Consider the following 60,962-nt stretch of genomic DNA (forward strand, 5'->3'; position numbering starts at 1 on the left):
TGCTTTTATTTTCCTTGAGGTCCTTTAAATTACAGGGGAAAAGATGGGAGCATAACTTGACCAAGAAAAGTGCCAGTGCCAAGCATCTCCTTTCTTTCCAAGAATGCCCTTGGGTCCCGCAATTATGTTCTTGGAAAATAAAAATGGTTGGAGAGTTGCCACCCAGTGTACAGTTTCCCAGGGTAGAGAAGACAGAAGTCAGCTATGCTAGGAGAAAGCTAGGAGGCTAGAGCAGTGTTTCTCAACCTTGGCGACTTTAAGCTGTGTGGACTTCAACTCCCAGAATTCCCCAGCCAGCTATAGCATAGCTGGCTGGGGAATTCTGGGAGTTGAAGTCCACACAGCTTAAAGTCGCCAAGGTTGAGAAACACTGGGCCAGAGAGTGTGGTATTCCCTGCTTGTCTTCTGGGAAATGGGTATTTTTTGTCTGCCCTTGGTCAACCCTTTGGGGAGAGTGCCCCTCACATGTTCTCAACGTTCCAGATGTGTCCATTGGCCAAAAGAATGAGAAATCCTCTTATAAGGCATTAATCATAAAAAAGACAGGGTAGGGGTTCAAGGATCAGAAAGACCAAGGTTTAAATGCCCATAGGCAGCTCATTGATTGATCTTTATGATAGAGGAACACAGAGATGACCTTGGAGAAGATACATGGAAACCATTAGCCAAACTTCAGTCCAGGAATACAGGAAAGCATGAGAAAGAAGCTAAAGACTGATTCACTTTGACTTGCTTTGGTGGCCTTCAAGATCAAAGTCAGCCCTTTGAGGTAGGATCCATCAGGAAAAAGATGCCACCAGATTTACTAGAATCTATTTTATTGATCATTATGATACTGTTCATTGGAAGGACAGATACTGAAGCTGAAGCTCAAATACTTTGGCCACCTAATGTGAAGAGAGAAAGAATTCTGATGCTGGGAAAGACTGAAGGCAAAAGGAGAAGGGGACGGCAGAGGATGAGATGGTTAGATGGCATCACCAATGCAATGAACATGAATCTGAGCCAACTCTGGAGACAGTGGAGGACAGGAAGGCCTGGCGTGCTATGGTCCATGGGGTCACGAAGGGTCAGGCACGACTTAACAACTGAACAACAACTTTGTTGACGCAGGCCCTAATAACAGAATCTTGAAAGCCTGACAGCATTTCCATTTCCTTCCCTCTTCTATCAAGGCAGGGCACTCTTGACTTTCTTTCCCACACTTCCCTGTTTTCCTGGACTAAGCTCAGGTCTTACTCATGGTTGCCCCATATTTTCTTCAAGGTGCCCCTCTACAGTAGACACCATTTCTGGATCCACCTTCCTCCCTGTGGGTTGACGAGCACGAAGCCGCCCTCTTCGGATTCAGATTCCTGCCCAGAGACACGCAACCCATTTGACACGGAACGAGGTTGAGCCACGTGAATTCCTTTTCCACCCGCTCCTTCCCCACCTCAGCTAACCAGGAAATGCTTCTGTTGATTTTCAGACAACTTTGCACCACGTGGGGGTTGGATTGGATGAATCCCTAAACCCTCCATAGGATGACAGCCTCTGTCCATATTTCTTCACTCCTGTCCTTCCCTTCCCACACACCCCATCTTATAGCAATCTGCTGAAATGCTCCTATTATTATTATTATTATTATTATTGTTATTGTTATTATTATTTCTTCTTAAAGTATGCCAAGAAAGAATGTTATTTCCCCAGGCCACCCGTCATTCTTTGTACTGATGTACAGAGCTCTGGAAACATCCTAAAGTTGTGTTGTGAAAAAAACCAGTTGTCCTGGGATATGTATTTCCAATATGCATGTGCATGCATAATTGGGGTGGGGGGTGGGGGGTGTTTGGCATTCATGGCCTTGTCATTTTCGGGGGGGAGAGCAAGAGCTAAAATGGGTGGGCTGATCATGAAAACCATGAGAAGCAGCTTGGTTCCACTGGTGAAGGTGCTGGGCTGTAAACCAGGAGACTGGGAGTTCTAGTCCTGCCTTAGATCAGAAGGTGGCTGGGAGATTTTGGGCCAGTCACTTTCTCTCAGCCCAACCCACTTCACCGGTTGTTGTTGTGGAGAAAATAGGAGACAGGAGCATTATGTATACTACCTTGAGCTGTACCAAATAAAGGTGGGATATAAATCTAATAATACAATAAATGCAATTGGGGAAAAAACTATTTAGGGCTACATCTTGATTGATGATGATTATGTGCCTTCAAGTCGGTGTTGACTCTTAGCAACCACATAGGTAGATCTTCTCCAGGAGATTCTGTCCTCCAGTCTGGTCCTTTGGGTCTCCCAATGGCACCCCCATCGCCACTGTAATTGAATCCATCCACCTGTACTGGTCTAAGACTGCAATCAATTATGATTGGTTGATTGATTGATTGATTGATTGATTGAATCCATCCACCTTGCTGTTGGTCATCCTCTTCTTCTCTTTCCTTCTACCTTCCACATTATGGACACCTGGTCATTTGTGCCTCATCTCGGTTGATTTATTCTAGGATCCTTGTGGCAGCAGAGTGGGGACACAGAAGAACCAGGAGGCAGCCAGGGGACAAATTTGGGTTGTGGATAGGTGCAAACTGGAACACAGCCCTCGCCCAAAGCCATTCCCTGAAGATCCAAAGTCAGATTGTTCCAACCAGAGGAGGTAATGGTTCAATCTGGGAGTGTCTCCCAACACAGCATCCAATCCTAAACTTTGCAGGCTGTTTGTAAGTGGATCAGCCAACTCCTGGTAGCTCAACTGGCCAGAAAAAAATAATTAAATGGAGCAAAATGTTAGCAAAAAAACAAAACAGGACAGATTAATTTCACACACACTCACTCACCCCTTTTCTTGGATTCATGCTTGCAAAACCCAATTAAGTATCTTTGAAGTGGAGGTTGCATTGGAGCCTGTTCTCCCATGCTCCCCCGTCTCTCAAGCCTACTGGGAAAAAAAATGGAAGGCAGTAATTTTGTTTTAATTATGTATAAAGCCAGCAGATGTGTTTTGATGAGATGGAGAACGAGCAACTGGTGGCTGTTTCGAGGAAATGCTGAATAGGAAGCTTTAAGTCATGCTTAGCTGAAAATAGCTGTTCTACACAAATATAAATAGGTATGCATGTGTCGGAGAAACAGTGCGTGTGTGTGTGTTTATGGTCGTTCAAGCTTGTTTTTATTATCTAGAGCCAAATCAATTTTGTGCCTTCACTTATCATCGTTCAAGGGATGGAAAAGAGGACACCCTGCTTTGCAACTTTCCCACATGGTGTGGTCCTCTTTTGTTCACAATCCACACATCCAACCTGGGTAAAGAGTAAAATCCATGGGGAAGATGTCCATGGGGACATCAGGGTGTGGAATGCAAAGCCTTCCCAGATATTTTTCTTGGTGGTGAGTCTTGGTTTATAGGTACTGTACCGGGGGGGGGGGGTTTGTTTTTAAAATGATGGAACTTGCAGATGGCTAAACTGGCGTCCTTGATTAGAAATAAGACAGTATCTACATTTATGGGTGACTGGAAACCCCTTATAGAGTTTTTGCATGAAGCACAAAAAATGCACTTATGATTTATGGTTTTGATGAATAGGAAAAAAATTAAATAATAGAAAAAAGCGAGCTTTTCTTTTTTGTAACCATAGAGCAGCATTTCTCAACCCTGGCAACTTTAAGAGAGGTGGACTTCAACTCCCAGAATTCCCCAGCCAGCACTGGGAGTTGAAGTCCACCCCTCTTAAAGTTGCCAGGGTTGAGAAATGCTGCCATAGAGTAAGAGGTCATTTTGTGATCATGCTGGCATTTGCTGCAAAGAAAAAAAATTCTTTCTATTTCTTTCTATCTTTTCTTTTTGCACTTTGGTCTTTCCTTTTTTCTTCCTCTTTTCCTTTCTTCTCTTTCTTTACCTTGCATTAGTTTTTGTTAGTTTTTTAACTCCTTTTTAAAACTTTTAATAAAATTTATACCAAAAAAAAAAAGGATAGGTGCGTCAGTTTCTAATTTAATTTCTGATTTTATCTGAGTAGGTTAATAAGGTATCCCCCATCAGCATTGACTCGGAGAGGCTTACAGACCTCCCAAACAGTCATCAGATGAAAGCTGAACACAACAGAGTAAGTGTAACAATATAATAAAAAATGAAATTGTAAGAAAGACCAACCCACACGCCAAGGAGAAATCATAACACCACCCTAGATCAGGATTGACCAAGAGAACCTTCATCACCCAATGTCCTGCTGAAATAGCCTGAACTTCATGGCTTGCAAAAGCTAACTAGGTTAGGGACTGTCTGACATTGGGGGGTGGGTGAGCGGTGTTCTGAGAAGGGGATCAGCATCTTTGCAGATGACATTTTGACATCTTCCCAGAAAGAGCCTTCACTTCCAGCTCTCAAGAGACGGGGACAGAGACCTCGAAAAGATGGTCCACCAGATATCCAGAGCATTATGAACAGATACCATTGCTTCCCTAAATCCTTGGTTAAATCCAATAGGAGATGACAGGCCTAGATGATGGAAAGCCATCAAAACTCTTGATCGTCGTTCCATACTGCAACAAGCCTTGAGCTATTTTGCATGCAGTGGCTGAACTTGGCCAGATATCTTCCTGCCAAACATGAATGTGGTTCAACTTACCTGGTTAGCAGTTATGTGTTTATTTCCAAAATTCTCCACTTAGGAACAGATGGGTCTCTCTGTAGCGTGATCCATATTTGTTTTTGAGCCAGGCAAAGGCCAGGGGCCAAGCTGATCCAATACAGTGATTGCTTCTATGCAAAAAAGTTCCTCTGAAGTTATAAATAAGCCAATTTACTTATCTCCATATTGATGAGTTGGCCTGCTTAGTTTACTGTTGTTATTGCGGTTGCCAGCACGATGATGCCGATGGCAAAGTCACCAACAACGATGCTTCAGATTTATCATGTTGCATATGTTGGCCCCTTCTCCAGTCCTGTGGGAGGATGGAGATGACGCAATTTCACCACCCTCTCACTGCAGCCACGACAGCGTGGGCTGGCACATATCTCCTTCCTCGGCAGCTGAAGGTGGTTGACACATTCGCCATGAAAAGTTAATGATCAAGAGGATCTGAAGATCATTTATTTCAGTTTGGAGCAAAGTTTTTAAAAATGGTTCTTGGATGTAGACCTACTGCAACACTTTACAGGTACCAGGGACAGCAATGATGGGGTGGGGATCTGGGTGTCCCTGGGTTGAGCATTGAGCCAGTTGGGATCTCCAGGAAGGTGCCCAGCTATTCAGAGCCCACCATTCCTCAACAAATAAGTTTCCGGCGACAACTGTTGTACCAGGGTGCAGAGTTTTGAAGATCAACCTCAACCATTTGATCTGAATCCAGAAGCAAAAGGACTTCCAAATATGCATCTAAAGAACTGTATTTGGATGGTTTCGCTTCAGGTATCTGGCAAAAATTAAGAAACTGTTGGCCCTGTTTAGTGGGCGGCAAACTTCTTCTCGGTCCTTGAGAATCTCAACGCAAGAACAGCCCCGTGAGGGAGAGAGATGTCTCCACTGTTGTTGTTCTGCTCATGGGAGCTGTCCGGATCGGTTCCTGGCGTTTCCAGCTAAAAGCAGCAACAATTCTTTGCTTTTTTGGCCATTGACAAATGGTCCTGTTGAAGAGTGAACTCACCACCCAGGGGACGGACAGTTCAAGCAGCCCCATCCTCTCCTTGATTGGAGAACTTGTTTCATAAAAAGGGAACTGAAAATAAGCACGGGTGTGGGTGTGTCAAGAAGGGGGTTAAGCCAGGAAGGCAGCGGAGCAGGGTTTCTCAACCTTGGCAACTTGAAGGTGTGTGGAGTTCGATTCCCAGAATTCCCCAGCCATCTTAGCAGGGAGTTCAAGTCCACACATCTTCAAGTGGCCAAGGTTGAGAAACACTGGACTACAGGTAGTCCTTGCTTAATGACCACAGTGGGGACTGGAATTTTGGTGGCTAAGCAAATCAGACCCGGTTTGATGACCTTTTTTGCAGCCGTAGTTAAGTGAATCACCACAGGCGTTAAGCAAACCATGTTAAGTGAATCACACAGTTCCCCGTTGATTTTGGGATTTCTGGGAGTTGAAGTCCATACAGCTTAAAGGAGCCAAGGCTGAGAAACATTGCAGCAGAGAGCTGGGAGAGAGAAACCTCCATCTCAAAGGGAAGAACCTCAACAGCACTCTTCGGACAGCAAAAGAAAACTTCCGTCCCTGAAGCTGCAAGGCCGCTGAGAGGCAATGCTGAGAGGTGGGGGGGGGAATTGCCCCAACCAGAGTCCGCAAGCCCACGAAGGCCCGTCGTGTGCAACAACAGCCCAGGTGCAGAGCTCTACAAACCGGCTCCAGAAACAGGACTGTGAGCGCTGGGGGGGTGGGGGGAAGAGAAAGGGGCCATCTGCAAGTCTATAAAGGAGTGAAAAGGGTTTTCACGTGCAAGTGGAGTGAGACTGGCTACAAGAGCTGAAGACCTAGGGGAAAAGGAAAGATTTAAAGCAGAAGGAGTTAAGATAAGAAAACATAGTGCTACAAACATAGGGATAGGAATGTAGAAATAGGACAAAGAAATAGAAATGTATAGATTAAATAAGAATAGAAATAGAATACAGGTAGTCCTCACTTAACAACCATTTGTTTAGTGATGGTTCAGACTTACGACGGTGCTGAAAAAACTGACTTATGGCTGGCCCTCATACTTACGGCCATCGCAGCGTCCCTGCAGTCACGTGATCATTTGGGCACTTGGCAACTGGTTTGCATTTATGACTGTCCCGTGGTGACGTGATCGCCATTTTCCACCTTCCTGGCCGGCTTCTGGTAAGCAAAATCAATGGGGAGCCACGTGATTCACTTAACACCAGCAGTGGTTCACTTAACGCCTGGGGTGATTTGCTTAACGACCACCCCAAAGAGGTCGTAAAATCAGGTTGGATTCGCTTAATGACTGCTTTACTTAGCAACTGAAACTCTGGTCCCAGTTGTGGTCATTAAGCGAGGACTATCCATAGCAGCAAACTTTCAGTAATAAGAAGATAGCAAAATAAGACAGGAGCTTAACTTTGTACAATAAAACCGTTTTGCATGGGAAAAACAAATACAGTCTTTGTGTCTCTCTTCTGGACCATCTTAAGGTCTGCACCTTTGATGTCAGGGAAATGTGCCTGACCACAATTCTGAAAGCAAGAAAGAGAGAGACTTTGGTGATTTTTAACACGTGGGATTTCAGGAGTACCAGTGCGTGTGACCGGAATCAACAAATTGATCCATTGTTTGGGTGAAACGTGACCTCGCTGGGCGCATTCATCCCGATCTTTATTTCTTCACGCCAGAGCCTGCCCTAATTAAGTCTCATCTCCCGTTCGAAGTGCACAGGAGGCTGAGCCATGCCATGTGCATCGTTTATGCAGGGTCACGCACCTACCAGTGGATCACATCGGCTTCCCAGTGCAAAAACGGAAAGCGAAGAGAGGCTAAAATTTTGGCAGTGCTCGACTGTCTACTGCAAGGTACATGGACAAACACACATGCCCAGACACACATGCCAACATGCACCCATGGGTGCCAAGGTCAAGAAGCTTAACGTCTTTTTCATGCTTGTTTTTGTTCACACATGCAATGCACATAAAAAGGGGGTGGAGCTTCAGTCACGTCATTGTGGCTGCCATCTTGACATGCCCACCCCACTCCAGGACACCCCTGTGGTCAACCACAAAAAAATAAACACAACAGTTTCTGATTTCAGGGGAGGACTAGCCAACACTTCCATGCATCAACCTGGCCTGCATGTTGGAAGCTGGCCCCATACCAAAAAGTTGAATCAGTCAAACTCACTTCCTGTCAGCCTTCCCAGTAGATCAGACAGGAAGCACGACCAGATGAGCTAATTCTACTTTATTGTAAGGCTACATTGACAGAATCTTGCAAGTCTGAAAGTACCAATCTCCCACTGTCTCCTTTGCAGCCCGAGAAACTAGGGAGGGTCCCTTCTGAGCCTCTTTCTCCACCCATTATGCAGCTGTGGGCTATGCCCTCTCTTATCTGACCGTTCCCTATGCAGCGTCTCTTGGCCCAGTCTCCCAAGGTCTTTCCCACACACCATTACATCATCTCAACTGCATGACCCGCGTGGCTCTCTCTTGTTTGTTCTACAGTCTAGTCTCTCCAGAAAAGAAGGGCCCCCACCCAAATACCTTACAACCCAGGTTACCACCTTGCATAGGAGTTATTTTCTGCAGACTTCACCATGGCACAAATGTTCTCCTCTGTACAGCACAGCTGGGCTGAAGCCAAAACAGCAGTTGTGGGTTTTCCCCTCTTGTTTTTCACTGTAGCCAAGCGGAGTGTTCCTCCATCAAGGAGTGTCAGCCGTCTCACATGCTTTAATGTGGATTCCTGCATGGAGCAGGGGACGGGTCAAGAAGACTTCATAGGCCCTTTCCAAATTTAGAATGACAAGAATCGATGAAATACCTCAATCTCTGGCCTTCATTTTTGTTTGAGGACCACTTTCCTTTCCTTTCCTTTCCTTTCCTTTCCTTTCCTTTCCTTTCCTTTCCTTTCCTTTCCTTTCTAGGAGGGCTGCATCCATTGCATAATGTAGCCAATATTTTCAGGAGAACATAGTCTTCTCTGGCTTTCCCCCACTGCTGAGTTACAGCATTCTCCACCCTTCCTTGACTCGGCAGACCACGGTATCAGCCAAAACATCCTGCCACCATTGCTGATCCTTCTCCTGCCCCTTTGGCTTCGGATCCTGGTCTCTGCAGCCACCAGCTCCTCTTTGCTGCGTGTCAAATACAAAAGTAGAGGCTCCTTCAGTGCCAAGCCAAAAGGTTATCACAAACACATGGAAAACAAAAGCTGACCACCATTAATTCCCTTTGTGATAAGAGTTTGACGTAGCAAAAGGTCTAATTCCCAGAGTTAAAACTTAGTTGTTCCTGGATTTGGGCCATTTGGAGAGGAAAACAACAGATTTGTATTTAGGGCAGTGTTTCTCAAACTGGGCGACTTTAAGATGTGTGGACTTCAACTCCCAGAATTCCCCAGCCAGCAAAGCTGAAGTCCACACATCTTAAAGTTGCCCAGTTTGAGAAACACTGTTTTAGGTTTTTGAGTTTCAGAGCTGCACAGGTTCTTCTGGGTTTAGGACCTGTTCTGTAATGGAGGAAGTGGTGGTAGAAGAAGAAGGGGAGGAGGACAAGAAGAAGAAGCAGCGTACAAGATGCAAAGATTCTTTTTATGGGGAGGCTCTCTGTGTGAATATTCCTGTGTGTGTGTGTGGCACTGTTCCACATTACAGCCAAGCCCACAGAGGGCACATGACCAAGCATATCTCCTGGGTACATATTATGGAGACCTGGGTGGCCTACTCAATCCATCCACCTTCCCCCACCACTAACATGGATTCTCTGAAGTCAGTGATTAGTACCATGGCCTACAACCATCCCTTGTTCTAATGGCAAGATTTGAACAATCTCACCCCAAAATCTCAGAAGAAGAAATGCCTACACTTCATGGGACTTGGGGTGTGAATGCCAAAGTCTCACACACTGTTTTTGTAAACGTTCAGATTTCTGGTGCTATGTGCCAGGAAACATGGTGCCTTGCCCCTTCTGTTTGAACGCATGTGTTCATCTGTTCCCACCTCCCATAATCGGTGTTTTGATTAGGCACAGCCTCTTCAGGGATTCAGTTATTGTACATATGGAACTACATGTGCATGCTTTCTCCTAATCTCCCCATATTAATGGGGAAGACTTAATGAGCAGCTGTAGACTGAGGTCAGTTCCTATCAGGATCAGGGATGAAGGTGCAAGAGGCTGATTTTTTCAAAAAAAAATGCCATCTTTCTACCCTTTAATTTTCTTTTTTGAAATTAGAAGTCTGTAAAGGAAATTAACACCATCTGGAGCAGGACATTGGTAGCAAAGGTGCAATATGCTGGCCTCTAGAGGGGCTATATTACCTATATTCAGTATAGTCTATGAATGCAACAGAGTATAGAATTCATCACATTATTTCCACCCTATTTATAGTTAAACAATAATTAGCATGAGAGATGACTGGGAATTCCAAAATCCATAATATCAAAATATCTGAGGGATGCCATTAACCAGGATGTAAATGCCACCAAACTCAGTAAGCCTTCATACTGAGTAAATGAGAAAATAAGACCATCTAGATCAGGTCTTTGGCCCATGCAGTCCATCATTCTGAGTCCCACAGTAGCCAATGCGATGCATTTGGGAATTGTACAAGTGGACTCGGGGTTGACAGTTTTTTCCCACTCTCCCTTCCCAGCAGGCGTGTTTTCTAAATTAAGCAACCACTCATTTTGATGGGTAATAATAATAATAATAATAATTGCCATCAAGTCAATGTCAACTCTTCCTACTTAAAAGAATCTATCCTAACCTGGTCCTTCAGGTCTCCAACATGCCTCTATGACCTCTGTAGCTGAGTCTATTTTCCTTGCTGCTGGTTGTCCTCTTCTTCTCTTTCCTTCCACCCTTCCCAGCATTATGGTCTTCCCCAGAGAGCTAAGTCTTTGCATGATGTGTCCAAAGTAGGATAATCTGAGCCTGGTGCATCAAGTGAGAACTCTGGGCTGATTTGTTCAATGATCCATTGGCTTGCTTTCTTGACTATCCACGGTATTCTCAGGAGCCTTCCCCAACACCCAATTTCAAAGGTGTCAATATTCTTCCTATCCCACTTCTTCAAAGTCCAACTTTGACTTCCATCAAGTTCCACAGGTAATACCAAAGCCTGCACGATTCTGGTCTTTGTAGGTCTAGACACATCACAACATCTGCATATCTTCTCCAAGGCCTTTACAGCTGCTGTACCATGAGCTAGCTAGCAGCATGGTTGGATGTACTGTAGCTGCTTCTCCATATTCCTAGTGTCTTCCTACCCTTAGCTGCTGATATTGTTGCTGGCCCACCCACGCCCAGCCCCTCTTCCCAGCATCTTCTCCCTGGCCCGCCCACACCCAAATCTTCCCTAAGTCTTCCTGACTGCCCACCGCCCCCAGTCTTTAATTGTGTATTTTGCAAGAGTTATACAAATTATATGCTTTATTGGGTTGATTGCCAAGTGACAAATGATGAAATGTAATCTGGAAAAAAAACTTGGGAAAAAGACTGAATTGAGTAGATAATTCCCCTGCTTCCCAGCAACCAACATTTAAGGGCTGTTTTCTGTCATTCAAGAGGGAGTCAAGAGCCACCAATATCAGTGGCCACTGATGGCCTGATCTTCCAGGAACTCACCTTTCCAAAGCGCCGGATGGTTCCTGTTCCCAACCAGTGGATTTCACGGTTTGTGCTGCATGCAAAGCATTTCCTTCTACCGGGAATTTCCTTGTCCCATTCATCTTGTAAGAGGCTTATAAATAGCCCTTGACTGGGCCTCCTTTTTGTCTCCTTGGTTCCAAACGAAAGAACCCCCATTGCTTTAGTGTGTCCTCTACCCTGCTAACGAGTTTGGTTGCCATTTATTGCATCTTCTGTAGCCTTGACTGATGGGTGATGTGCCGTCAAGTGGGTGACAGCTCTTAGCAACCACGTAGATTTTCTCCATGACGATCTACCCCCCACCTGGTCCTTCAGGTCTTCCAACGGTGCATCCCTCACCGTGTGAGGACTGCCCTACTCAGCTTCCCATTAAATTCGATTCATAAGTGGTTAAAGCAGAAATCTCTTTAATGGAGTGTAGTATGCAGGACAGCGAAAAAGTTGTGAATAGAAGTTCCCATGCTTTCCCCAGGTTGAACAGTCCAATGAACTCAACCCCTCCCCCTTTCGGTATGCAGCCCCCCTTTCCTGTGCCAGTTCATTCAGCTCCGTGCAGATGTCTCCAACAGCTCTTGGCAGCCTGACCTTGGATGCCAGAGATAGTCCAAACAAGATGGTAGTCCTCAACTTATGACCACAATTGGGACCAGAACTCTCGTCACTAAGCAAGGTGGTCGTCAAGTGAGTCACACCCGACTTTACGACCTTTTTGCCGCAGTCGTTAAGCCAACCGCATGGTTGTTAAGCAAATCTGGCTTCCCCCATTGACTTTGCTTGTCAGAAGCCAGCTGGGAAGGTTGCAAATAGCGATCACGTGACCTCGGGATGCTGCGACCGTCGTAAGTCCGAGGACTGGCCACAAGTCACTTTTTCAGCACCGTCGTAACTGCGAACGGTCGCTAATCAAATGGTTGTATGTCGAGGACTACCTGTGAGGTTGTTATTACATCAGCCGTTCTGTTTTCCCTTCTTCCCAAGTCCAAGCAGCCTCGTACAGCACGTGATTGACCTTCAAAGGCTTTTAGAGAATAATATTTTCCTTCTCTCATCTTTGGGTACCTGGCCTGGACCAGAACGATCCAGCATCACCAAGCTGAAAGCTCCTTGAAGGTAGAAGAAGACAATATGGGCAGTCATTGGAACTAGAGGTCTTGGTAAGGTCAAGCAAATCCAATCCTTATTCTCTTTGGTGCTGCCTTCCCTGAGTCGGGGAGGGGTCCCCCCTCTTTTTCCCTTTCCCTTTGCAAAATAACTTCTCTACGTAGCTTAGGAAGGAACCACTGACAGCCTTCCAGAAAGAGAAATCAGGCCAGGCCCAGTTTCAGAAATGGCATGAGCTTTTGTGCCCAAAAGGGAGCCCCAGGGGGACTTTTCTTGTTGTTTTGAAGGATCCAAGGATTACTTTACTTCTGTAGGACATCTTGAGAACGTTCACCTCCGGAGGAAAGAGAAGGTTCCTTGGCTCTTCAAGCATTTAGATTTTGCTTTGCTTCCCTGTTTCCATGGATTCTATATTTCAAGCATCTCTGCAAAGAATCTATCCTCCCCCAAGTAATCAACAGTGACTCAGGGAGGTGAGGCCCCTTGAACTTAGGTGAAAACTGGGCAGCTCAGGATGGCTTGGCGGGACTCGCTTCTTCTCCCCAAGATTCAGGAAGGAAAGCAAATATTTGGTGGCTCCGATTTCCTCCTTCTGAGAGCAGAGCTGGACTGAGGTTTGAACTTGCTCCCTTAGAAGGACCTTTCAGCAGAGCTGAGAACGCAGCAAAGTGGCCTTGGGGGAGGAGGAAACCCGCAGAGGGAGGCAAGGCCGCGACTCGGGGAGTGGAGAAACGTGGGAGTGCGCTCTTCCTGGGGGACGGGCTCCCCTCAGCCGCTAGAGCACCAAGCAGGCTTGACGTGAAGGCAGAAGCCAACGTTTTGCTGGGCTGCACAGAGGAAGGAGTATCAGCCCTTGAAGACTCCTCTGTCTAATGAATGGTCATTCTGAAGCACAAATTAACCCGTTCATAGGCCTAGTTTAAATATCTCTTTTCGGGAAGTAAACATGGAAGATTTCTAGACTTGGAGCAGTTTTCTGGATTTCAGTTTATTCTCAGGCAAGAATGCACTAATTTGCCCCTCCCTTCATTTTCCTTCCTTCCTTCCTCCCTCCCTCCCCCTCCCTCCCTCTCCCTTGTTTTCCTTCCTCCCTCCCTCCCCCTCCCTTGTTTTCCTTCCTTCCTTCCTTCCTTCCTTCCTCCCTCCCTCCCTCCCTCCCTTGTTTGCCTGCCTGCCTGCCTGCCTTCCCCCTCCCTCCTTTTTCCTTCCTTCCTCCCCTCCCTCCCCCCTCCTCCCTCCCCCTCATTCCTTCCTTCTCTCCCTCCTTCCTTCTACCTCCCCCCTCCCTCCCTCCCTCCCTCCCTCCCCCTTCCTTCCTTCCTTCCTTCCTTCCTTCCTTCCTTCCTTCCTTCCTTCTCTCCCTCCATCTGTCCCTTCCTCCTTCCTTCTCTCCCTCCATCTGTCCTTTCCTCTTTCCTTCTCTCCCTCCCCCCTTCCTTCCTTTCCTCCCTCCCTTCTTCTTTCCTAGCTTCCTTCCTCCCTCCCTGCCTTTCCTGCCTTCCCCCTTCCCTTTTCCTTCCTCCCTCCCCTCCCCTCCCCTCCCCTCCCCCTTAAAACTCTGGACAAATTTCATACCCAGCCAGAAGGATGGGCAGAAGAGGTAGTAGTGAACGTTTAAAAAAACCACTTCTATGGAAGAACATTTCCTTCCAGGGGGGAAATAAAAGATGGAAGCGAGATTTGCCTTTTTAAGACATTGATAGGCAGCCTATATTAGCAAGAGAAGCTTCAGGGTGTTGTGACGTACACGAACATTTTGAAGGTTTCTGCTATTAAAAATGCATAGGGAAAACACTCCATGCTCAACGGTGTCCCACGAAAGCCATGCTCCGTGTGTGTGTAGCCATTTCCTGTCGTCTTAGCTTCTTCTTTCATTCCCCCAGATCTGGGTTCAAACCCTACCCACCTCAATGGGTAGACAAAACAGTAGGGTGTTAGGATTTTGGCATTTTGGATTTTGTTGTAGCATGTTAGGACTTTATTCCATTAGAGACCGGCAGATGGTGAGTTACCATCACGAAGTGAATCATTGAACTGGGCCAGAAAGATGAGATAATTAGAACTCCCACCAAGCTTTGAATCAATTCCCAGCCTGAGCGTACTGATTTTTTAAAAAAATTCTTACAGCAGTCGCAAGTTCAGTCATGCAATGTCTGCAGAAGCCCTATGTCAGCGACATTCAAGAAATAATAAGGAACTTTTCTTCATGCAGCTTCATGTCGAAACGTTGAAAGACATTCTGATCAGCCACGTTTAGATCCAAGTAGCTCCATGAATGCAGAGCGGATGAATTGAAATTGATTCTGATTTTTAACATCACACTAAAATTAGTTGCTGGCTACAGATTTAACACCTGGTTATACAGGGGAGATTGGTTTCGTTCAATATGGCCACAGGGGGTCTCCATGGGGAGGCAAAAAAGTCAAGATGGCACCCCTTCTCCTTTTTTTGCACATGCCACACCACTCTTTTCTACAAGCCCGTTTCCAACACTAGAACTGATGGATTAAAACCAATTACTGGATTTGAGTTCAGACTGAGGAGTTAAAATAAGGCACAGATTTTCCCCCACTTTTATGCCAACAGGATATATTTATGAAAGAGCAAAAATATGTTGGCTTTGGCCTTCAGGGCTCTTGTTATTTGAGGAAATAGTCCTTTGAAATGTAAAACTGCTGCCTGAAAGAGAAGGGATGGCAAATTCTACCTTGAGCTAACTTTAAAGAAATCGGGGGGCCCGTTCCCACACCAAACAAACTTTTGAGGAATTTTTGCGGAACACAGCTTGAGGCCCATAAAATCTTTCAGGGGAAAAAAAACATTGCTTTCTCAGCGGCCGCAGAATTTTCCCTCCAGCCAGCTTCTGAGATTATGGTAAAGGGCTTGGAAAAAACAGTGGATCCGTTTTGCCTCTATTAATTCAGCAACAGATGGTACCAAGGCAGGGATGATGTTGTGGCTGGTTTGATAACTTTCTGTAAATTTCCAGGATCCATTTGTTTCAGACCTCCGGATGTTGCCTGTAATTTTTCTCATAAAACCTGCGTATGTGGGTGTGGGTGCGTTTCTCCCTCTTTCTATATGAAACAAAGATAAGCCCCATAACAACGAACAGAAGTTTTAAGGGGAATAATACACTTTTTATTATTGTGCCTTTTTGTATTATGTATTCTCTCTGCACTTCCAAGGTTAGCTCACAAAACGGTGGTGAAAAGTGTGCTTTTGGAGAATTCTGCCAGAGAGATGTGTAAAAAATCAGGAGGAAGGTTTTGTGCTTGTCTCTCTTAAAGAACGGCGGGGCTCATGCAGCTGCAAAGCTTAGGACGCAAAAAGAATCTTAATACTGCATCTGTCATGTTCACCGTTCCAATGTTCCTGGTACTTCGTAACGTTTTGCATGTCATTTCACTGATATGTGTTTCATCTGGGAAGGGAGGAGGATTCCATCTCGGGGAGTCGTTATCTGTTGGCTGCTGGGTTGGAATGTGTTTGGGTTATCTCGTGTGTTCAAGGTTACTTTCCCAGGATCAGTAGAAAATGGTTACCAGCACCTGGCGGGGGGGAGTTTGCTACGGCCGGGCGAGGGGAGGGATTATGTTTTGAGGCGAGGGTTTTAGTTTGTATTTGGCGCGCTTTTGCTCATTCTCAGCTTTCTCTGTATTTGCATACTATTCTTACAATAAATCAGATATCATTAAGTTCCTGCTTGTGAGTCTGGCTCTGTTAGGATAGGTAATCATTACATAAAGCTGAGAATCTAAAAACTTTTTCCGTTAGCCCCTTTCCAGATTTATTTTGTGAGGGGAAGTGCTAGCAATGAGCAAACCAAATCCCCAAACCACGGAAAGCGAGGAGTCGAGCGAGGGGGAACCCGACTCCACAGCGATAAGAACGGAGGGAGTCCCCCCTAGAGAGACTTCAGAAGTTCGGGAGGGGTCGAGCTTCAGCCTAGGGGACGAGGAGGCTGGAGCCAAGAGAGCCCCTGAACCGACCGGCGAGTCACCAGGCGAGTTGATCACCTGGGATGAGACACAGGGACCCCTACCCGGGACGTCAAGAACGTCTTGCAAGCAGCGGTACCCGTTGTCCCCAACCGTGGTGAGGCAAGAGAGACAGGAGGGATCCCAAACCCCTGATCGTATAAAACTGCTGGAGGCTAAATTGGAGTCCTTAGAATTTATGTTCTGAAAAATGTCCATGGACTGGGGTCCGCGAGAGAGGAGGAGAGAGGAGTCCAGTCATAGGTACTCAACTCCTTCTTCGCCCCCACCTTCCCCAGAGGAAAGGAGCAGGACCCAACACCGGGAGGAAGTAAGAGCACCGAGGGTGACAATTTCAAGGTCCCCTCCTCAAGAGCGGAGATCCTTGGGGGCTACGAGGAAGCCCGATCATCCAGCTGTGACAAAGGGGCTGCCCGGAGCAGGGATAAAGGACTTTACCGTTAAGTTTGATGGAGATCCAACCAAGCTGTCGTTCTTCCTAACCAATGCAAGAAGTTATATGGACGACTGGGAACAGTGCTTCCGTTCAGAAAGGGCCAAGATTAATGCCATTGCCACTAAGCTCAAGGGGCGGCCGGCCGATTGGTACGTGCAGTTGTGTCAATCAGAGGCCCCTGAGTTAGAGGAGTTTGAGGAATTCCTGTGGGCATTAAAACTACACTTTGAAGACCCGTTAGCTAAGGAAAGAGCAAAACGGGCATTGAAGGAGCTGTGCCAGGGGCCACGATCGGTGGCAGACTACGCTCTGGAATTTAAGGCTTTGGCTGGGAAAGTTGAGGATTGGTCCCAATCCACCTTAATAGAACTTTTTAAGGACAGTCTGAATACGGAGGTCCTAAGGTGGTCACTTGGGTGAGATGATCCGGACTCCTTATATGAGTGGATACAGCTGGCAGGGAAGGCTGAGCATGCCCAAGAAACTTTTGCTCACCAAAGGGTGATGAAATATGCTAAGCTCAGCAAGGGTTCCCGCACCGCTGCACCCACTGGAAAGTCCGGGCAAGGTGCGTGGGAAGAGGAGAGAGAGCGCCACTATGCGAAGGGACAATGCCTCCAATGTGGGAAGGAAGGTCACCGAGCAGCGGCGTGCCCGAAAGGAAAGACCGAGGAACGTCCGGGAAAGTCGTCAGGGAAATCTCCCTCTTTACCCAGGAAGATGAAGGTGGCTTTGGCTGAGACCGAGGCAGAGGAAGTCCCTTATTTCGGGGACGAGGGGGAGCCCGATCTGCTCCAGCCGGCGGGAAATGCCAGCCACCTGCTTTAAAGGGTGCCTCTGGGCAGGTGGTAGAGGAAGGGCACGACCACATTTTGGTGAGTGGCAACTATCCCACACTGACAGTGAAAGTGAAGCTAGGCTCCCGCACAAGAACTGTTGAAGTGTGGGCTTTGATCGATTCAGTGTGTTCACGTTGCTTGATGCACCCTGATGTGGTGACTGCTTTGGAGTTACCCAGGTTTCCGTTAAACCGTCCCATGATTTTTACCCAGCTGGATGGTTCTACGGTGGGGGGGAAGCCAGTCACCCATTCCACGGCCATGGTGGCATTGCAAATGGGCAGCCACTGTGAGGGGCTGCTGTTTGTAGTGGCGCCTGTGGGGGGTCCTTTGGTCATTCTGGGGATTCCTTGGTTGGTCCAGCAAAACCCGTATATAAATTGGGTGCACAGGACTTTGACTTTTGGGGATGGTTTCTATCAAGCCCCTGGAGAGGACGACGCTCCGCAGGCTGCAGTGGGGAGGGCGGCGGCAGCAACCCTGCATTTCGCTGCCACCCCACTGGAAGGCTTGCCAGAGAAATACCAGAGTTTTGCAGATGTGTTTGGTGAGAAGGAGGCGGACCAACTCCCACCTCATCGAAAAACTGACTGTGCCATAGAGTTGGTCCCAGATGCACAACTACCCAAGACAAAAATCTATGCCATGACACAAAAGGAACTGGCGGCGCTGCAGGAGTTTGTGGACAAAAACTTGGCCAGGGGTTTTATTGAACCAGCAAATTCACCAGTGGGCGCCCCCGTTTTGTTCCGAGCGAAGAAGGATGGGACATTGAGACTTTGTATAGATTACCGCGGATTAAATGCGGTAACAATATTGAACAAATATCCTTTGCCAATAATAAAGGACATGTTAGCACATCTGGCCAAGGGGAAAATCTTCTCTAAGCTGGATTTGAGGGAAGCATTTCCGTATCCGTATACGGGAGGGGGATGAGTGGAAGACTGCTTTCAATTGTCCTCTGGGTTCTTTCCAGTACAAGGTTTTGCCGTTTGGTTTGGCGGGGGCACCTGGGGTGTTTATGCAATTGATCAATGAAGTGTTACATGAACATTTGTTCAAAGGAGTACTGGTCTATTTGGATGTTTTGATTTATACTGAAACGATGGAGGAACATGAGCGTTTGGTGAAACAGGTGCTTAGCAAACTGAGAAAGGCTGAGCTTTATGCTAAACTATCTAAGTGTGAATTTCATAAGACTCAGCTTGACTATTTGGGGTACAGAATTTCCGACAAGGGTATTGAAATGGACCCTGCAAAAATTCAAGCTATTCTGGAGTGGGAGCGCCCGCGGACGCACAAGCAGCTCCAGAGTATTCTTGGCTTTTCCAACTATTATCGCCAGTTCATCCAGGGGTTTGCAGAAATTGCATTGCCTCTCACTGATTTATTACGAACAAAGGGGCTGGGGGACACACGGAAGGTGAAGAACCCGGGAGCGTTGCTCAATTGGACACCTGAGTGCCAGTTGGCTTTCGACAAACTTAAAAGCCTGTTCACTGCTGAACCTATTCTGCAACACCCTGATCCCACAAAGCCCTTTGTGGTTCAAGTGGATGCTTCCGATTTCTCAATTGGAGCACTCTTGCTGCAGGCGGATGCTGCAGGCTGCCTGAAGCCCTGTGCGTATCTGTCCCGCAAATTTTCTGAGACGGAAAGGCGATGGCATGTTTGGGAAAAAGAGGCTTTTGCAGTCAAGGCTGCTTTGGACACATGGTGCCACCTCTTAGAGGGGGCCAAATGTCCTTTTGAGGTTTGGACTGACCATAAAAATTTGGAAGTGCTTAGTACGCCCCGTAAGCTCAGTCCTAAGCAAATCCGTTGGGCTCAGTTTTTCAGCTGCTTTGATTTTAAGTTGAAGTTCATTCCGGGAAAGAAGAACTTCCTGGCTTATGCGCTTTCCTGGCCGCCCCAGGATTCGGTCCAGGCACCTGACGTTGTGGGTACAGTGTGGACAGAACCCCAATTGGGTTTGCAGGCTGCCACAAGTAGTCAGACTCGTGCGCAGCTGCCCTCAGCTTCAGTTTCACTGGCTGGGGGAAGGACGCCAATTCCTTTGCAATTGCAACAGTTTCTGCTAGAGGTGAAATCTGATACTTGGTTGCAAGCGAATAGAGACAATGTTACATTTGACAGAGGCTTCGCTTGGAAGCAAAACCGCCTCTATGTCCCTGACAGTTTGCGAAGGGAGATTTTGAGTAGATCTCATGATGATAAAGTGGCTGGTCATTTTGGCTTTGTGAAAACCTTACACCTGGTGTGCCGGCAATTCTGGTGGCCTACATTAAGACGTGATGTCAAAGACTATGTTGCTTCTTGTCCTGTCTGTGCCATGTCAAAACGGAAGGGGGGCAAACTGCAAGGCTTGCTGCAGCCAGTGGCCAGTCCCTCCCGCCCTTGGGAGGAGATCTCCATGGATTTTATTGTCGATTTGCCTCCTAGTCAGAGAAAGACTGTGATTTGGGTGGAGAAGGACTACTTTTCTAAACAAGCCCATTTCATTCCCTGTGCCTCCATTCCGTCTGCTCAGCAATTAGCCCACCTCTTCCTAGTCCATATCTACAGGATTCACGGGAGCCCCTCCCGCTTGGTCACAGACTGCGGGACTCAGTTTACTTCCCAGTTTTGGAGGGCATTTTTAAAGCTGGTGGGCACCAAACAGGCGTTGTCCACCGCGTCGCATCCGGAGACTGACGGATCTACAGAGGCTCTTAATTCGACCCTTGAACAATGTTTGCGAGCATTTGTTAACTATCAGCAGGACAATTGTGCCCATTCCTGATTTACCTCAGCCCACTACACCACCCTGTTCTGCTTTGGATTGGGCTGCGCACCTGGCCAATTCGTGGCCAGTAATTCAACAAGCGTTGGCAGATGCCCAGTCCGCCTATAAACTGCATGCTGATAAGAGACAAGCCCTTCACCCTGCCTTTAAAGTTGGTGATAAGGTCTACCTTTCCACCAAGTTCATTAAGTCTCCTCAACCCTCGAAGAAATTAGCTCCTAAATTTGTTGGTCCTTTTCCCATTGTGGGAGTCGTAAACCCTGTCACGTTTAAATTGGATTTGCCACACAATCTTAGACGTTTACATCCTGTTTTTCATTGCAGCTTGCTCAAGCCTGTCAACCACTCCGATCGCTGGCATCTCCAACCTACACCTCCTGCGCCGATTATGATTGATGGACAACAACATTTTGAGGTGAAGGAGGTCCTCAATTCTCGCCGGCTTTGTGGCACTTTGCAGTACCTAATTCGATGGAAGCATTTCCCCCACCCTGAGTGGGTGGCTGCCCGCGATGTTAACTCTCCTGTTTTAGTTAGACGCTTTCATGTTGCTTATCCTATGAAGCCTGCTCCTTAATATTTTTGGGGGGGCGGTATGTCATGTTCACCGTTCCAATGTTCCTGATACATCGTAACATTTCGCATGTCATTTACCTGATACGTGTTTGATCTGAGAAGGAAGAAGGATTCCATCTCGGGGAGTTGTTATCTGTTGGCTGCTGGGTTGGAATGTGTTTGGGTTATCTCATGTGTTCAAGGTTACTTTCCCAGGATCAGTAGAAAACGGTTACCAGCACCTGGGGGGGGGGGGGAGTTTGCTACGGCCGGGCGAGGGGAGGGATTACGTTTGAGCCGAGGGTTTTAGTTTGTATTTGGCGCGCTTTTGCTCATTCTCAGCTTTCTCTGTATTTGCATACTATTCTTACAATAAATCAGATATCATTAAGTACCTGCTTGTGAGTCTGGCTCTGTTAGGATAGGCAATCATTACAGCATCGCTTCTAAGCAGTAATTTGCATCCATTCTGGAAGAAAATCGAAATCAAAGTGATTTCCATTTTTGTTCATGTACTGCAATTTTGACTGCAAATGCTCTGGGATTTGGAGCATATGGGTAGTTCTTGCTCAGTGCAAGTTCAAATCATGCAAAGTTCAATATAGTGCAAATTGTAAATCGATACCAGGTCGCATTTAATGCGACCCCAAATTCAGTCAATGCGAGGCTAGCACGTGCGCATTGCGGGTTTGCGTGCTGCTCGTCCTCATGTGCTCAAGATGGGGAAAAGGAAGATTCCGTCAGAGGAAAACAGTACAAGTTTTAAAAAGAAGAGGCTCGTTATTGCCTTCGAGCAAAAATTTGATGTAATTGAACAACGTGGTCATAGCCACGCTAAAATAGGAAGAGATGTTGGAATGCCTGAATTTTGTTTGTTTTTATTCTGCTTTCTAGAAATACTCTTTGTCTTTGTTAACCATACATTTAAATTATAACTATATTCTTTTTCTCCTTTTCAGTTATATTTCATTAATATGCATATAAAAAATTATGTTTAAAATATTTCATTGCCGATTTCCATCAAGGTGGAACCAATCACCCTATTTTCTATAGAAATATCATTTTGAATAGTGCAAGTTTGAATACAGGGAGTCCTCATTTAGTGACCACAATTGGGACTGGCAACTTGGCCATTAAGAAAAGTGGTCGCTACGGGAAACCGCAGCTGTGCTTACAATCTGACTTCAGCTTTCCTTTGCTTTACAGACTTACGAAGGTTGTCAATGCGAGGATTGGTCACAAGGTTACTTTTTCATCACCATTATAACTGTGAATGGTCACTAAATGAGGCAGTCGCTAAACAGGGACTCCCTGTAATGCGACCATTTTGTGGGATTTATTGACCACACAAATCGAGATCTATCTGTATACAAAAGGGGAATTGGAGATTCTGGTGAGGATATAAGGCCAACTTAGAGCATAGAATATATCGCAGAATAAAGTTGACACAAAGGATGTAAATTATGTCAAATGACCTGTCAGGTTCAGAAAAAATGGACAATGTCCTCTGTTTGGGAGCAGGGCTGTCTGCCTCCTTTTTACAGGCATTGTGCATGTAACTCCCATGGTTTAATTGTGGCAGAGAATTGGGGAGACTTAGCATTGATTTATGTAGGGTTTAAAATGCAGTCCAACCAGGATTCAATTGGAAGCAAACATGGGCCTTTCACGTTCACAAAATTCCAGGTGGAATAGACAGAAGCCAAGGCACATCTCTTCCTCCCACAGAAGGAATAATGAGGAGGAGGTAGAACCTGAGAAGATGCCACAAGTTTTACAAGTCAGCATAAAGGCCGTACTTGCCTCTTTTTTAGGGTATGGTGAAAAAGGCTGGAGCAACTACAGCATTCTCTTCCAGCATTTCCCGGAACAACTATCAGAGCAGTCGCATGGTGCTTCCAGGAAATGCAAAATGCAAAATCACATAGCTCCTCAAAAGCAGCCTAGAGTGTTTCCAAGGAAATGGGAAATACAGGACATTTCCAAGGAAAGTTGAAAGAGTCTGGAATCTTAGTCACGAGTGTGATGCTGCATGGACCACCACCATTTTAGCACCACGTTCTAGCCCAAGGTACTGGTAGCTGGAGCTATTTATGTCAGCCCGACAAGGTAGGCCAGACTAAGAAACCAATGCCACATAGAAGTCCGGACTACTTTTTTTTGTAATAACAGAATCTTGCAAGTCTGAATGTGCTTCCCCCCTCCCTCCCTTGATCTTTGTGTAAACTAGGAGGGGCTTGGCTGAGACGTTTTCTCACGTTACTTTCTTGGCCCAGACTGAGGCCCCTCTTATCTGACTGTTATTCAAGGCCATTTCCTCTGCTCTCTACACATTAGCACGCAAGGAGAGTCTGTTCGGACACCACAGAACATGGTTGCTGGTCGTAAGAATTGGAGCGACGTTGTTCAGAGTTTCCTCAAATCCCCATTCACGGCTGCCGTCTATCTTAACTTGCCTTTTTGAATGCTAGCTAAACTGAAATCATTTCTTGGAGTGAAATAGCTTCAAACTTGGCCATTCAATCTCTTCCAGCCTAGCCCACCTTGCAGGGATGTTGTGAAGATTCAACGGTGTAATGATTATCACTGGAGCTTGTTCCCTGAACCTGACTTGTAACACTGGTTTCAAACTGAAATTCTAATGTTCCTGGTTTTGAAACGAAGCACTGCTATTCTTAATATAAAGGAAAATAGGGCGAACAAGTAAATTAGGAAATAAAACTTTTTTTTCCCTAGCTTAGCAACATCACCAAGATGTCAAGTATTCCTCAATGCAAAATGCTAAACAGTAAAACTGAAAATATTTCGCCAGATATAAACTCAAGGGAGGAGAGATATAAAATGAATAAAATTCCTTTTAAACTTCAGCTCTTCGTTTGCCCTTTCAGTCATATATTTCCTTTTGTTTGCACAATGAATCCTAGCGGATAGATACAAATGCAGTTTATATATTCATAAAGCTGTAAGATGTAAACATATCTTGTTTCGGCAGCTTTTTTATATGCAACAACATTAATGGTAGACCATGAAAAGGAACATATCTTAACAGATGTACAGAAAGTTTGGCTTGCCCTACATAGTTAATTGTCTGTGAAATATTACGTAGTACATAAAAATTTGCAACGATTCATACATAATTCCCATTAACTTCGGTTAAGCTTCAAGGGAGACATATAAAGAAATTGCACCTTAAACTTTAACCAGCTGGCGACCCATTTGCCTGATAATCAAACCCTTGTTTTAATTCAGTTAGATCCAGATCAAAATCACCAACTTGTTCCAAGTTCTGATCGTGGTAAATTTTAAGGTTAAATCACCCACCATTTCCTACCGAGGAAAAACAGCAATACATTCAAGTATTCCACACTTCACTTTTTACCTCCCTTTTTGGAATGTTGTGGAAGGTAGTAGAAAACAATAAATGCACTTTAGGTTACACTAGAAATCACAAGCAAGACAACTGTGAAATTCTCACAGTTCCGTGGTGACAGTTGGGTTCCACAGACTGACTTAAGCATCGTTAAGCGAATCACCATGGGAGTTAAGTGAACCACATGGTTGTTAAGCAAATCACGCGATTCCCCATTAATTTTGCTTGCCAGAAGCCAGCTGGGAAGGTTGAAAAAGGCAATCACGTGATCACGGAACACTGCGACGGTCATAAGTGCAAACCGGTTGCCAAGCACCCAAATCGTGATCACACGACTGCGGGGATGCTGCAACGGTTGTAAGTGTGAGGACCGGTTGTAAGTAGGTTTTTCCAGTGCCATCGTAAGTAAGAAAGGGGTAAAATAACATTTTGGAGGTCAATAAAATTTAAGGAAAAGAGATCCTTACAGTGCGGTATGGCTGTGATCTCATAGCATGTATAGTATCATTACCAAAGTAACTTTTTTGTTCCTGGGTTTGCGCAACATGCTAAGTCCCCCACACACACTTACATGCCAAGCAAGACTCGTGATTATGCACCATGTTTCCAAGTGACCCAGTTCAGCGTGTTGTGGGAATGTAATCTAGAAGGAGTCATCACTTCCCTCCTGGGCCAGGCCAATACATTTTGCTTTTATAAGATACAGGACCAGGTTCTTCTCATTCTGTCTGCAGAAGCTGATAGAACTAGGGCTAAAGCTGCTTCTGAATGAGGGACAGGACAGCGTTCTTCATTGGTAGCTGGCTAGTTAGGGGGTCCAGATGAGGTCATATGAGGTCTCCCCCATGGCGAGAGACCGTCTAAAGGTAAGAGCTGTTCAATGATGGAACAGGCTGCCTTGGGTGGTGATGGACACTTGGAGGTGTTCCAGCAGAAGCAGGCCTCTGTCAGGAATGCTATGGTGGTGGGTTCCTGCTTTGGGCAGTGAGTTGGACTAGATGATCTTTAGGGTCCCATCGTTAACATTCTATGATTCTGGGAGTTATAACTATACCATCATCCCAGAGAAGGTCTATGTTGTTGCTAAGAGTCATCACTGGCTGGATGGCACATAATCAAAATATCCAAACAGGTAGTCCTCGCTTAATGACCCCAATTGGGACTGGCCTATTGGTCGCTAAACGAAGCGGTCTTTAAGTGAATCCGAACCAATTTTACTACCTTTTTTGCGGCAGTCGTTAAGCAAATCACCGTGGGCGTTAAGCGAACCATGTGGTTGTTAAGCAAATCACGCGGTTCCCCACTGATTTCGCTTGCCAGAAGCCAGCCAGGAAGGTCGGAAAAGGCGATCACATGATCACGGGACACTGTGACGGTCATAAATGCAAACCCGTTGCCAAGCACCCAAATCGTGATCACACAACTGCGGGGATGCTGCAACGGTTGTAAGTGTGAATACCAGTTGTAAGTAGGTTTTTCCAGCACCGTTGTAAGTCCGAACCATCGCTAAACAGATGGTTGTTAAGCGAGGACTACCTGTATCTATCTCCATACACATAGATGTGTGTGTGTCTATTCTATCCTTTGATTCTAATGGGAGAAAGTTTTTAATTCTCCTAACATCTCCTAATGGGAGAGTTGGCCCAGATGCTCTAGAAAATTCTACTAAAATTAGCATTTCCACTGGCCTTCTCACTTCTAAAAACTGGGTCTTAGTCTGACATCAAGACGTTTCCTCCCTTGGCAGCTTTCTTCCCCATTTATTCCCTACTGCATGCAGACTCTTCCCATCACTCTATGTGGTGATTATATAAAAATAATCTATTTTTAAAGGCACCAGTCCCTTTGGCTCCCAAACAGAAACGTGGGGCTCCAGAACCATCCCCTTCTCTCCTCCCACCCCCAATTTTATTTTCCCTTAAAGTGCCACCACAGATGTAAAGTCCAGAAAGAATGGGGGGGGAGGGGGGAATAAAAAAATACAGAAGAAGAACCATAATGACTTACAAAACATTTGGAAGAACTGCAGGTTGTTTTAGAAAGAGTCTATAATACTGATAAAACTCATCCACATATAAAAAAGATAACATTTTCCAGAGACGGATGCCTTTTCTTCCCAGCCTTGACCCTCCCTTATTTTGGCTTCATCTCTACTCGCGAGTCGTCAGCATCCAGGTCGTATTCTTCCGCGTTCCCGGTGGTCCAAGCCTTCATGCGGTCTGTTATCTCGCTTCTTCGGGGCGCCAGGATGAAGTCATAGATGAGAGCTGCACTGGCCCCTCCCAGCATGGGGCCGACCCAGAAGATCTGAAATCCAAGACAAAGGGGGCTCCATTCAATACAGCTGTGCCCACCCCAGCTTGGCAGATGTGCCAATCCACCCACCCACCCATCCACCCATCCGTCCGTCACTACCTTGTGTCTTCCTTCAGTGTATATGGGCTCCTCTGCCCAATTACTGACGTAGAAAGAAATGGAAGGAAATGTATTCTACGGAACATCATCCTCCCCATCAAGGTGAGGTTGGCCCCACTCTGCTGTCTTTCCAGAAATCCCTTAAAACTTGGTTTCATCAGCAGGCCTGGGGATCCCTCGGGAATAGGGAGCCCAGGGAATTACTACAGGTAGTCCTCGCTTAACGACCCCAATGGAGCAGAAACTTACCCAGTGGTCGGCAAAGTGAGTGGTGACCAACGCCGATCCAAAGGACCGAGCCGGGTTGATGCCGCAACCTGTGTAATCGATCTGCGGGAGGCAAGCGAAGGAGATCCGATTAGCAGGAGCTGTGCTTGCAGGCCGACAGCAGCAATTTCACCCAGAGAGTGTTAAGGGACATCCAGTTACACGCAGGAGGGCGGGGGGGGGGGGGGGCTGTTTCCAGTTTTGAAAGATCACAGGTAGCTCAGCACACACTTGCTGGGCACATCAACAAACATCAGACCGCTCTCTTACTTTCTATTTCTTTATTTCCTATGTTTCTATTTCTTTATTTTCTCTGTTTCTATTTCTTATTTCTCTGTTTCTATTTATTTTCTCTGTTTCTATTTCTTATTTCTATTTTTCTATTTCTTTATTTTCTATATTTCTATTTCTTTATTTTCTATTTCTTTATTTCCTATGTTTCTATTTCTTTATTTTCTCTGTTTCTATTTCTTATTTCTATTTTTCTATTTCTTTATTTTCTATATTTCTATTTCTTTACTTTCTATTTCTTTATTTCCTATGTTTCTATTTCTTTATTTTCTCTGTTTCTATTTCTTATTTCTCTGTTTCTATTTATTTTCTCTGTTTCTATTTCTTATTTCTATTTTTCTATTTCTTTATTTTCTATATTTCTATTTCTTTATTTTCTATGTTTCTATTTCATTATCTATGTTTCTATTTCTTTATTTTCCACGTTTCTATTTCTTTATTTTCTAAGTTTTTATTTCTTTATTTTCTATATTTCTATTTCTTATTTCTTATTTCTATTTCTTTATTTTCTATTTTTCTATTTCTATTTTTTCTATTCCTTTATATCTCCAGAGAGCTTTACGTGAGGATTTGGGATAAACTGTTGGGGGTGGGGTTGTTGTTTGTTGTTTGTTTTGTTTCTGATGTGAGTGATTGATCTGTGGGTGCTGGAAGGGTTGGCTTTATTTCTGTACGGGTTTTGACAAGTTCTGCCCTGTCTTTCCATCTGGGGCACTGACAGTTTTGCACAACCCTATTACATTTGCATTCCTCCTGTTTTGCTCTCAACAACATCCCTGTGAGGTAGGCTGGAGAGAGAGAGAGAGAGACTGGACCAAGGCTAGTGGTGGGGTAGAATCTGGATCTCCCTAGTTCACATCTAACAACAATCTTGCAAGGTAGGCTGGGCACAGAGGAAGATACTGACCCAAAGTCCTCCAGGGAGCTTCTGGGTCACAGGCAGAACTAGAACCCAGGTCTCCCCACTCCTGGTTGGTTCAGGTTCAGCAGGACTGTGACCACCTGGAAGAATTTGGCTGTATGCGTTGAATCCCAGTGGGTCTGTTCCTCTGATTCCAAACATTTTTCCCTTTCACAAACACCCTGAAATGTCTCTGAAATGAAATCACATTTAGCTTTTCTTCTTGCCCCATTCACCAAATTTTGGAGTGTGGGCTCCACCATGCCACTGAAGCCCCAAATACCACCTTCAGCCTGGAAAACATACTGTGTGGATAGCTTGCTTGTTGTGTGAATCCACCCCGAGCGTGGATCCAGTGGTTCAAAGGACGTAATACAGTAAGTAGGTAGAAAACATTCTGTTCCAATCTATTCTTTCTCTCGACCATGCCAATCCAGCTGTTTTGGGGTGGTCTGGCAGCTCTTTAGAAGCAAATCTTCTGGAACAGGAAGTGGTTTGGAACAGCCGACTTGGCATTGTCCAAAAGCCTCAATTGTGGTGTGGAGGAAGGATGGAAATTCCTGGAGTTCCCTGGAATAGGCCATTCCCAAAATAGAATGTTTTGCTCATATCTCCAGCAGAGGCAGAACCTGGCCTGCCACTGAGATGAACAGGACCAACCCAAGATATTTTGCTGCCTGAATTGAAGAAGAAAAAAATTGGATGGTGTCTTCTGTCTATTCCAGGAATGAAGATGGCTTGGCAATAGAAGGTTTGTTAACACTTTTGGGGGATCAGCAATCCATTCATCCCTGAAGGCCTCGTGCTTAAAGATCACAAGGCAGACCTCTTTCTTTAGCACCTTGACACCACCTAGTAGAACTTGCTCCTAAAGCAATTGGGACACTTTGTCAAAAGGTAGGACAAGTTCTGGGGGTGAGTTGGGCTCTCCTTTAGGAACGGCCCCTTGACCAGAGCGAGACCTGCCTCCACATTTGTTACAGTTGGGTATCTTAGATGATATAAAGATATATCTTCAACATTATCTAGGTTATTCCCCAACCAGTCTAGTAGAACATGAGGGACATCAAAAAGGTCAAGTTGCCAGGCTCTGTCATGTCACTGCACCTGCCATCTTGACTTTTCTGACATTCTCCTGTCCCCTATGGATGCCCCTGCTGCACACTGGCTGTTTTGCACAACGTATGAAGTTTGCATTTAATTAGGACAAATGTAATCAACTCTCAACTCTGAATTTTCCTTTCTGTCCCATTTAGAACGACCCTAAGGTGTCTGGGGACTGCATGGGACACTTTCAAAGACTGTGTCAGCCCCACCAAGTAGACCAGACCAGGAATCAACTCCACAGGAAAGCTAAAACTGCTTTTATTGAGGATGGGTACAATACCAGAATCCTGCCAGTCTGGTTGTGCTGTATCCCCTACCCTTCTTATACCCATGTGAATTAGGGAGGTGTCTGTCTGAACCGCTTCCACATCCTTTCTGCTTGTTTTGAACTTAAGATACGTTTTCCCTGTTGTCGCTTTGGTAACAGACCTGGCCTGTCTCCATCAAGATCATCTTCCTTGCTGTCTACATAATACCTGCATAATACGGCTACATGTTTTATGACACTCTAGACATCCACTTGCCTCCCTTATGTTTTATGACTGCTAAGCAATGTAATAAATAAGCTGATTAAAGAGTGAGGAGCTTGTACATGGCCCAGTGGCCAGATTCACACAATATGCATAACTAGGTCCATGAACACCTAGAAACAACCTTCACACGACATGCTAAACTTATCTAGTGTTGACTTTGGTCAGATTTTATGGGCTTAATGCGTGGAATAAACCCAGCGTGGTTGGTTAGTTTATGATTCAGTGTACTGCATTAACCCAGAAAATGGATTAATCTAGTAACCAGGTTATGTGTATTGTGAATGCAGCCAGTGGGTTGTTTTCTGGTTCTAGAGGGAGTATGGAGATGACCTTGAAGAAAGAAGGTAGGATTGGTTATGTAAACATCAGCTTAGCCCAGGAAAACAGGAAAGTGTGAGAAAGATACTCAAGATTGCTCCACCTTGATTCTCTTTGGTCTGGGGGGGAGGAGAGAGAGACAAACTCTGGCAAGCTTTCAGGATGCTGTTATTATGCCCTCTAACAACAGAGTTCCAATAATCCTTGTGTCATCTGTTTCCTGACCTGACCTACCAAAAAGGGCAAACACAGGCCACTGGGTCAAGTGAGAAAACTGGTGCTTGGCCCATTACGGTTTAGCAAACGTGCCAATAGGGCCATTGAATTCATACCCACCGCCAGGAGATGACCCAACGCCACTGAAAGGCCAATGGCCAGCGGTGCCGATCCTGAGACGTCCGTTCTCCTCTTGTCCGTTGTGGCGAGCACACACAGCACCAGCTGCAAAGTGGCAATGATTTCGATGCCAAGGCCTTGTCCAGGATTGACCCCTTGTGCCAACTGCAAAGGAACAAGGCAACAGAGAGATAAATCCATGCTCTGCACCGTGATGAAACTGAATGGGACACAACAGTGAAGAATCTGAAACCGGAAGGTTTGCACTCGGAGATATGCACAGCTGGGGAGTCCCTGGTGCCCTCCGAGCCTTGTTGCGACGAAACGTCTGCAAGAAAACAACAAGGCTCGGAGAGCACCAGGGACTCCACAGTTCAACCCTGAGCTACAGAGATTCTCTTCGATTGGTATGCAGAGCTCCATGGAAGGGCTCCTCAGCTTTCAGTAGTGACTTAAGCCTGGGGTCAATATGGCCCCACATGTCCCCAGTGTTGGGAGCAACTTTGACACCAACCATTGGCTCAGTTGGTTTCTGTTCAGAGGAAACATTGTGGAGATAATTCAGCAGCCTTTCCCTTGTAGCTGGGGACCATGGTCCCATTGGCAGGAGATCCTGAGTTATCCCATCTCCTGGGATTTCCCCCCTTCTGTAGCAGAAGTGCCCTGGGAACTAATTCCCACCAACCCATAATCTTCTAGAGGTGCACCAAAAGGTGATGTTGCCACTTCTCTCTGCCCAGTGGCTGATCATGAAGAACAAGGGCAGGGACAGGCAGGGCCGCAACTAGGTTGGGGGGAACCGGGGCATGTGCCCCAGGCGCCGTGCTGGGGGGGGGGCGCCAAAATGGGCGTGGAATCCATGTTTGCCCCGGGCGACACAGACCCTAGTTGCGGCCCTGGGGACAGGGTGCCCTCTGCCCATCGTCCCATTAACCAACTGGGCGGGATGCTGAGTACCAACCTACCGTAGGAGAAGGGAACTCAGCCTTGGGGCTGTGAGGGGTGCGGGAAGTGAAAATCCAGGAGTTGTGTAGAAGTGGCCTCAGCTTGGGGACTGGGACCCGCTCAGTGCTCCCTGCTCTTGGGAAAGTACAACTGCGCCTTTTTGACTTCTTCTGACATTTCAGTAGGGAAGAAAAACGATGCTTGCATGTTAAGAAAATAAAAATAAACCTAATGCTGTACTGTAATACATGGAAGACTGCTGTTGTTTCCAGAAACATTGCAAATGCGTCTATTTTTCCAGCAATATTGCTTTTGCCTCCAAGATGGCCACCTGTTTTATGACACTCTTGCTGTCATGAGTAAGGATGGCGAGCAGGGGGCTCCCACCCAGACTGTCAAGCGCATGCGTAGCACTGAGGAATTGGTCAGCCATTCCAAGAGACACAGATCGGGACCGCCTTAACCCTTGGGGGTTATATGTCTGGGTTTTTCCCATGCTTCTTCAGTTTGTTAGGATTCTTGTTAAGTACTAGTAATAAATATTAGAGACCAGTTCATTGTCTCAGTGTGTTTCCTGGTAGTTAGGACACTTGCCTCCCTTAAGTTTTTTAGCTGCTAAGCAATGTAATAAATAAGCTGGTTAAAGAGGGAGGAGCCAATATAAGATGCCATTTGAAACAACAGGATATTTTTATTTTTAACTTCGGGTAGCATCCCTATTATCCTTGGGAGAAGAGCAATGAGAAATCTCGATAAAATAGTTAAGAGCAGAGACATCACACTGACAACAAAGGTCCGCATAGTTAAAGCAATGGTGTTCCCCGTAGTAACCTATGGCTGAGAGAGCTGGACCATGAGGAAGGCTGAGCGAAGGAAGATCGATGCTTTGGAACTGTGGTGTTGGAGGAAAATCCTGAGAGTGCCTTGGACTGCAAGAAGATCAGACCAGTCCATCCTCCAGGAAATAAAGCCAGACTGCTCACTGGAGGGAATGATATTCAAGGCAAAACTGAAATACTTTGGCCACACAATGAGAAGACAGGACACCCTGGAGAAGATGCTGATGCTGGGGAGAGTGGAGGGCAAAAGGAAGAGGGGCCGACCAAGGGCAAGGTGGATGGATGATATTCTAGAGGTGACGGACTCGTCCCTGGGGGAGCTGGGGGTGTTGACGACCGACAGGAAGCTCTGGCGTGGGCTGGTCCATGAAGTCACGAAGAGTCGGAAGCGACTAAACGAATAAACAACAAAAAGCATCCCTATTAACAATTCCCCTTTCATTTGTAAAGATATCTCAGCATGGTCCACTCTGGGTTTAAATCAAATAGCAAAATCTAAATGATGATTAAAATGTTTAATCCTTTCCTAGGGGGAGATATAGGGGGAGATCGCAACCTAGATGTTGCAGGGAAAAAAAGGTTGCTAGTTGATTTCTCTTCCTTTCATATAGGAAACTAGTCAAAGATGGTCGTGTCTGATTTCATGCATTCTGGTGGATCAGATCTCAGCAAACCGCTGCATCTTCTTCCAAGGAAAGACAAAATCAATTACATCGCTTTTAGCAAACCGAGGGACAAAATGAATTAACGTGATGATATCATCTCGTGGGCTTGTCCCTTGTGGCCAAAATGGCTGCTCAGACTTTATTATTACAGTCACAGACCAGAATTACAAATAATAATAAAGAAATACATTGTCATGCATTGAAATACGTTAAAAATACATTAAATGAAATGAACAAAACATGATAACGTATTTACAGATTGATAGAATCATCAGTGGGCAGTCGAGGTCTGCCTAATTTGCAGACAGCCTAGCAAAATTTAGCTACGTTCAGGGAAACTAAATCATTCTGATCAGACAGCAACAACGAAAATGGCTACTTGTTTTTGGATTTTTTTTTTAAAGTTCCTCTTCTGAGCAAATTTTACTGCAAACATCTCCAAATGGTCCTTTTATGACCCACTAGCACAACTTCCACGGTACGGGAGATCTGCAGATTCATAAGAGAACAGAAGGGCGGGATCCCTTTTTTTCAGAATCACTTTTATTTTTTTTACTTCCCCAGCATTATGGGGAAAAAAGAGAAAAAGGGACAGAGCTGTTGTACAGTTTTGGCAACCTCTGTGTAATGATAAGTTGCCAGGAGTTGGGCAATGAATAATAGGAATAATATGGAGGAGGAGGAGGAGGAGGAGGAGGAGGAGGAGGAGGAGGAGGAGGAGGAGATAGAGAAGAAGATAAATGAGGAAAAGGAGTTGTGGCTTCCATCTTGACTTTTTTGACCCCCCCTCCCACAGACACCCCTAGCATGGAGAAAGACCTCTCTGCTTCCCCAAGCTGGTGCCTTGGAAGTTTCTGAACCATCATGAAAAGCCATCCCACAAGGAGAGCACTGTAACAATCCAGTTTTGTCATTATACCCCTATTTTCCTCCATAAGTGGCTTATGGGATTTTGCCATAATTAGAGCTGTATAATTGGAAATTGAGACAAGGGAAGGGAAGGGAAGAAGAAGCAAGGATGAAAGAGGGGGACTGTGAACAAAGGTGGATTGCAGAAACTGAGATTCCTATTATTATTAGCCTATTAGCCTGGAATGGAAATGAGAAGTGAAGTCCATAGTGCAGTGTTTCTCAACCTTGGCAACTTGAAGACGTGTGGACTTCAACTCCCAGAATGTACATGCTGGCTGGGGAATTCTGGGAGTTGAAGTCCACACATCTTCAAGTTGCCATGGTTGAGAAACACTGCCATGGAGACAAGGCTACCAGATCTGGGCTGCAACATTCCAGATGGCCACTAGGGGACAGAAAGCAGCTGGTGGGAATTATTTAAACACTTGGCCGCCATCTGGTGGTCTTCTGAAATATCTGCAGCCCAGATCATCTATTAGAAAAATAAACAATCCATGAATGAATTATCCACAAAACTCCGTGATTCTGTGTGTCTCCTTATTCCTGATCTCTGTCTTGATTAGTCTTCCCCAAGCTTGCACTTTTGGCAGTGCCCTTCACCTCAATGGCCATCTTGGCTGGGGATAATGGTAGGTGTGGTCCAACCGTGCTGGAAGGATGGGAAGGGCTGGGTAGAACTGACCACCTATGAACAGCAAAGGAGGATTTGTTGGACTAAATGCTACTTTGGAAACCTTCTCCCTGACATCGAGGTCAGAATCGGTTGGAACACTCAGTCCGATGAGACAACACGTTTCTGGCCTCTGAAACAACGCCCCCAGCACATACAGAGCATCGGCAGCGAAGGATCACAGTTGAATTGGCCAGGTCAAAAGGCTTCCCTGCTGCTGCATTAAAATGCTCTCCACCCACCCTTGAGTCTGCAGAAAACCAGACAGTGATGAAAAGTGTTGTCCTCACTGCCAGCCCCACTTTTCCTCTCTGTGCCCAGTCCCTGCCAGGGCCCTGCCTTCCCTCCAGGGCAACGGGAACAAAGGCTAACAGACTGTACACCCAAGATTGAGGCTCTTGGACCCCGTTGGAAGAATGGGGGAAATGTTATTTCAATAGGGGTTAGGGAGAGATGGAAGCAATGTCATGGGAACATGGAGGAGGGGGGGGGGAAAAGATAGACAAGGAGGAGGAGGAGGAGGAGGAGGAGGAGGAGGAGGAGGAGGAGGAGGAGGAGGAGGAGGAGGAAGGGAGGAGGAGGAGGCAGGGCATCTTAAACATTTTCTAAATGCAATAATACACCATGCCAAACTTACATTTGAAACCTGGGCAGCTTCTTTCGTTCTTTTTGCATTTCTTGAATTCACTTAAGTCAGTCTATTGTATCATTCGTGAATCACTGTCTGTCCAGCTTAAGGGTCAGCCAATCGATGGGGACCGCTCTGCGACAGCCCCAAAGTGCCATCCCACCCTCCACATTTTACCTCCCCAAACAGGCTCTGGATTTTGTTGGCTGTTTTGCCTAGGAAGTCCATTTCCATAACTTGAACTAAGAATGCAGGTAATGGTACACATTTTTCCGAGTCAGAACTCTCATTTTCTCTCTGAACTTTTTTATGCAGAAAAAGGATGGAAAAAGGAAACAGGAAATGAAGACAGAACAAGGTATTCCAGATGATATTGTTCTCCAACGGTGAGATATTTTTTCCTCCGCGTTAGGTTTTTGCAAAGAATAGCAAGAGAACTAAAATGAGTTTTCATTGTGCAAACATGACAGCAAGAAGAATGAAAATCTTGTTATATAAAATGAAATCGTGGGCATGCAACTGTGCCCTTTTACAGTCAAAACAGAGTTTGGGTAGGCAGCAGGCTAACCAAGATTGAATTCGCTTTTATATAAGATGGGTCTGGAGAATCCATCATCACTCTCTCCCCAATACACAGGAAAACTCTATGAAGGTCTGAATCCCACACGATCCAACAGACCTCAGCTTCTCGGCTAACACGGATGTCTCTCCACCTGTGCAGTTTTGCTTAGCAACCAACGTATGAGGGGGCTTCCAACGGACACCCTCCAGATATGTTGGGATTGTAGCCCTCTGTTAGGACGTCACCCCTCAAATCACTCAACCAATAGAGCTGAAGATCCCACTTGTGGCAGAGTGCTGGAAAGCATTTGGCCCGAGAGATCAGAAAAAACACACACCAGGCACTTCTATTTCAGAAAACAGAAAACAGAAAACATAAGCAGGTCTCCATATACAGAAGTCCTGGATAGGCGCAAAAGCTTTACAAGCTCATATTTTACAGGCTCATACCCACACATATGTGCTCTGAGTAGGACTGGAAAGAGAGGCAGCCAAAAGGAAACTGGACAAGTCCAGACAAGTTCCCTTCCAGGCAATTAGCAGCTTTAGCTTATTTGGCCGTTCTTTTCACACCCCAGCCTGAGGATGCTTAAGTTTGGCCTGTTCACCCTGCCAGAGTGATTTGTTACTATAGTAACTTAGTGGCTTGCTCCTTGCAAACAACCAGATACCGACACCACTGACTTAGAATTCTGAAGCTGAAGTCCCAACACATCTGAAGGACACCAACTGAGAAGATGATATGGAACAATAGTCTAACTTAGGACCTTGCAAATAGAACAGTCCTGCTGGATCAGGCAAAGTCCCATCTTTACTTCTCATGGAGGCCAACCAGATGCCTCTGAGATTCTCACTAGCAGGAAAGGGACACTTAGCCCTCTCCCTCCAATGTTCTTTAGCAACTGGGTTTTGGAGGCAGGTTACCCCCAACACAAAGGAAGTCCCCTCCTGTGGCATGTCCTCCCACCATATATAAGAACTTGTATGTGGGAAAGACCTTGGGAGACTGGGCAAAGAGATGCTGCCAAGGGAATGGTCAGATAAGAGAGGGCTTAGCCCACAGCTGCATAATGGGTGGAGAAAGAGGCTCAGGAGGGACCCTCCCTAGTTTCTTGGGTTGTAAAGGAGATGGCAGGAAGAGGGGGGATGAGTCTGAAGGGGAGGGTGATGTAATGGTATATGGGAAAGAGCTTTGGAGATGGGGCGAAGAGACGCTGCCAAGGGAATGGTCAGATAAGAATCAGCCCACAGCTGGAGAGTGGGCAGGGCAAGAGGCTCAGAAGGGACCCTCCTTAGATTCTCAGGCTGTAAAGGAAATGCAGGGGGAGGATTGTACTTTCAGACTTGCAAGATTGATGTCAGCCTCACGGGTAAACCAGATAGGAATCCCAACTGGATGAGCTAATTCTACTTTATTGTAATGCAACGTTGACAGAATCTTGAAAGTACAATTCTCACACACCCCATCTTCTTTACTGCCTGAGAAACTAGGGAGGGTTCCTCCTGAGCCTCTTGCCCTGCCCACTCTCCAGCTGCGTGCTAGGCTGCCTCTTATCTGACCGTTCCCTTGGCCATATCTCTTTGCCCAGTCTCTTGAGGTCTTTCCCACATACCATTACAGAACCACACCTTCACTTGCAACATTGAGGAATATTAAAAGCCTGGCTCTTTCAACATGCATTTAGTGGTTAGAAGCAAAGAATGGAGGAAGTACCTGAACTTGGGATGAATCTGGTGGCTTGGATGATCATCAGTGGCTCACGGCAAGGTATGGTAGGTTTAAAAATGCATCATAAAAACAAAGTAGAAAATGGAGGAGGAGGAGGAGGAGGAGGAGGAGGAGGAGGAGGAGGAGGAGGAGGAGGAGGAATGCAAAAATTAAAGTATTGAGCATTCATGCAGGCCCAGAGATTGCCCTGGCCCAGGCCCTGCTACAAGTACCAAAGTTTTAAAACTTCTTGAAGGCCAGCAGGATCAGGGCCAAACAGAGGGGAGGCTGTTGTAGAGGGCAAGGATGTTGATGATGAAGGCACATCTCAAGCATCCCATAAGATGGCATTGTGTAATGGGCTGTGAGAATGACCTTGGGAGACAGGAGGAAGAGCCGCAGCCAAGGCAACGGTCCGAAAAGAGAAATCTGAGCCCAAAGCAGGGATGTAGTTGGAGAAAGCGTCTCAGACTTGACCCTCCCTGGTTCTCACAAAGATAAAGGCAGGGAAGGGGGAGGCACTTTCAGAGTTGCCGGATTCTGTTACTGTAACCTATAATCAAAGCGGTTCTAGTACTCACAACTTTGTGTTCAAGTCTGGTCTGCCGTGAAGGGCTGATTATTGAGTATGACAACCATACCTGGTCTTATATTTATTATTTATTTAAATGTATTGGCCGCCTAACTCTAGTGGACTCTTATAGGACAAGCAGAATGAATGGGAGGGGCAACCCCATAAATAGCCAGATCCTAAGCTAGGAAGGGCTTTTTAGGTGCTAACCAAATACTTTGGCCACACAATGAGAAGACAGGACACCCTGGAGAAGATGCTGATGCTGGGGAGAGTGGAGGGCAAAAGGAAGAGGGGCCGACCAAGGGCAAGGTGGATGGATGGTATTCTAGAGGTGACGGACTCGTCCCTGGGGGAGCTGGGGGTGTTGACGACCGACAGGAATCTCTGGCGTGGGCTGGTCCGTGAAGCCACGAAGAATCGGAAGCGACTGAAGGAATCAACAACAACAACAGCCCCTTGAATCACCCCTGGAAACCAGCTGGGGACCACTGCAGCCCATGAAATAGGGGTGCAACATGGGCATACTGGAGTGTATCCATAACTCCTCCTGCCACTGTTTTATAGACTAGCTGTAATGTCCCAATGTCCAACCGACCAGAGTCCCCCGATTGGAGGAGATGGGTGGGGACAAATTGAATTAATAAATAAATAAAGCGGTCTTCAAGGTCAGCCCCATATAGGACACATTGCAGTAGCCCAAACAAGAGGTGGCTGATGTACAAGATGCGTTTGTGCCCAAAGTGCTGCAAGTTGTGAGCAAGAACTGCAAAGCTGCCAAGTTTGAGAAACCCTGCTGTAAACCATGGTGAGAAAGTATAAATTCCTGTTGTGTTCTAGTGGGCACAATAGGGCATAAAAAGAAGAATTATGGTCCCATTTAAGATGTCAAAACAGGAATAGGAGCCCAGAGCCAACAGTAAATATCGGCATGTCCATTCATCCCTCCAACAAGCATGATTCAATTTTCTGAAATGCCTCGTTTCAGACTGCTACCATTGTCTGGGCCCTGTGGGAATGCTTTCCAAGGAATGAAGAAAAGCAATGTGGGAAGATGTTCACACGTTCTGAAATTGGGAATAAAATCAGTGCAAAGCAGAAAGTTTTGCAAAGCTGTGGATTCCGAGCTACAGCTTCTCTGCTCTCATTATCTTTGACCGACTTCAGAGACCCGTCGGCATTTCGTGGCAGGACCTGCTTTCCATGCCAGCACCTACAGTGAAATTAAAAGCAACTCTCAAGGGGCAGAGAAAGGGCAAGAGAAGGCCACCAAGTTGGCACATGGCTTGTGACATTTCACAGGAAGGTCCGGGAGATTGGAATGTGGAGACCGAGAAGCCAATTTCACATAATACTGAATCAAGCCTGGAATCTGAACTGGGGGGCAGGGGGGGAATAAAAGTAGGCAATTGAATTAAGAGTGAATGACTGAACTGCACCAAACTCTCCTTTTGCATGTTTTAAATTCCTGTGGCAGACAGGCATCTCAGACAGGACAGTTTTTACAAACTAGCTCATCACAGCCCGACAGCAAGACATGAACAGTTTAATTTTGCCAGGCCTATCACACTAAACTGTGGTTATTTTTCTGTTCATAACTGTCCTGCTGTCTGTATTGCTGAGTGTTCCTCTAAATATCCTCACAGGAGTATCCTGCTCTTGCAACAAAGTCTTCTGTTTATCTCTTTTATTCTCAAGATGCTTGAGAATTCCTTTCCAATTTTTCATGGCGATGCTGGTGATGGTGATGATGAGGTATTAAATTTATATGCCGCCCAGCTCCCAGCGAATCTGGATGGTTTACCAACTGTTTACAATGTTTAAAAAGATTTTTCCAAATGTTGGAGGTTTCTCTTGAGAAACACTGGTCTATATATTTCCATCTGAAAAAAAAACATGGAATATAGTATTCCGTTGGAATTAAGATGAAGAGCTAAAGATTGCTGAGAGGCAGACTGTTCAGGGAAGGCAGTATTTCTCAACCTCAGCAGCTTTAAGATGGGTGGACTTCAACTCCCAGAATCCCCCATACTAGCTGGGGAATTCTGGGAGTCAAAGACCATGCATCTTAAAATTGTCAAGGTTGAGAAACACCAAGTAAAGGGATGTTGATTCACACCTGTTGGCCACCCTGGACTTCCTGTGATTGGCCAGCAGATGTCACCACCTAGCTGCTCTCAGCTGACCTAGGACAGGCTAAACAGAATCCAAGTGTGGTTAGCACACTCGGACAGGAGACCACTGGGAATTCTCCAAATTGTGAATTCCACTAGGAAGTTAAAAAGACAACTGGGACGAAGAAAGACAAGGGCTAAACATTTCTACTGGGTTGTCAAAAAGAAAAAGAAAAAGAAAGGTACATGCACGTACAGGAGCTGAGCTTGATTCAAAGGAATTGAATAAATTTAATTTAACCTTTCGTTTAGCTCTGTTTTTAAATTGGCCTTTTAAGAAAACAAAATGCCCTGTTCTCATGAGGTTAACGAAACATAAAGAAGATGGTGATGCTTATGGACCCAAGAACCACTTTAAATTTTCTATGCACAACGGATGCTCTGCTGATAACTGGTCCTGAAGACATGTAGGAAGTTGGGAAACAGCTGAACTGTTTATCACATTTCATCTCTTGCTTATTGACTAAAAGATGATCCATCTTCAGATCATTACAGAAATGGTTCCCTGGGGCTTCCTGGGGAAAAACATACGAAGTTCTGGAAACCCGACTCAACTCCGTCAGTCCCTGGATAATTGAAGAAATTAGATTTCATGAATTCCCAGTTAGGATGCTCCATTCGCCCAGTTAAGATGCTCAAATCCCAGTTAAGATGCTCAGATCAGACAATAAAAAAGCTAAGAAGGAACCAAAAAGACCAGAACTCATCCTTTCCAGCAAGCAACACCCAGATAAGCAGGGATTAACACCAGACACACAATCAAGCAGAAAACAGCATCCCAATCAAAGAATGACCAAGGAGACAAACAATCAAGCAGACAAAAATACCCTAACCAAGGCACTACCAAGGAGAAAACCATACCCCCACCATCACTGACAGGGCAAACCACCCTATATAAAAAGGGAGCAAACCCCACACTCCTTCGCACTGATGACATTCCCTAGTCAGGTAATGAAACATCTGAAAGCAAACCACCAAGCTCAGAGAGCACCAAGGACTCCACGGGACAGGAGACCACCAGGAAATCTCTGACAAATTGAAAAATGTTCCAGAAGAAGGCAGAAGCAAACCACTTCCGTGCTGTTGCCAAGAATGCAACACAGATGCATCCATAAAATCACCAGGAGCTGAGCATAACTCAAAGGTTAAGGACAACCAGCATGCCTTGCTACTTATTCGAATCTTCTACAATGCCATGAAAGAGGAGGGAGAAAAAAAACAGATCTCTATGTTTTCTATCCTTGGCACCATTTCTCTAACCTTTATAGATCATTGCACACACACACACTTTCTCTCTGCCTTAGTTGCCATAGGAAAAAGTCAACAAAAGTTTCCACACAGCAAAACTTAGACATGAGCTTGGGAACTGTTCCCCTGATACCACAAAGGATTTCTACACAAATTAGGGAACACCAAAACTCAGTGGCAGGATGTTATTTTCCTGCATGTGAGAGAGTAGCGTCCCCCCACCCCCACCTCCCCCACCCCCAGCAATTTCTATTAAAAGACCCACAAGTTCTTTAAGGAGTCCGGTAGCTAACCATTCATGCCACCTTCACAGCCCAGCTGTTCTACAGATGTGCGGGACTCAACTCCCTAACCCAGTGTTTCCCAACCTTGGCAACTTTAAGATGTGTGGACTTTGACTCCCAGAATTCCCTGGCCAGCATGCTGGGAGTTGAGGTCCACAGAACTTACAGTTGCCAAGGTTGAGAAATGCCAACCAAGCAGATTCTGAGAGTGGCGTCAAAGAATTCTGGAGGCCGGGCGGCTGGGAAGGGCTGAACTGGATGGTAAATGTAGTCTGACGGATGTTAAGGTAATTTCGGAGAGGGCTTTGCACAGCAAAAGCCTCCTTGCCTGGTGGAGGAGGACTTTTCATTAAAAGAAAACGCTGCTAAGATAACCATGGACTGTTGGACTGGACAGTACCTACTGAGAGACAAAGAGAAAGAGGGAGGGAGGATGGATATCACATGGATGGATGGATGGATTTTAGATGGGTAGATGGATAGATCGATATAGATATTGAAAGGATGGATAAATGGATGATACATTGATTGATTTTAGATGGATGGATGGATGGGTATCAGATGGATGGATAGATAGATGATATGTTGATTGATTTTAGATGGATGACTGGATGGATGGATAGATTTTAGATGGATGGATGGATTTTAGATGGATGGATGGATGGATGGATGGATGGATGGATGGATGTATAGATAGATGCTATATTGATCGATTTTAGATGGATGGTGTGAAAGTGAAAGGTCCCCTGTGCAAGCACCGAGTCGTGTCTGACCCTTTGGGGGACGCCGGTTTTGTGACGTTTTCTTGGCAGTGGGGTGGTTTGCCATTGCCTTCCCCAGTCATCACCTTCCCCAGCAAGCTGGGTGCTCCTTTGACCGACCTCGGGAGGATGGAAGGCTGAGGCGACCTGAGCCGGCTACCCGAGAGAGAATCCGGCTTCCGCTGGGATCGAACTCGGGTCGTGGGGAGAGTTTCGGGTGCAACGCTGCCGCCTACCACTCTGCGCCACACAAGGCTCTAATGGATGGATGGATGGATGGATAAATATCAGATGGATGGATAGATAGATGATACATTGATCGATTTTGGATGGATGGGTGGGTGGGTGGATGGATGGATGATAGATTTTGGATGGATGGATATTGGATGGATGGATAGAGAGATGATACATTGATTGATTTTGGATGGATGGTGGATGGATGGATGGGTGGATATTGGATGGATGGATGAAAACAGCACCCTGAATTGTCAATAGAATTCTCTCCCCCATGCTACTCCCTTCGATCAGCTGTCTGGACCAGGAGATTTTACCACACACAAATTCTAGCAACGAAGAAGTCCATCAGAGTAGAACCATCCCAAGAGCAGCAAAAGAAGAATCAGAAATAGAGACTCCAGACTCAGCTGCAGTCTATCTGTCCTGTCTCAAACAGGGCAATCCCTTTCAAGCAAGGGCCTGTTCTGCTTCCATATTCCCTGAAGCCTTTGGCCAGTGATTTTGATCCTCATCCAGCTGGGCAATTCTTTTCCTGTATATCTCTGGAAATGTTTAGGGCTTCGAGGACAGTTAATAATACAGTTAGAAAAAAGGGAGTAAATTTAGATTTGATGGAGGAGGAGAAGGACAGGGAGACGAAATGCAGACCAGAGCTGCAAATCCGGGCTTTGAAACATGGAGCCAAACGTTAGTCACTTGGTAACATGAGTTGTCTTTTCAAAACCTTTTGGCCCTACCAACCAAAAGCAAGGGACTTTTTTTTTCGTTCTGTTGGCCTCAGCTACATTTCTCTCTCTCTCTCTTTGCCTGCTCTTCCTTCCAACTCATAAGTTACAGGTGACATTTTGCCAAGCGCGGAATAAAAGCCAGTGCAAGGGGAGTTGCTGAACTTGGAAAGGAGTTGCCGATTTTCCACCCCAAACATGGACATTCTAAATTTAGGGGTGTGCCGTGGCCCCCAGATGTTCTCCAGAGCTGAAGGTGGAAACGGGGTGTGCTTTTTCTCCCCCCCCCCCATCGAAATTACACTCAGACATTTGGGAGGGATAGGGAAACCCCCCCCCCCTTCTCACCAACGGTTTGAGATTTTAATTTTCTTTTCTTTTTTCTACAGGGTTTGAGGAAACCCAGAGGGAGAGAGCACTCCCAAGCTAAACTAAAGTTGGGGGCAACTGTCAACTCTCTTGCAAACCAGATCCCACATTTTTATTTATTTATATATATATATATATATAAAATTTATTCCCCGCCCATCTCACTCAGGGAGCGACTCTGGGCGGTTTACATAAAATAGGAATAAAACATTAATTAATTTGTTTTGTTGTAAACCTCCCAGAGTCCCTCCTTCTGGGGGGAGATGGGTGGTGATAAAAATGTGATAAATAAAATAAAAAATAAACAAATTAAAATACAATAGCTGTGCTCAGCCCGTTCAGCTCTCAGCAGGTTTTGCCTCTGGGAGTCAGCCCCGGGAAGGCCGTTTTGTGGAGAGCGAGGAAGAGTCAATCCTGATTTTAGAACCCAACCCTAAGGAGGAAGGGTCTCAGTGGTGGTATATAACTGAGAAAATGACCCCCCAAATCTTGAAATATTGATTGCAGAGTTCTCACAAAGCTCTACTGAAAAGTTCTTTCCCGGCTTCTGTTTTTCTGCTTTATGCTCGGACTGCTTGAGAATTCCTTTAGAATTTCTCTTGCTGGTATTTGGGGGGGTTTCTTTACCCTTGCTGGTGCAAAGTAGGCTTTCAACCTTTCTGCACCACTGTTTTTCATCACATCCACCTTGCGATCAAACAAAGCCTCCTAGGAGAATTTTTTTCTGCTTAGCTTGCAATGGAAGTGGGTAAAACTCAGCGGGCTGCAGTCTTTAAGAGAGACACATGAATAAATCATTTTAGCTTTGAGAGCTGGGTTTAAATATTCAAAGCAAAAAAGCAGTAAATAGCAGCCCACTTAGAAAAAGCAGATACAATACTTCAGAAAATTAAAACTGAAATCAAGTGCATGCACAGACCCGCTACAGCCCTTTTGCAATGCAGTAAGGATGCCCACGCCATATTTCATTCATGAGAATTTCACCCAAATTCTCTTTCCCTTGGAAACAGAGTCCACAGCAGGGGGAATCAAGTTCTGCAAGATGGCACTGTTCTGTGGCATATGCAAAAGAGGTGGGGTTCCTATTGTGTCATCACACCCTCCAACTTGCAGATTTGGATCCCCCACCCACCCACCCACTGGCATGGATGTCCCTATTTTGCAAAAAAAAAAAAATTGAAAGCACCGTCTCTTCCATCAATTGAAGGTAAACTGAGAGGGGGAGAAAAGGAAGAACTTTTTGAATATGCAATATATTATATACAGATATTATTCTTTTGCCTCTCAGCACTATTTCCTTGCATGCTTGAAGTTTAGGGCTGGTGAAGAAGCTTGCCAAACAATGATCAAAGGAGATGAAGACTGGGCTTCCCCACGCATCCCTGCACCTGTTAAATTTTCACCGAGGCAAAAATGCGAGGGAAGTGAGACTTTCCTGAACAGGAGAAAGAAGACAACTATCTAGCTGGACTTTAACCAGCCTGCAAAAATCTGTCTAGCCAGAGATGGCAGCAGTGAGTTAAGAGTTTATGTGTCTTTCTTGCCATCTAGTGGCCAACTGTAGGTTTGCAGCCCAGTTGTGGGGCTTAAAATAAATCTTCCAAAGTTTGTTTGTTTCAATTAATCAAGTTTTTTTTAAAGAAGAGCCACATTTTTTAAAAGTTTGTTCCTAGGACAATTAATCTGCTCCCTTAATAAACGGAGCAAATGGTTGCTTACAGCGTTCTCTTCTCTTTCGGTCCTCTCTTCCCAGTGTTAGATCTCCGGGGGTAAAAAATGGAGCCCTGAAATCAGAGGAATTGGCTCTGGGCTGAGGTTGCAAACAATCAATGAGGCTTCTGTTCCATCTCTTTCTTAGTCGCTCACTGCATCTATTCATAAGCCCTTCAATTCTGCAACTGCCAAGAAGCTTCTCCAAAATATGATTTAAATGCACGCAACAATTAAAAATTAAAAGATGGCCCAAAAGTGGCAGAAGGATAAAAGCCCAATGTTGTCTAACTCAGACTGGCAGGCAAGATTTCTCCAGGATCATCCGCTGCAGTCCTTACACAAAGGCTATTCATCAAGGACTTATTTTTCAATGCTTGCCCTGGTGGGGGAAGCAGGATTGGGACCCCAGGAGGGGAGATGGGGCTTCCTCGTATCCCTCCATTGACCCGAATGGAAAAACAAGGATGTGAGAAGGTGTATGCCCCCCCTCCCCAGGTGGGAGACAATAATGCAAAATAATTTTTTTCATTCCTGCATGTATGTATGCTTTGTTTTTCAAAAATCACAACAGTGACTTCTCTGATAGTTTTCGAACTGAGTGTGTGCGTGTATTCCTTTTTCCTGTCACTTCTATGGTTCTGGTTGATACGTTGCTGTTTTCCTTAAACCTTTCAACCTGAAGATGGGCGTGGACAGCAAGATCACCTTGGAAGCACCCTCAGAAAATCAGACTAAACCACAAAGGTGCCTTTTTGCCTCCTAGTCTCAGAGATGAAAAGTTGGGAATTTGGAATGATGGCCCCCTTGAGGAGACGGTGCCCAGTTGGACTTGCCACAATCCAAGAAGGATGTTGAAGAACTGGAAAGGTTGCAGAGAGGTCCGACAAAAGATGGTGACCCTTGGAGGCTGAATCTTACCCAGAATGGTTAAAATGTTTTGTGTAAAGAAGGGAAGGCTGAAGGGAGACCAATCCCATCTTCCAATCCCAGGATTTATTCTCCAGAGCTCTCAAGGGCAGGACAAGAACCAAAAGGTGGAAGCTTTACGGAGAGCTTCCATAACTCGGATTTCCCAACCGTGCGAGCCACGAAGCAGTGGAACAGCCTGCTTCCTGGAGTCATGGAGGGTCCATCTCTGGAGGTTTTCAAATCAAGTGTGAACACCCCTTTGTCTGGGATGGTCTGAAGATCCCTGCCCTGAGCAGGGGGTCGGACTAGAAGACCTCCCGGCTCCCTTCCAACTTTAGGACTCTGTGATATTTCTCAATGAAGCTTTCAGCCACTATGGCATTAGGAAAACTCTACTCTTAATCCCAAGTTCTCCACATAACTCTGGGTGGATTTGAGGCCTCTGGGAAGGAAGTTTCTCCCATCCCAGGGACGTTCTCTTTAGATGGCCTGTTTGAGCAGAATAAGCTGGTGATGAAATAGAATTTAGAGACAGGCTTTAACAGAGCAATGCAGAAACCTGTGTGTGCACACAAACACAGAGAGAATAGCAAAAGAACAGGGTGTTTTTCAGCTCAGACAGGATGAAAAAAAAGGGGAATTCTCTTTTCTTCCCTCCGTCCCTGCCTTCCTCCTCCTACTTTCTTTTCTTTCCTTCCTTCCTTCCTTCCTCCTTCCTTCCTTCCTTCCTTCCTTCCCCCTCCCTCCCCTTCTTTTTTTCTTTCTGTCTGTCTCTCTGTCTGTCTTTCCTTCCCTCCCTCTGGCTTCCCCATTTATTTTCCTTCCTGGAGCCACATATGGCAATCACTGATGGGGCCAAGAATGGAGGTGGATAAACGGCAGCATTTCGCCCCCAGAACACAAGCCTTGTTTTGTTATTGCAACTTGAAGGTAAAAAAAAAAGCCAATTGTCAAGTCACTGACAAAAAGGGGCTCCAGGCTCCAATTTTGCACCATGAAAAAGAAAAGTGCACCCTAAAAATATTGCCCCATTAAACTTCATACTTCATATACCCTCCCGCTCCTCAAACTGGGCTGATGTTTCCTATTTTTAGAAGGGAAAAAAGAACAGAATGGGTGCCCTAACCCTCTAGGTCTTAAGATAGTTACTTTTTCCTTAATCTATCACCCCAAAGCTTCCCCAAATACATTTTTAAAAATCAAGTCTTGCACAGGGTGCTCAAACTGTGAGCTGAGATTCCCTAGAGGAATCTTTCTCAACCTTGGCAACTTTAAGATGTATGGACTTCAACCCCCAGAATTCCCCAGCCAGCATGGGTGGGCTTCAACTCCCAAAATTCCCCAGCCAGTATGGGTGGGCTTCAACTCCCAGAATTCCCCAGCCAGCATGGGTGGACTTCAACTCCCCAAATTCTCCAGCCAGCATGGATGGGCTTCAACTCCCAGAATTCCCCAGCCAGATGGGTGGACTTCAACTCCCAGAATTCCCTGCTGGCTGGGGAATTCTGAGAGTTGAAGTCCACACATCTTCAAATTGCCAAGGTTGAGAAACATTGCCCTGGAGGGTCATTAATAACTGGGGCGGGGGGACAATTTTTAAAATACCTGAACAGGATTGCCCAGGCAAATCAGGAGGGCTATCAAAACTCATCCTGGGATTTACTCTTTGCTTTGCCTGCACATGTTTGCAGAAGGCCAATATGGTCCCACAAAATCTGAGAACTCTGGTTTAGGTAAACACTGAAGGATAAAAAGTGAGTGATATATTAATTTCTTAACTAGCTCCAACCCTTATGAAACCATTACTTTTATTCACAGGGAGGAGGGGTGTCACACAACTTAATCCGTGGTTTTAGTGGATCGTGGTACTCCTGTTCTGATCTTGTGGCCTCACCAGCCCCACCTTTCGCACATTTTATAACCCGTCCAGGGTTTTTTCAAGGAATAAATACACAAAGGTACATTTGGCTATCTAAAGAACATGGCCAGATCGTCCCTTGGAGAATAAATATGTGGTTGCTAAGAGTCAACGACGACTTGATGGCACATAATCAATACATCAATCAATCAATCAATTTTACCTGGATTGCAAAAATCACTACCTGTTTAGCCTTTCTAGCCAGGGATGGGCAGGGGTGGGTGGGCTGGTGGAGGGTTGTTTCCCTCTCTTAGAGATGGGTAACATGTAGTTCTCCAGATTGTCCACTTTCCAACAGTCCCATTGGCCAATTGTGGAAGACAATGAAGGATACAATCCAAGAGCATGGATAGTAGGCGGTGGCAGCCTTTGGCATCATGGGACCCCATCCCCAATCTCAAGTGATGGCTTTGATGCCCCACCCAAAGAAAAGTGGGTGAAATCTCATGAGATTTCAGAAAGATCTCAGGTGACTCCTATCTTCTCATGGGACAATTTCCAAGTGGGGGACAAGTTTTTAAATTGTATTTTATTTTTGAGGGAGGGGCAAACACACAGCCCAGACAGCCCACATTAACGGTATCTCTCGCATCCTAACCCTTCCTCATTTCTCCTCTGTCTGCTCCTCCTCTAGCAATAGTAGTCTCAACAGCTTTCTAGTCCTCACTGTGCCTCTGCATCATTTCCTGCAGCCTAAGGAAGATAGCTCCTTCTCCAAGCAGATTCCCTTACAAGATTCCCAACATTCCCTGACCCCACCTTTGCAATGCTGCCATAGCCAGGAGAATGAACTTGTTGAATGAAGAATCAATGTTTAAAAATCCAAAGCAGGTAGCTTGGTTGGTGTTCTGGTGAAAGGCCAGCTAGTTGGATGAACACTGAAGGAATCTACCATTTTCTGGAGAGTTTTGCTGTAGCTCAAATGTCCCAGCAAGGGGTGTTCTGTGATGTTTTCCATCCATCCATCCATCCATCCATCCAACCATCCTTGTTTTTTAACCCACTGCAGAAGGAGATGAAAAACTCTCTGAGGCTTTTTCACACATTGGGTTGGAAGATCTAAGAAAGGTGTGTGTTCCTCTTTGCAGTAGAAAAAAGATCTTTGAAGATTGAGCATAGGCATGCCACTGGCAGTCTTAAATAAGGGAGAACCTTCTGGTTGGTGGCCCCTTAAAACCTTCACTAAATATGCATAAAACAAGTGATGGTTTAGTTTGAGGGAACCCCCTTTATTTTAGCTACTGGAGAAGTTTTCCCTGGAGATGCTAGAACATGGACAGGCAAACTGGACCCCATTATGCAGGGGTGTCAGCAGGGTATGGTCAAAAAGCCAAGATGCAAAGCGCCTAAAAAATAGATGGGGCTTTGTTTGTACCATCAGGGTCACCATTTTGACTTTTTGGACCTTATCCTGTGGACCCCTTGCCATGGCTTTGGTGTGCAGCATGTGGAACTGCCCACCTCACCCCCACCCTGCCAGTCCTGGAACTAACAGCCAAAACAGTCAGCCTGGTTTTAAAGGGAGGCAGAGAAGAGGCAACACGTTGCTTTAAGCTTTGGAAAGTTTCAGACTGAAGCAGAGGGAGCTTTCGAGCTGCTGCCAGTTGGGGATTCAGCTGTCAAAAAGGACCGAGCTCCTCCTTGGATCCTGCAAAGGGGCCAAGAGCCTGACCCATTGACCGCTGCAACTGAAGGCTTCCTGAGGGGCATGTGCCAAGGGACATAGGTTATGCCTGAGTGTGCAAAGGCCGTGCCTCCATGTGCAAGGGTGGAAGATGGCTGAGGTCTCGCCCCTTCTGGCCATCCTTGTTCAAGGAAACAGGAAATTGAGAGATCACCCTTCCTGGCTGCAACAGGAGACTGAGGAAAACGTGCACCTTCTGTGCAATTCTTACAGGTGCAGTTCTGCAGCCCCAAATTGGTGCCTCAATTTGCCTTGGTGACTTTGCATATCTCCCTTGCAGTTGTCTGCTGGAGAAGATAAAGGTCAATCTATTAGGACAGCTTGCTGATGGACGCAGGTTTCTGTGTCTGAATGAGACCAAAGGGCCGCTCCCAGTTTTTATTTCTCTGGCTCCTGTGGCTTTAAGAACAGCAGGGTAACACCCCACCACACCAGAAAAAGAAAAGGAAAGGGAAAGGGAAAGGGAGAAGAAGAAGAAGAAGAAGAAGGGGAGGGGGAGGGGTTTTCCCACCTGTTGAATTTCTGCCTGTTTATAGTAATATTGTTGCTCTGCTGGCTAAACCACGCAAATCATTCTGAGGTTCTCAAACAGCTTTAATGTGTTCTTCCAAACACTTCAAATCTCACCCCCAGTCTTTGGCAAAGCAGTTTGTTTCAAGGCTGAAGAACGAATGCAGGCTGCCAACGTCCTTCCAGCAGGGAGATTCTGTGCCCTCGCCAGATGAGCAACGGTGAGTGGCCACTCCAACTAGGGCAGCTGGAAACCAGGAGCGCCGATATTTGGAATCTGCCTTGTCCACGGAGGAGCATTCGTCTCCTGCAGCTTATCTCCCACCTCTCGGCCAAATTGGCTTTTCTGGCCCCATCGGCCGCCCGAGGCTCTGCCCTGTCTTATATCTAGCCAAAACAGCTTTTCTTTGCCTCACACCCAGCTGTTAAAAGTCTTGAACCCTGGCTGGAGTCAACATCTCATTAGCATCTCTTGGACCTCTGTGCTGTAGTCGCTGTTGGAGAACTCCTGAAACCCTCAAAAGAAGAGTTTGCTGGCTCAGCTGCTGTGAAATTAAGCTCCCAGCAGTGCATTGATTTCCTAGTAAAGCGTGCCGAAGAACACCCCTGATTCATTTGGGGCAGAGGAAAGTAATTCATGCTTTCATCGCCCCTGAGGACTAGAATCAATACAACTCCTTAAACTCTTTAAGCTGAACCCCCAGAGCCGAAACAGCCCAGAAAAGAAGAGCTTTCCAGCCCCCTTACCTGATTGAGTCCCAGCAAGTTGTTCTCCAGGCTGGACGTGATGCCCGAAAGGATGGCGGTGGCCACCACTGCCCCCAGACACTGCGCGACCACGTACATGACGGCCCGGAGGATGCTGATCTGGCAGCTGAGCAGAAGGCCCAGGGTCACCGCTGGGTTCAGGTGGGCCCCGCTGATGTGGCCCACGCTTTGCGCCATGGTGGCGATGGAGATCCCAAAAGCCAGCGAGACCTTCACGTTGTCCTGAATGGGTGTGAAGGTCTTGTTAGCCATCACAGGGAACTGGAAGCCCAGCGCTGAGCCGATGCTGATGAAAATGAAGAGGGTCATGGCGAAAAACTCAGCTGCCACGGCTCGCCAGAATGCTTTCTTCTTCAATTCACTAGCCATGGTGTCCTTCCTCCGCTGTCTTCTCCTTCTCCTTCTCCTCCTCCTCCTCCTCCTTCCTTTTCTTCTTCCTCGTCCTCCTTCCCCCCTTCCCTTTCTCCCCTTCTCTTACTGCCTTCTCAGCTGGCTTCCTCCTGTGTGAAAACTGGGAAGTGAGAAAGACAGGAGAAGACGAATTATTTATAGGATTTTGGGTGGTCAGGAGGAGGGAAGGGTGTTGTACAATGGGAGGAAAGAACATCGAGCACGGTGCTTACTGTTAAACTGATGCAAGGCACCATCCGTCGCCTGCCAAAAAAAATTTTCCCCCTCTTCCACCAGCTTCCCCCACCCAGACAAGTTTTACTCCTTCATTCCTCCCTCTGCAGACTCAGTTCTCCAGGGCAGCTGCATCATTTTCAATGCTTCTCAATAATTCCTGATTAAAAAGCCACCAGGGTTCCACATTTCCAGGCTTCCTAATGCCTTGTCCTCATCCTACGCAGAGCCAAGACGCAGAAACCGATCGTAATTAAAGCCCTGTCTTACTTTCTTAATCGGGACTGCTCTTGCTTAAACCCTAGCTGAATTTTCTTGAAAAGTTTGCAGGCTGTTAGTCTCCCTTTCAGTGAATGTGGAGGGCTGTCTGTTGAAAGGAACGGTGCTGACCTTTAAATAAAAAATTTCAGAGGTGGAACTGCTGGGGAAAAAGAACGGCTAGTCCTTCCCTTCAGCAGCAATAAGGGAGACGGAATCTTCTGATTATGCTCTTTAGGGATTGTGATTGATTTAATAAAGTAGGGGGAAATATTTCCGGATTAAAAGATACCCTTGATTGTTGGGAAGCTGATCCCACAAAGTGCATGTTTGCGCACTCTGGGAAATTGGACGACGCCGTAGCCCCCGTGATTTTCTCCTGCTAAATGCCAGCAAAGAGAAGTGGGAACTTCCACCCACTTGAATCCAAAAGGTGGTTCCTATCCGCTTCAGATCCTGAGAGATGCTGCCATAGAAACACCAGCCCAGAAATTCACAGAGGAATTTGGCCCACCCCGTTCAGACCTTTCCAGCTTTATCTCAAATTCCTCCCGTAGCTTGCCCACTGATCGCTGAACCTTTCTCTTCAAGCCAAACATGGTGACAGCAGATCTAAACTTGGGATATTTGTATCTGACATTCCTTCTGGGTGAACAGTCTCAAGGCATCTGAAAAAATGTTAACTGTCCTGTCTAAGCCCTGATCATGTTCAGATTGAATGCAGCAATTTACAAGCCTTATCAGAGCTACCTGCTGCACCAGAAACTGGGTTTGTATGTATGTATGTATGTATTTATTAAACAAATTTATTTTTTTTCCTCCCTTCTCTCTCCTCCCTTCAAAAGTCTCGTGCATCTTTGTGAAACTCTTAAATTTGCCTCCCATAAAATTACCTTCAAAGTTATCCATTTGGTTGAGATGAAACCAGTAGCTGCTTGGATACCAAGATATGAAACCAAGGCAGACAAGAACAATAAGGTTTAAAGTAAATTTATTTCTAAGTTATTCTGCACCATAGCAGCATATGATATGGGGGAAGGGGGGTTGTTAAGAAAACTTCTCTGCTGGAAGCAATTTCAACCTGGACAAGTAAAGCAAAAACTTAAAAGAAGTGTACAGAACTGGAAAACATTTCATACAATTACAGGCCAGGTTTTTTACATCAAAGGAAATTCCCAAGATGGGGTAGTAAATGTCCAGTTAGAAAGAAAGTACAAGACACTGCCCTGGAGAGACGAGAAAGAGGCATTGAGGGGCTGTGAACATCCTGGAACTTCTAAATGGGTCTGTGGTCCACCCATCTTGAACTGATGCAAAGTGTTCCAGTTAGCATTTTAGAACTTGGTATGTCCTTATATCAAAGGGCAGTAGAAGGCCTCTTTTCCTCCCACAAGGACCCTGTGAGATAGGCCGGTCTGGAAAAGAGGGCTGGGGCCCAAGTCAGCTGGATCTCTTATTTGCTAGATGCCTATCCCACCTTCCTTTCCAAACCTCAAAGCAGTGTATATGGTGCTCCATCTTCCCATTTTTCCTGCAGTAACAACAACCTTTTGAGGTAGTCTGAGTTGAAAGAGGAAAACTGGTCCAAAGTCCCCCCAGGGAGCTTCTGTGGCAAAGGGGGGAGTAGAATCCAGATCTTCCTACTCCTGGGTTTTGTGTGTGTGGTGTGTGTGTATGTGTGTGTGTGTCTGTGTCTGTGTCTGTGTGTGCACCTTCGAGTCAGGTTTTTGACTCCTGGCAACTGCCTGGACAAGTCCCTGCAGTTTTTTTGGCAAGGTTTCTGGAAGTGGTTTGCCATTGCCTGCTTCCCAGGGCTGAGAGAGAGTGACTGGCCCAAGGTCACCTAGCTGGCTTCATGCCCAAGGCAGGACTAGAACTCACAGTCTCCCGGTTTCTAGCCTGGTGCCTTAACCATACCAAACTGGCTCCCTGTGGTTCTAATCTTCTCCAAATTTTGATACTCACCTACTGAAGTGGTATGTGGGAAAGAGCTTTGGAGACGGCAAAGAGAAGCTGCCTAGGGAATGGTCAGATAAGAGGCAGCTGAGCCCACAGCTGCATAATGGGCGGAGAAAGAGGCTCAGAAGGGACCCTCCCTAGTTTCTTGGGCTGTAAAGGAGACGGAGGGGGGGAAGAATTTTATTTTCAGACTTGCAAGATTTTGTTAATGTAGCTTTACAATAAAGTAGAATTAGCTCATCTGATCGTGTTTCTTGTCTGGTCTACCTGATAAGGCTGACACCCACCAGAAGAAATACACCAGTGCAGAAACCATGTTCAGAAAATGCAGAAAGTACTTTTTACTCTTTTTTGGACTTCCCTGCTGCCCCAGATTTTTTTTTTTCTTATTCCCCACCACCACACAAACACATCCACACATTTTCATTCATCTCCTTGAGCATCGCTTTGCTTGAGAACACCCTAAACTTGTATGCCTGATTTGCACTTCGAAGTCTGAAGCACGCCCACCCCGGGGTCCCCCTAGATCAGTGGTTCTAACCTTTTTGAATCCACAGCACAGTATTGAATATAGCAGTAGTTTTGTGGCACACCAGAAAATTATTTATTGTATATCTGTGTTTTTAAACAGGTACGATATGGTTTGAGGGTAAGTTATACATTTTTGTTTAATATTTGCACTGTATTGAATATACAGATTATACAGACTATGTGTACTTTTTTAAAAATTGGGGGGGGGGGAAATAACGTAAGATAACACTCTTGAGAATGACTGCCCTAGATGCTTGAACCAGACAGACAGATCTGATTTTGGCAAAAGGTTGGCTGACGTATTCTGGTGCTGTGGTTTAAAAGACTTCAAAGCTGATCGCCAACCCTTTGAACTGGGTGTGGAAGTCTATTAGCAACCACCGCAGGGACTTCAGCAGGGGTGAAGATATGGTAAAAAATGTCAAGATGTGCCACGCATAAAAAACAGACAGAAGTTTGATTGTATTGTTACAGCTGCCATCTTGACTTTTTTTTAACCATACAGGTAGTCCTCCACTTACCGGAACTTCTGTTGCTAAACGAGGCAGTTGTTAAGTGAGTCATGCCTGATTTTATTATCTTTTTTGCCATGGTCCTTAAGCAAATCACCACAGCGGTTAAGCGACTCCATCTTCCCCCACTGACTTTGCTTGTTGGAAGCTGGCTGGGAAGGTCACAAATGGCAATCACATGACTCCCGGACACTGCAACCATCGTAAATACATGCCAGTTGCCAAGTGCCTGAATTTTGATCAAGTGACCACAAGGACGCCACAATGGTCGTAAATTCGAGGACTGGTTGTAAGTCACTTTTTTCAGCACTGTCATGACATCAAGCCGTTGCTAAACAAATGGTTGTAAGTTGAGGACTACTTGGATTCCAATTTGCAGAAAAGTTTGGGATTGTTATAACTATATAGTAACGTGACTGTAGGATCTGTAGGCCAACTTATCTAGGCTTTTGACATCTACTGTACCGTGGTGCTTTAAAGTTTGCGAACTCTTTTGAATTTTCAATATTTCTGCATAGATACAACTTATAACATGGTCTGTTCTCCACATGTCCCAAACCAGATAAAGGGAACCCAGTTAAAGAAACGAGTCAAAACATTGAACTTGTTCATTTATTTATTGAGGGAAATGATCCAAAGCCGAAATCCTCAAGAATCCAGCATCTCCATCCTGACATTTTCTCTTGAGATCAAATGCAAGCACAAGAAGGCAAAAGGCTGGCAGTCTGCTGGAGAATATACTGTGCAGAGGAAAGCACACCACTCACACCCACCACACTGCTTAAAAAAGTGCAAGAACATTACACTTCACCAAAATGCCGGTCTTCTTGGGAGGAATGTTGAAAAGCAATTCTTTCATCAAACTGAATGAGAATCAGAGAAGGCACGAGAACTTTTTCTGCCCAGCATCACATTTATTAGCCACACAATAATAAAGTTTGGAAAGACCATGCTCAGCTTGGTTGAGTTGATCCAACTTCTACTTCATCCAGTCCTGTTCTTCTTGTTTCTTTAATCCTTCTAACTCCACACTCCAGAACGAAATACCAATTGTTCTAACATTCTGGAGACAAGACTCATAGTCCTGCCATCCCTTTAGGCCTGGAGCATTTTCAGAATTAATTGGAGAAACGACACTCATTCCTTCCAACCCTTTTCCAACCCATGTGCAGAAAAAAATTAGATTTTTGCTTCTGCTGACTGATACCAGAACTGGATGTTATTCAGGCTGAAATTTGAGGATGCAGATCTCCAAAAACTACATTTAAGGCAAGGATGAGGAAAGGTGTTAAGAATTCCAGCAATTGCTAGGTATAACACCCGAGCTGTATTTATAAGGAACTCAAATGTCAATTCTTGAGCCCCTTTCTCCCAGTTGCATGTCTGTATTCTTTTGCTTAGCAAATTTGCAAGGCCACCTGATTCCATCATGACTCTGGGCAGCAAGTTCTTGAACAAACAGTGCAATGGACTAGAGGGGTTTTTTTCAGTGGGTGGGGGGTGTTGAAGATTGTGTGACTTTAGAGCTAGGGACTCCAAATGGATAGATCAGTGTTTCTCAGCCTTGGCAACTTTAAGAGGTGTGGGCTTCAACTCCCAGAATTCCCCAGCCAGCTGTGCTGGCTGGGGAATTCTGGGAGTTGAAGCCCACGCCTCTTAAAGTTGCCAAGGTTGAGAAACACTGGGATAGATAGATGATAGATAAATGGATGATTGAGAGAAGAAGAAAGGGGATCAAGAGAGAGATGCAAATATCCAGGAGCTTCTTATTTTATTTTGCACGGCTTATTTTAACCCACACATTTTTTAAGGATGAGGCTTGCTTTGGATATCACCAGGGAGACAGGCTGCAGGATGTGCATCAAACCCCAAAGGCAGTCCTTTTTCTGTTTTCCAAGTAGAAGGTGCCAAGGAACTGGAGGCAGTTACTCAGAAAGCATCTGGTTTAAACGTTGGTTTTGCTGCCAGTGATGGCAATGCTTTGCTAGCAGACAGTACAGTGATTTCATGGGCTCAGATCATCCCACTTTACGCTGTTTCTAGGCTGTGAAGTGAGCCACTTCAAGTCTTGGATGGAGCAGATAAATGGCAGTAATAAAGTGAATAATTAAATAAATCCGCCGGGGAGGTGGAAAAATGGCTTGCAAATCAAGAGGTGGCAGACCTGAGTTGATCTGCCAAATAGATTTCCCAGAGGTGCCAAAATTGAGAATCCTCTTAACAACTTTTCTTTTCAAGCTTCCCTTTGGATATATTGCGGCTGATCAATTCCGGGATTATGATTCTCTTGCTAACTTTTTTATTTGGGGGGGGGGGGGTGTTCAGATCTTTTTCAAAGGCTTTGTTGTCTTGGTTTTGTTTACTGTTCTTCACCCACTTCTCCAGCTGAGCCTGCCCAGCCCCCAAGACAGAAAACCTATTCAAATTTAATGGGCTTTTGTTCAGGATGTTTGAAAAATAGATGCATATCCTGTGAGTTCCCAGAAGGGCTGCTGTTTGTGAAAACTAAGCAAAAACACCCCCAAGGCTGCTGCTGGATTCACCCTACACTAGAATGTCCAGAGGGAGGCGGTCAAAAAAGTCAAGATGGCCACCGTAACCATGCCATCAAAGCCCCACCCCTTTTTTATGTGTGTTGTAAAGATGGCACGGTTGTGGTGGCCATCTTGACTTTTTTGACCTTCCCTGCAGATACCTCTGAAAAACGTTGGAGGAAACTAGCAATCGTTCAGAAAGGTAGCAACCCCCCCTTTGGATCAGAGAATAATAATCTAGGAAAACCTCTTGACGTTATAAAAGCAATTTTTGTTAATAGACTGAGCCTAAGATATGACGCATCCTGTATGTACGAGCGAACATGCAGCACTCCTGTGATAGTCGGATCAAGCGCACGCCCCTTTTTCCCATGCGCAGCTGTGAATGGTGCAGTTTTGGTAGTCAAAGTTTTGGTACCTGAAAGTGCAGCCTCTTCAACATGATCTCCAGAAGTGGTTACCAAATTGTAATGTTAACCAGATCTTTCTTTCTTTCTTTCTTTCTTTCTTTCTTTCTTTCTTTCTCTCTCTCTCTCTCTCTCTCTCTCTCTCTCTCTCTCTTTCTCTTCCTCTGTCCCTCCATCCCTCCATTTTCCTCCCCCTTCCTTCCTTCCTTCCTTCCTTCCTTCCTTCCTTCCTTCCTTCCTTCTTTTCTTCATCTTTTCCTCCCTCCCTCCCTCTCCTCCTTCCTTCCTCTCTCTCTCTATTCCTGCCTCCCTCTTCTGTCCTTCCTTCCTTCCTTCCTTCCTTCCTTCCTTCCTTCCTTCCTTCCTCCTTCCTTCCTTCCTTCCTTCCTCCTTCCTTCCTTCCTCTCATTCTCTTTCTCTTTCTCTCTCATTCTCTTTCTTCCTTCCTTCCTCTCTTTCTCTTTTCCTTCCTTCCTTCCTTCCTTCCATCCATCCATCCTCCCTCTTCCTTCTAATTTGAGCCTGGTCCTTTATGCCTTGAGTGAGAACTCTGGGTTGATTTCTTCAGCGATCCACTGGTTTCCTTGGCTGTCCACAGTGCTCTCTGGAGTCTTCTCCAACACCCGAGTTCGAAGGCATCCATAGTCTTCCTCTCCTGCTTCTTCAGAGTCCAACTTTCCCTTCCATCAAGTGTCACAGGGAAGACCACGGCTTGCACGATTCTGATCTTCGTAGGTACAGACGCATCACGGCATCTGACTCTCTTCTCCAAGGCCTCCGTGGCTGCTCTACCGAGTGCTAGTCTGCAGCGCATTTCTTGACTGCTGGTTCCTTTACCACTGATGGTTGATCCAAAAAAAGGAGCTCTCTGCCACTTCAGTGTCTTCATTGTCAGTTCTAAAGCTGGCTGTTGTACCTGTGGTCATTAGTTTGGTCCTCTTTATTTTTAATCATAGTCCCGTGTTCTCATGGTGCCCCTTGACTTCCATTACTAGAGCTTGCAGATGATAGGAATTTTCACCCATCCGAGTAGTGTCATAGGATCAGGATGTGACCTTCCAAGAACCCATCGGGCTGGACAAGCCCAAACTGCAGTGAGAGTTAAACAATTCTTTTATCTCCCCTAACACATTCCAAAATACACAGCATGAGCAGCTGTTTGCTTTACAAATCCCTGCCAAAGGTGTCAACGTGTAGTCCCAGAGCATGCAACTTCTGAAAAATATTTGCTGGTGATTTCTTTACATCGTAACACATCAGTGTATTGTTTGCAATCATCTCTGAACAGTTCAGAAAGAAATGGAGCAATTGCCTTCTGCAAAAGAGATTTTACAGCAACCTTGCAATGTGTTTCCTCTCCAAATCCTCCCTTCCATATCTGGAGGGTCTTTGAAGACCTTCCCAAAATCCTACTTCATCTGAAAAGGAGTTTTGAATGATTGCAATCCACATTTGATTGTCCCACAATATCCAAAATTTAATTCCCCCTACCCACCCCCATATAGAGGTATTTAGTACTAAGGCTGTGCTCCATATCCATGTTTCTCAACCTTGGCAACTTTAAGATGGGTGGACTTCAACTCCCAGAATTCCCCAGCCAAGATGGGTGGACTTCAACTCCCAGAATTCCCCAGCCAAGATGGGTGGACTTCAACTCCCAGAATTCCCTGGCCAATTCTGGGAGTTGCAGTCCGCCCACCTTAAAGTTGCCAAGGTTGAGAAACACTGATTTATATCTTCTCTTGAACACAAAACCAGCTATGAACGCTGAGAATGCTAAAAAACTCACAGGAAGTGGGAAGGAGCATAAAACAGAAAGTTCTCTCTCTCTAATCATGGTTTTTCATCTCTGCCTTTTCTTTGCTTCAGGGTTCATGTTTCCTAAGCACTGAGAAGACAAGAAACCAGAACAATTAGAAGATGAGAAGAGCTGAACCATCAGGGAAAGATGGACAAGAATATTCCATTCCCCAAAGATTTCTTGCTATGGAGTTTCTCAACCTTCTCTAGATGATACATTCTGCTCAAATAAACTACAGGTAGTCCTTGTTTAGCAACTGCCTCGGAGTTACAACAGCAATGAAAAAGTAATTTTATGGCCAATCCTCACAGTTAGAGCCTTTGAAAGTCTAAAAGCGAAGGAAAGCTGAAATAAGATCCTAAGCACAGTAGCAGTTTCACTTAGTGACCGCTTCACTTAACAACCAAGTTGCCAGTTCTAATTGTGGTTGCTAAATGAGGACTACCTGTAAACTGGGCTAATCCTGGTCAAAGAAAAAGCCCACTCTCCTTTTTCCCTTACAAAATGTAAGATCACCACGTTAGTAACCAAGTGAACAATGCCACTATGTTGAAAATCTGGATCAAGAGCCATTTTTGGACATTTTCTCCTTAGAAAAGATGTGCCAACTTAATTTCTGTTTAGGCCGATGTGGAAAAGTGTTTAGCAAAAGGGCTTTCCCCTTGGCTATCTCAGTATGATCTGTATCACCAGTATCTATGTTTACATTTTTAATATACTTCAAAATCTGCATTACCCTTAGCTTTGTCGTACCACAAATATCCACGCCTCCCAAATCTCAGGTCGTGTCCTCCTAACTCCAAGAGCCTTCTATTTTTCGGCAACACTCACTCTTTCATCCAAACTAAACAACAAGCAGGGAAGGAGAACTTCAGGTCAGGTAAACCCAATCCACCTCTTCCTTTTGCATCTTCTAATACCTTATATTTAACTCATGTTTTTTTCCCCTGTCATACAAATTTAGACATGTCCTTCTGCCATTGTTTAAACGCTGCATCAGTTGTCA

The 60,962-nt window shown here is 45.6% G+C and overlaps 1 protein-coding gene across 1 annotated transcript; it reads right to left on the bottom strand.

Moving 5' to 3' along the window:
• Positions 1-26,393: 26,393 nt before the first annotated feature.
• Positions 26,394-52,344, bottom strand: AQP1 (aquaporin 1 (Colton blood group)). Its single transcript, XM_063303327.1, has 5 exons — positions 52,225-52,344; positions 51,310-51,841; positions 30,532-30,696; positions 27,028-27,108; positions 26,394-26,670 (listed from the first exon to the last, which is right to left on the bottom strand). Exons 2-5 carry the CDS (start codon positions 51,697-51,699, stop codon positions 26,497-26,499), a joined length of 810 nt encoding a protein of 269 aa, XP_063159397.1. The 5' UTR covers positions 51,700-51,841; positions 52,225-52,344; the 3' UTR covers positions 26,394-26,496.
• Between the last annotated feature and the right edge of the window lie 8,618 nt (positions 52,345-60,962).

Source organism: Candoia aspera, chromosome 4 (genome assembly GCF_035149785.1).
Source record: "Candoia aspera isolate rCanAsp1 chromosome 4, rCanAsp1.hap2, whole genome shotgun sequence".
NCBI classification, from domain to species: Eukaryota; Metazoa; Chordata; class Lepidosauria; order Squamata; family Boidae; genus Candoia; species Candoia aspera.

What these genes read in the sequence shown, in the direction of transcription:
- AQP1 (XM_063303327.1), bottom strand. Translation starts at nt 51,699, where the DNA reads ATGGCTAGTGAATTGAAGAAGAAAGCATTCTGGCGAGCCGTGGCAGCT. An exon ending in ACTTGCTGGGACTCAATCAG is followed by an intron (nt 30,697 to 51,309) that starts GTAAGGGGGCTG and finishes GTTCCTTTGCAG; the next exon opens with TTGGCACAAGGGGTCAATCC. An exon ending in CTCACTTTGCCGACCACTGG is followed by an intron (nt 26,671 to 27,027) that starts GTAAGTTTCTGC and finishes CTTGGATTTCAG; the next exon opens with ATCTTCTGGGTCGGCCCCAT.